The sequence below is a fragment of the Rousettus aegyptiacus genome, unplaced genomic scaffold (genome assembly GCF_014176215.1).
Source record: "Rousettus aegyptiacus isolate mRouAeg1 unplaced genomic scaffold, mRouAeg1.p scaffold_m13_p_13, whole genome shotgun sequence".
Taxonomy (NCBI): domain Eukaryota; kingdom Metazoa; phylum Chordata; class Mammalia; order Chiroptera; family Pteropodidae; genus Rousettus; species Rousettus aegyptiacus.
The window spans coordinates 1,420,287-1,492,375 of record NW_023416288.1 but is presented as its reverse complement, the minus strand read 5'-3'; the positions used below and the strand labels follow the sequence as shown (position 1 = coordinate 1,492,375).

General features: G+C 36.7%; 1 protein-coding gene and 1 pseudogene across 5 annotated transcripts; one reads left to right on the top strand and one right to left on the bottom strand.

The window, feature by feature from the left end:
* The first annotated feature begins 21,338 nt into the window (after positions 1-21,338).
* PIK3CG (phosphatidylinositol-4,5-bisphosphate 3-kinase catalytic subunit gamma) lies at positions 21,339-52,966 on the top strand. Of its 5 annotated transcripts, none has more exons than XM_016145868.2 (11): positions 21,339-21,440; positions 23,611-25,617; positions 28,561-28,626; positions 28,736-28,961; positions 29,996-30,099; positions 32,413-32,559; positions 34,282-34,372; positions 35,157-35,287; positions 36,155-36,266; positions 37,364-37,521; positions 49,169-49,876. In XM_016145868.2, exons 2-11 carry the CDS (start codon positions 23,623-23,625, stop codon positions 49,445-49,447), a joined length of 3,309 nt encoding a protein of 1,102 aa, XP_016001354.2. In that variant the 5' UTR covers positions 21,339-21,440; positions 23,611-23,622; the 3' UTR covers positions 49,448-49,876. The 5 variants fall into 5 exon arrangements, with proteins under 5 accessions (XP_016001354.2, XP_016001353.2, XP_016001355.2 ...); XM_016145867.2 differs by having other exon boundaries at positions 21,377-21,516; positions 49,169-52,965; XM_016145865.2 differs by lacking the exon at positions 21,339-21,440 and adding an exon at positions 21,524-21,713 and having other exon boundaries at positions 49,169-52,966.
* Positions 32,911-33,029, bottom strand: LOC118610902 (annotated as a pseudogene).
* Positions 52,967-72,089: the final 19,123 nt, after the last annotated feature.

Sequence of the window (72,089 nt, the reverse complement as noted above, 5' to 3'; positions counted from 1 at the left end):
GCACAATCAAAGCTACCGAGGCTCAAGGTTGTCCCTATCATCCAGCCACCTCTGGTGGCACACCCTGTTACTCACTCATGATATAGTCATAGGAACTTTTGTTAGAACTAGAATTTAAATAAAACAGATTAACAGTTTCATGGTACTTGGAACTCAACACCAAAGTGGTTTTATAAGGAAATGTTTCTAATAATACCTATTAAGTTTACAGTTTTGTCTACATACTTAGTTTTCTCAGTAAGGCAGAAGTTAAATATATCTAAAAATGATTGGTGAATATATTAATGTATGTTTATACGTATTGTATACATACAAATTATTAGTAAGCAAGAATCAGCTCATAATTAATATATTTCACACCTGTGGGCGATCATACCAAATTACTCTTAAGATTTTCACAATTTAGTAATATATAAACAAAATACACAGATTTAAGAGCTGGAGGAGGTCAGGAAATTGGCTTCTCAGTTCACAAATCAAAGATTTGTTTTTATTCACTATTCCCATGATTTGACACATACTAACAGAAAATATTTAGTTCATATCAAATTGATCTCAGCTCTATTAAAGGGTATAAAGAACCACATCTATTCTCAAATGGTAGGAAAAATATTAAGCCCTGTGCCAAATTGATCTCAGCTCTATTAAAGAGTATAAAGAACCACATCTATTCTCAAATGGTAGGAAAAATATTAAGCCCTGTGCCATTAAAATTTCTTTTTAAATCAGATTGTCCTCAATGCTTAAACTTAATAGGAATAGTCACTAACTTTTCTTCTAACATGTTGCAGAGAAAAGAAAAGACCCTGTGCTGTGGAACTGTACCAAAACTTACCTGTCCATGCTGACAACATAGACATTGAGATTATTAATTGTTGGGGTGGGCTTTGGAGACGCAGAAACACCTTTTTAGCCCCCTCTTGCCCTGCCTCACTTTCAGGCCTAAAATTTCAAGAGTAGGGGCTAATTTGCTTAACATTAAAATAAAAATCCCGCTGAATGAGATAAAACATTTGAGATCTTCTGTTATTTACTAACCAATGGAATTCAGTTTATTGGCCTCTTCCCAAAGATCACATGGGGCCCGGAAGTCTTCGAGAGGATGCTTTTGCACCCTCTGTCTGGATATATCCAGAGAAGTTTCATTCTGAGGTAATGTTGCTTCCCTGAGTACTTCCAGAAAGCTTGTCCAGGCCCTTGCAGTCTACTCACATGCCTCTTCTCTATTTCCACCAAACAATTAGGGTTAGAGAGGAATGGGAACTTGTATTTTTAGTCTCAGATAAAGTCTTTTCTGCTGTTATTTCTGATCTGGATAAGTCAGCTTTTCCATAATTCACTTCACAATTTATTGATAAAGGTATGGAACAAAATTGAAAAACTTTGTTCTTTATCTTCTATATCCTTTCCCTGAAGCAATGAGCACAAAACAAAAATTCATGATAACATGTACCCAAATGTCATCACACAGCCATAACATGACTACCATGAACTCCAGTTCTCCATCCAGCTCTGACGCTCAAACAAAGGTAAGTTAAAAATAACTTCCTGGGAGGAGCGAGGGAATGACATGGAATAACAAGATTGAATGGGAAGATGTTGGGCAAGCTCAAATCAGAGAGCAGGGAGGAAGGTAGATTTCTACTCACAAACCTGGAAATTTCTACAATCCCCATTATAATACTGGAAGTCCTATTCAGACACAGAACTCAAAATGGTCCTCATAGATAAATAAGCTGTAATGAAACACTACCATCAGGATGATCCAGGCATATGCACGGAATTCCTGTCCATTTAGCTATGCAGACTCACCCCAGGCATTTCACTACTCATGAAGTAACTCAACCTCACAGTTTTTTATTGAATATTTTAGATCCTACTCTTCATGTTCTTTATGGTAGACATTTACTATAGATATTACTTAAATGTTTTAATAAGGAAAAAGAAAATGGATAAATACAGGAATAAAATAAACATGTTTTTATCTCAACTAATATCCTACTGCAAGAGGATGTATGAGATCAGGTAGTATTAGGCAATCAGGCATGACATCATGGCACCCCAGACTGTGTTGTGGCTGTGGGGCAGAATGAAGTGGATATATTCTGAGCACTGCTTTTGAGTTAGAATCAACAAAGCCTGAGATCGGTTGGATGCAGCTTGTGAAAAAGGTCAAAGAGAACCCTGGGTTTCTGGCTTGTACATCTGGGAAGATAGTGGTATCATTTACTGAAATAGGGAGCACAGGAAGAAGAGGAGGTTTGAGAGGGGGAGTGATGTGTTCAGCTTTAAGCCACTGGTTTTTAGATGCCTGTGGGACATCTCAGCAGATTTGGAGGACACAGCTGCAAATCAAAAGAGAAAGCAGCCAGCTGTACAAAAGCGACAAACTGTGCAGCTCTTTATTCTCTGCAGCCAGATGAGCTGACTGATTGGTAATTAAGTACATCAGAGTGGAGCCATACTTCTCCTTTGGAGTGGCTGTAGGCCATTAACACACTCCACAACACTTTTTACTTATATTGCTCACAAATAGCGAATCTAGAAAGTTAAATGCCAATTCCACATCTATTAGCATCTGCAAATCAAAACTTGTCTTTCAGTAACATGTAGAGCAAAACAAAATGGCATTCACAGGTGTGTAAGTGATTATTCCATGGTAAGTGATGTTATTCATGAATCTTACAGAGTTTCTTCTTGTCATTGTTCATTAAACAACCTGCCTGCCTCAATCCATAATTCTAAACCCTGTGCTAGGCACTGCTTGCATCACTTTCCAGGAGAAATTGAAGAAACAATTAAGCATGATACTGATTAATAAACTCATCAATAGCAATTGTTCCCACTTGACGCATTGCCTGTCAAAAAGAAACTTCTTTTTTCCTGAAATTAAACCAAGTGTAAGGTGGAAAATATTTTCATTCACCTTTATAAGGCAGGAATATCAATGTTTCAGTCCTGCAAACCAACCTAAGCTAATCTGATAAATCAACAAATTGTCAGATGAAAAGTAAGAAAGGCTGTCACCTCCCCAAACTCACTACTAGGTGGATGTTACAATAGAAATCTCAGACCAAGTGTTGCCATGTACACAATTCAGCAGTAATCAGGAACAAAACCTGGTTACCCTAAGAGAAGTCCCTGCTCTCTGTCTAGACAATTTACTCCAGCAATCACCTTGCAAGAAGAATTACTCTGAGGCAGATGTAATCCTATTCTGAGAGCAGAATCAGCAAATCTAGTTTTATGAAGTGACCTGGTCCTTTGCTAAACAGGTCATGCAGAACCAAATGGCATTCTGGACCTTGTTCCCAACACCAAATGCGTGTTATTGTTGGACCTGTTGATTCTTATGGCTTATTTATTCAAGGGTGGTCATTCCCATCAAATCTTTCCAATTTATCACATATTTTAAAAACTATTAATTTCATAACATCCTTTATGCTAATTAACAAGCCCTATGGTGCAGACTTAGATGACTATACTCATAACACTGTTGCTCACCTCCTTAGCACTGCTTAGATTTCTAGTTAGAGAGCTTTAAGTGCTAATTCACTCATTCTGCCTAGAAGACATATTCTTGATTAAAGTGCCTTGAAACATTAGTTTAAGGCCCCTAGGACTTAAATTACTATTAAGTTATACCCATGTATATCACATACTGAAATATTTTACAGGAAGAGCCACACATAGACAATATGAAATTGAAATTCTTATTTTTGTTGTTGCTTTAATGTTAAAAATAAAACCAAAATCTCATAGCATGGGCTATGTTCTAATTATCTTTTACTATGTAACAAACCATCTCAAAACTTAATGGAATCATTAATTGACTATAGTTAATAATAATAATAATAATATATATATATATATATATATATATATATATATACTTGAAAGTTGTTAAGGGAGTAGACCTTAAATGCTTTCACTAAAAAAAAAGAAGTGATAATTATGTGATATAATAGATGTATTAGCTATTAGCTATGGTGGTAATCATTTTTATATATATTAGGGCAGTAGCAGATCACACTGCAGAAGAGCAGGGGAAATGGAAGATATCGTAGTGGCACTCCTTAAAAAAACAACCTGCCACACAAAAATGAATAATTAGTGGTCACTGGGTTCTTATTCTCAAAGAATTGATAATCTAGTTGTGGAAACAGAAAAATAGACTACTAATCACAACACAATACAAAACGACAATAGATCAGGCAAACTGTACCTCATCTCCTGTTTTTGTAAATAAACTTATCTTGGAACACAGCCATGCTTATTTGTTACATTTTATCTATGGCTGTTTTCATGCTACAATGACAGAGCTGAGTAGTTGAGACAGATACCATATGGCCCACAAAGCCTAAAATATATACTTTCTGGTTCATTAGATAAAAATTTTACTAACCCCTGCAATAGATTCTAGTAAAAAATAAATGTTCTGGCAGTATTGAGGAGGGGGAAATTAATTTTTTTGTGACCATTTCAAAGGAGATATCACCACACAAAAAAAGAAAACAAAACAAAACAAAACAAAAAAGAAAAAGAAAAATTTAGACTGAATTTTATTCCATGATTTATTCTTATTTGCCTTGTTGAGAAAAATATTAAGGCAGTTAACAAGGATATGGAAAGAATAACTAAGAATCACCCAGCAGTGCCTTTATGGAAGGGACAATCCAGGCTAAAGGAAAACCAAAGAAAACATGTGTAAAGAAATGAAAAGTGTGGTATGCTCACAGAACTCTAGAGTTCAGTGTACTGGACCATGCATGCAGTGGATGCTGCAGGGTGTGAAAGGAATGGGAGGTCAATGAGACTAAGAAATATGAAGTTTAAAGCATAGAGCCCAAAAACTCTTGGGACAGCAGTGATGAAGACTGGACCAAGGCAGGACGGATGAGAATGCAGAAGCAGGGTTATGTCTACACATTGAGGATCACTCCAGGATCTCTAGCTCCCTTGGCTAGGTAGACAGTGATACCATCAATGAAGGGAAGAAGAATAGGTTTGGTGGGAAATGAAGCATTGGGTGGAGAGACTGCATGTTTGGTTTTAGACAGATTGAGTTCGAGGTGCCTGTAAAATCTCCCAGGAGCTGTTCAGTTGGAAGCTGGGAATATGGATATAAAGTTTAGGAGAAAGGAAATGGGTACATAGATTTGAAATCACATGACTATAGGTGATAGGTGATACTATGGGAGGATATGAGATATTCCAAAAAAAGAAAAAAAAAGGTGTAAAGTAATGAGAGCTGGTGACTATCTGAGAAGAGAAAGCTGGCAGAGAAAAGAGACTCAAAGAGACTTAGAGGACAGCCAGAGAAGACAAGAACCAGAGAAGAGCTAGTGCTGGGTAAACCAAGAGAGTATAAAGCAGACTCCCTCATCCATGGAGGATATGTTCCAAGATTGCCAGTGGGTGCCTGAAAACATGGATAGTAACAAACCCTACATATGCTATGTTTTTTCCTACACATACATACCTATGATAAAGTTTAATTTATAAATTAGGAAGAGATTAACAACAGCAATAATAACAATTATGACAATATACTGCAAGAAAAGTTATCTGAATGTAGTCTCCCTCTCTTTCAAAATATATTATTTTACTGTACTCACCTTTTCACTTAAAGGAAGCATTTTACAACTCCTCCTTGGGATATTCGAATTGCCACCATCGTCACTGTTGTGCTTTGGGACCATTACTAAGTAAAATAAAGGTTACTTGAACATAAGCCCTGAAATACTATGACAGTCAATCTGACAACTACGATGGCAGCTACTATACGACTAACAGGCAGGGATCATCTACAGCACGGAAATGCTGGACAAAGGGATGATTCACATCTGGGGCTGGAAGAAGCAGGACAGTGCAAGATTTCATCACGTTGTTCAGCATGTTGCACAATTTAAAACTTATGAATTGTTTACTTCTGGAATTTTCCATGTAATATTTTCTGACCATGGTTGACCTCTAGTAACTAAAACAGAAAGCAAAACCGAGAATAAGGGGGAATTACTGCCTTTTCTAAAGAGAGAATGTCCAGCAAATTCAAATCCAGCAGAAGTCTTATAAAAAGACTACTAAGAAACCCCACTGAGTTTCTACAATGTTCCTATGGTGACTCTTACTATTTACCATTGTTTGTAATTTAGAAATTTGCTGTTAACTTCTATGACCCATTTCCTTTTTAATCTGTTTCTGCCAGCCTTAGAGAAATAAGATTCATGGATCTAAAGACCAAAATTCTATTTTTATAGTTGACAGCCTCCGTTGTCCCTATACCAGATAAATTTATGATAAAGGAAATTTTAATCCAAGTCATTTTTGTTTGTTTGTGTTCCCTCTCTGTTTTCTCCTTTCCCTCTCCCTTTCTAACTGGTTCTGTGTGTCTTTGCCTCAGAAGACTTGTAGCCAGACCTCCAGATTTAGTTCCAAATAAACTCATCGAGAATATGGTTTAAGGAAAGCTATGTTTCTCCAGGCTAAAAAAATCTATTCTCCCAGAAACAGCAAGGATGTTATCCTGCCTCTTGGCAGTACCCCAGCTATGTATGCCTCAAGAAGGCTGCATCTTTGCCAAAGAGTTTCTCTCTTCTAGAAAATAGTGGAGAGGTGAACCCAAAGGGGCCATGCCAGTTTGGACTTGCTCATGTAATCCAAGTCATTTTAATAACATAACTACAACTACGTGGGCTAATCATTAGGGTGTGCACTCACTGGCTAATGAACTCATGTCTTGGGTAATTAATGAAACCAATATAGAGTCATTGTTTTGAGTATGAATTACAGACACTAATAGATTTGCCTCAGTCATTAATTAAAGTAAATGAGGCATTTCAAGAGAGCCAGCAGTAAACTGTTGGCTAAAGGTGGTAAAATGTTCTCTGAATTTCAGCCTGTTTTATATCATCTCCTTTGTTCTTTCATACCCACTCTCATTACAATACGACATCTATCACCCTCTGAAACTGTTCTCTCCACATTAGGACCAAATACTTCCTGACCAAATTCAATGATCTGTCCAGCAGTTTCTTCTGCTGCTTCTTAGCTGGTTAGTCACCGTTTACCCTTTTACCTTTATCCTCTCTTGGAAAGCTCCTTTCCTTTGGTTTGTCTGATACCAGACTCTCCTGGGTCTTCTGTCTCTATATAATTCTTCTTTATTTCTTTGAACAGCTGGATTTTCCTTCTTCTTCTTCTGCCGATAACTCTTGTCTCCTAAAATTCAGTCTTCATTCTTCAGTCCCTTTGCTACAACCATCCTTATCGCCTCCACTTCTCTGGTCATCTACAGTTTTCTAAATGGTCTCATTACTAATATTTTCTTTGAATGTTATTAAGAACATTAATATATGTCATTATACACAAAATATTATACACAAAATATTGCTAAGGATACTGCTTGTTTAAGTCAGTGGTTAGTTTAGATAAATATTTTATACTGGAGTCAAAGATGATATTCTGACTTAGGATACATTATAAACAAAGCATTTTGAGAGAGAATATCTGAGAATTGTCTAAGGATGCTATTGGGTAGAGTTTAATTCAGATTGAGAATTCGACTAGTTCAATGAAGAAAACACTAACTCAGGAAATTAAACAGCAGAAAGTTAAAATTAAATTAATATTAAAATTAAACTTCAGGGCACTATGCTAGGTGCTAATTTACATATATTAAAAAGGCAGGCAAATTGAAGCTAATTAAAGCTATTTGTACAATAGAAGTCATCATGACATTAAAAGTTTATTATTTCACACATTTTCTTTACTAAGAATTTAATTTATTCAATATTACATATGTTTATTTTGCTACATGTTTAAAGTTTATCTTTTGTCTACAAGCTTTAAGACTCTTAAGTTTTAAAATAAATCCTTTATTATCTAAAGTATGAATATAATATACATTTATAATATTACCAAATGTTCAGTTATTCTTATCAAATACTAGGCTTATCCTGAAACCTGCTGTCAGCAAACTCTTGGCCCAAAGTAAAACATTTATTTGTTTAAAGGAATGGAGGAATGGATAAAGCCAGTCAGGTCCAGTTAAAAATAAAGTTGAGCCCTAAATACAATAAAAGATGGTAAAGATGTTGACCCTTTCAATGGACTCCTTTTCTAGCTTTCCCATTTCTGCCCAAAATGTTATTTTCCTTGTCTGCAGGCTTGACATCTTAGAGATTCCTTTCCCTCTGACCATTCCTTTCTTACCTACCTTCAACCTGTCTCTAATTATTACCCATTCTTCATCTTTATTTTCAAAGCCACTATCTGTTCTGAGCCATGGGTACTTCAACCTGGGGAGTGAAATGGCTTCTTCATAGTCCTGCTTCCAATCTCTCCCTGCTTCAGTCATTTCTCACCAGGTGAATCTTTCATATGATTCCATGACTGTCCAAATTTAAGGATGGTCAAAGGCTTTCTATCGCCTGTCATATGAAAACCATACTGAGAACCTGAGCTTTGGTTTCTTTGATTGTAAAATGGTTTTGCTGGTCTTGAGGAGTGGTTTTCAAATTTTTGAGCAGCCCAAAACATAAACCAGATTGAGACAGAGCCGCTCAGATGAACACAGACAAAAGAAGCAGATCCTACCACTCCCACCACTGCCCCTTCCCCTTACCCCCGCACCCTCACTCATCAGCCTCCACAGATAAATCACTGACGTGAAAGATCTCTAAGTTTCTTTCATGCAGCTGTAATGCTCTAGAATTCTCTCCTGAACTTAGATTTAAGGCCCTCCATCAAATGGTCTTGTCTTCCTTTGCCAAACTCACGTTTCTCTATTCCCTTTCAAGGTTCAGGACACAAGCCCAAATGCCCATGGACAAAGTGAGATTGAGACAATCCAGGAGTTAATCCCTCATATAAAGGGCTTATAGTTTCAGAGTTGCCAGATATTTCCACTTTTCAAAAGAAGCTAGAAATCTGGCTCTTTTTAAAAATCTAGAGATTTTTTTTTTAATATTGGTAGCTGTGATAGTTAATTTTTGTGTCAACATGGTTGGGTTATGGTTCTGTTATTCAATCAAACACTAATATAAGTGTTGCCCTGAAGGTACTTTGTAGATGTGGTTAATATCTACAATCAGTTCACTTTAAGCAAAGGCAATAACCCCTATAATATGAGAGAGTCTCATCCAATAATTTGAAGGCCTTCAGAAAAAAATCTGAGGTTTCTTGAAAAACGAAAAAGGAATTCCACCTCAAAAATGTAATATAGAAATCTTATCTGAATTTCCAGTCACCACTACAGCTTTTAGACTTGTCAGTCCCCACAATTATATGAGCTAATTCCTTAAAAATCAATCAGTCAATCAATCAATCAATCAATCTCTCTCTCTCTTTCACACACACATATAGATACATATACACACATACACAAACACACATGTATAGTCAACCCTCTGTATCCACAGATGTCACATCCACTTATTCAACCAACACCAGATCAAAAATATTTGAGAAGAAAAGTTACATTGTTGCTGACATGGACTATGTAGTTATGTCTCTGATGGTTGGATCTGTAGTGAACATATACAGACTTTTTTTCTTGTCATTATTTCCTAAACAATACAGTATAACAATTATTTATATAACATTTACATTGTATTAGGTATTATAAGTAATCTATACTATAATACTATAAAAATAATCTGAGAAATGATTTAAAGTATACAGGAGGATGTGCGCAGGTTATATGCAAATACTCTGTCATTTTATATAAGATACAAACATTCATGGATATTGGTATCCATGGGAGAAGGGGACCCTGGAATTAATCCCCTGTGAATACTGAAGGAAGACTATATATATTATATATGTAACACACACACACACACACACACACACACACACACACACACAAACACACACACACTTAGTTCTGTTTCTCTGAAGAACTCTGACAGGTTAAGTAGCCAACTCAAGTATTTGTGAATCTCTGAAGATCAAACCAAACACATGCCTGAACCCAGATTCTACCTGCAAGACAGTAGTTTATAACCTTGGTTCTCTACAATGCAGCTCCTTGGGAGCCACTATTTTGCACACACTTGGTCATTGTGCCCTTTTCCTCACCAGGAAAGTCTTTCCCATTTTATCTTTCCAGCCAAACTATGTTTCTTTTAGGCACTAAGGCTCTTCTCTTTCAGGAAGCTTCTATACTAATTTGATGCCATCATAATCACTATGCATGACTTATAATTCCTGCTACATTTAATGTTCATAGATAGTATGTTCTGTTATGCTTTATTTATGATTATTAAATTGCTCTCAAAATGTTATCTACCTTGTCTCTCAAATAATAATTAAGATTTCACCTTGAGAGATTGTCTGCCATCATTCTGCAACTTGTACTGAAAACAAACTGTTCTAGGAATTAGAAGACATGAGTTCTAGTCTCAAATCTGCCACGAGTTAATGGCATTACCTTTGGAAGGTCATTAGACATCTCAGGACTGGAGTTTCTTCATCTGTAAAACAGGATTGAGCTAGTTCATGGCTAAAATTTTCCTACTGCTTACCATAAACAAAGCACTGTTCTATGAGCTTTCTATATATTTATTCACTTAATATTTAAAATTTTATGAGAATAAACTAAGACACAGAAATATGAAAAAACTTGTTCAAGGCAATGAAACCAGGATTTAGAACCAAGCAGTTTGGTTCCTAAGTCCATGTTGCTAATCATTACACTAAACAAACTCATAATACATATTGCATAATTTCCAGAAGCTCTAAAATTCTATGATTATGCTTTTAAAATCACCTTTACTCAGTATGCTCTTTATTATAAGAAAAAATAAGGACTCATGAAATGTTTGTTAAAATGAATCAACTACTTTTCAATTAATTTCATTCTCACTGCCATTGGCTTGTCAGATTACATTGTATGGTGAACTAGATTTGAGTGAGGCCATTTTCACAGGTCACCAGCAATAGGTTCTAATCATAAGGACTGCATTGGCCATCAAATGCCCTGTCTATACTTCATCTTATACTTAGACTTTAAGTCACTTTGAGTTCAGGATTTATCAAACTCTGTTTGATAAACGGATTCCTCTAGAATTAGTTTCTAAGCAAGCCTTTAAAAATGCATCACATGCTACTACAGAACTCCTGCTGGTAGCACAACACCAAAACAAGAGGTAATTTTTTTGCCTATAGGAGCGGAAACAATGACTTTAAAAGATGAGAGTGAACCTGGATATAGCAGATACTGTCAGTAATCTGCTCATATCCCCTTGGCTCACCCAGAGATCTCCAGGAAACAGTTCCCACACATACCAACAGCTTCTAGCCTCAAGCACCTGTGTCTCTCTGCCCAAGGGCATGCTCAACTAAAAAAATTTAGGTGGCCAGGAGCAATCCTCAACCAATGAGGGATAGATAATCAATTTCCTCCCCCATTAGTAGGATGGTTCTGGGGCATGTTTCACATATTTTCTTGGAACCTCCCAGAGGGATTGAGCTTCTGTGCCCACAGTGATCATTAGTATAGCTTTTATTGACCTCACCTCTTCTCTATCTCCCCATCTCATTCTTTTGCCGTGCTTCCTTGGGTCATCTCCCAAATAAACTTCTTGTACCCAAATCCCTTTCTCAGTTTTGGAAGAACATAAACTGAGAAACTGAACCTTTCATTCCAAATTTTTCACTTTTACATTTCAGTTTATAAAGCTGCAATCTTTAAACCAACATGGCATCATACTCTTATAGCAGCCATCTAACAGTCAATGCTTGAGTCTGCCACTTGGGGAAACCACCAATTGTGCATGATAACACTCTAAGATTGCATAAATACACATGGGGGTGGGCAAGAGAGGGAAAGAAAAAAAAGAAGAGGAAGAGCACGAAGGAGAAGGAGGAGGAGAAAAAGCATTATAATCATCATCATCATCATCATCATCATCATCATCACCACCTGGAGCATCATGCCCCCAAATGTATTCTGGGGAATAGTAGTGTCCACAGAACTTTAATAAATTTTACTTGAAAAAACATTTTAATGTCAAATACATTTTGGAAATGCTGGGTTGCTTAAAGAGTAGACAGGTATACTGTACACATCATGGTTCTGTTGTACAAAGGAAAAAAAATACCTATTTTCTATAACTGGCTTATCTCTCTACTAACAAGGAAAAAATAACTTGCCAATTAAAAGTTCTTACATTTAATCAATTATAAAAAGTCTCCTTTGGGTAAATATTTATTTAACTCAAAGTTCAATATCCTTATCAGAGAGTTTCTCTCCTTTCAAAGGGTGTCTCATGTCCCGAAGTGGTCTATGGACATAGAGACAAGTGCACATATCCTCATGATCTAGGAAAGACAAGGAGGGCACATGGCCCCATGTGCTGTCCCTTCTGGGGGTCCTCTATGAGCTTTGCTAACATGGACCCAGCTGTCCACCAGAATCAACTAGAGAGACTATTAGAAATGCAGAGTCCCAGGTCCTTTTGATTCAGGGAGAACGAAGTGAAACTAGGAACCTATATTTTTAACAGTTCTCCCAGAGGAGTCTGATGTAGCCAGGCCAAAGTCTGGCATTTGGAAAACACCAGCATAGCCCATCCTTTTTCCTACTAAGTTTTGAACTTCCTGCCATACAGTAAAAGAGGAAAGGTTCATAATCTATTATCTCCCATTGAGGTGCAAGTACATAATTTAATGTTGTCTTCATCTTTATTCATTATGAGGTATTTTGGAGCAGAGGATGTAAGGTATCCACAGTGAATCCTGGCACTGGCAGCAATTTAAATATGGTAAGCACAAAATTTTTAAGGAAGAACTGGGGAGACAAATGGAGAAAAAGTTCATCTGGCATTAGTTCCAATTATTTCAATATCATTAAGAAAGAGGAGGTTCCAAGAAAAGCCACATGAAATCCCCAAGGAGAAAGAGGAACAATTTTTGTGAACAAAGACAGAAAGAATTATGCATAATTTATTTTTACTAAAATTTACAACTAAAACTCAGGAAATTATATCTCATTTAAAAAATGCTGGAAAAAAAATGTTATTTTTCTGTAATCGTGTGCCTTAAACATTAAAATATGTGCTGTTTTTCCAGTATTTTATACAATAAAGAAGCTTATAGCATCACTTTGAAGCATCTTTAAGTCGAACATTGTATTTAAATAAATAGGAGTGATTTATACCACTTAAACTTTATATCACCTAATTCTTCCACCCAAAGTAGCTTTCAAATCCTATAGAATGAAATTCAACTTTTAAAAATGAGATCCAAAATATTATATCAGCCTATTTTTTCAAGGACAGCCTTTACCTGATGTAGCAGTCAGAACATACTAGGTTGGAATGGACTGCAGTTAAAAACAACTCCAAACTTTAGCAGCTTGACCCATCAGAGGTGCATTTCCTGCCCATAGATATGTTTAACATGAGTGAACTGGAGCACTCTGCTGATTCCAGTTTTTTAGGGGCCAGGCTGATGAGGTTCCATCTCAACATGTGCTTCCAAGTTCTCCCCAGCAGAGGGAAGGAAACGGCAACTATGACACACTTTTGCTCACATTTCATTGGTCAAAACTAATCAATGATCACTCTTCACTTCAAAGGGGTTGGAGGATTGTCCTCTTACTACGGCCTTCTAGGAAGACAACTAGAGTATTTGTCACCAGCCCTATTTGCTTTTGTTTTGTATTTTCTTTGGATCTTAGCAGCATATAACGATCCACACTATCTCCCCATATTGCCAATCCAACAAACTTATATTATTAATCCAATAACAACAGACATTTTATTCTTTTAAAACCATTATATTAAACTGAGATCTTTTTTTTTTTTTTTCTCAAAACCAACATTCCTAGTACATCTCATTTTGGCAGAGCCAGGGCACTATATGTAAGTTTAAAGAAAAGTGAAGTTGGTAGCCTCACTGTCGCAGGAGTGACTAGCTCTTCACCAAAGACTGATGATCTTCCCCCCAAACCCTCACCCGCCACCACCATAGGTAGAGTTGTAGCTGAGTTGCAACAAAGGATATTTCTCAGACCCTTGTAGTAGTTGTGGTTATATAACTGAGTTTTGGCCAATATAATGTAGATAAAAATGCCATTTACCACTTTCAGGCCTAGTCCATAAAAATCTCCTGCCGCTTTCATCTTCTGGCTGGTTGTTAATGTCTCAGGCAACCTAGAAAGCCACATATTGAAGATGACAGAGCCTCTGTCAGACTGGTCTCCAATGACAAGCACAACAAATAGAATTCCCTAGCTATCTACTAATCTCTTTTCATTCTGTAATGTGTATTTCTCTACACTACTGCACTGCCTGATTCTAAGAAAATTTCTTGGCAAATGAAAGAAAAACTGCATCATTGTAGAGGAGTTTGGAAGAGACAACAAGGAGGACTGACCAGTTTCTGGTTTTGTAAAACCTTTTACTTATCACTAACCACTTAACACAGGCACAAAGTATAATCACAATGTCAATGACTGCCTAAGGCTGACAGGCCATGTTCTAAGTGTGTTACGATAGAAACACTCATAATGCATGCAATTAGATATATGATAGTACTTAGATTTTATCATGCTCATCAAAGCTTTATCCTCTATAATATGTTGTAGCAAACATAATGCTATGACTTTGCCAAACCTACCTATTTTTTTTCTCCCTGAGCACATAAATAGGCTGTATTTTCCAACCATCCTTGGCATTAGGAGGGCCGTGAGACAGAATTCTGGACAATGAAATGTGGTCACAAGAGATGTGAGCCATTCTTAGACTCAATCAAGAACTCAAGGTTCAAGTGGGGAGCAGAACTACTAGTTGGAAGGAGTTGGGTCCTGAATGAATGCTTAGAGGTGTGCTGCGCTACCCAACCAACTTGGGACTATAGTATGAGAAAGATATAAACCTCCAAGATTTTGTTATAGTGATTAACATAGTCAGCCTATCTTAATGAATACATTAGGACTGTCACATTTGCCTCGGAGAACTATGTAAAAGGTTAAAATTGAAGGGAATGATATGTAGAGTATACCTCAATAAAGTTTTTAATTTAAAAAAGGAAGTCCTGCCCTAAAGATATACTCTAACTCCACCCCTACTCCCACCCCAACCTGTTCAATCCACTCTTCCTAATTGTTTAAGAACTGCTACAGAATGCTTCTTGCCATGGCAAGGTGAAGGACACACTCCAGAGGAACTTGCCCTCACTGAGACAAACCCACCAAGGCTTTTCCCATAATGGCAGAAAATTCTCAGGGAAGAGGAATAAGAGATACGAACCTCTAGTTATTTAAAAAAAAAAAAAGTCACAGGGATGTAATGTACAATATAGGGAAAAGTCAATGTTATTGTAATAACTTTGTATGATGCCAGATCGTACCATTGGAATATAAACGTTGAATGACTATATTGTGTATTTGAAACTAATATCATATGTCAACTATAATTTTTAAAAAAGCAGACCCACAAAATGGATACTGCAGAAAATATAGACCCAGTTTTGCAGGAGAGGAAGTTGCCTCCTCTGTGCAGAGTGAGGAGGGCCCAGCAGCGCCGCCATACTGCTGGTCCCAGCCTCACGCAGCCCCCCACTCCCTTTCACTAGAGACCAGTGAGCTGAGCCTGTGGGAAGCAGACAAGGAGGCCTGGGCTCCTCCACCAGTGAGGTTCCCTCTGGCCACCTCAGAAGACCATGTAATACTGTGGCCTTGCTATTTCCCAAGCCAGGGAAGAGCTCGGCCAGCACTCCCACCCCTCTTTCTACCCCCAGCCGGTATTCCTGGGTTCTTTTTCTAAACTAAGAGAGGCAAGGCATCCTTTTGGCTTCCTTCCAGCGGGATGTGACTCTTGCCAGACTCTAAACTGATAATCCAGGACTTTGGGGGGAACAATATTCCATGTAAACCTAAGGGGCAGCTTCTATTATAATGTCACCCCAAGGCCTCAAGACCAGGGCTGTGAGAGCCAGCCCCATTCAAGTACTGTAAGGCTCCCTCTCTCCTAGGAGTTTCTGTTGTGCCCTTGAATGGGAAAAATCCCATGAAGGAAGGAACTATTTTTGATTTGTAAACTCCCTATTACAAACAGCTTTGTCTCTGTCAGAATCATGCTATGTGTGTAAGAGGTAGTGAGAGACAGGTAGGTGATTAGATAGGTGTGTAGGTAGATCAATAGATAAAAATACTTGACAGTCTGAAGATCGTTCTAAAGGCAGGGTCTCAAGGCTGGTCCCGAGTATCTATAACTCGGGAGGAGTTCTGGATCACAAAGATGTGGTATAGACAGCTTTTGGTCTTATATATTTAAGTCTATATTCATAAGAGAATAACAAAGAGAACTAATAAATTGGGTCAGGCAGAGGGACTGTAAAGGGGATATTTCTAAATCACTGTAGTTCCTTCTAATGTTAATCAAAGCGGGTCCCAGGTTCCGCACTCCACACACCATTTTTCCTTCCAAATTCCTTGTTCCAAGATTTCAGGAAGAGGCAGACTGCAGGGCTTTGTGTTAGGTGCTTAGATGGGAGGAAGGGGATGCCTGGGTTTGGGCCGATCTGGGTCTTTAGTATTACTCAATACTCCTTTTGCTTCTTGTAAGTGCTAGGGATAGGGAGTCAGCTAACTTTAAAAAAAAAAAAAAATCTATAGAAACTATTCACTCCACAAATATTTATTGAGGCCCTCACTTCACATGTGTCAAGCACTGTGATAGGCCTTGGGGAATTCAGTGACAAATAGACCAGTCACTGTCCCCAAGCACTCACAGTCCAGTGGAGAAGGCAGCTTAGTAAACAGCTATCTTTCCCTGGGAAAAGTGCTATGACAACTTCCACTTACCAGCTGTGGGACCTGGGGCAGGCCACACAACTTCTCTGTGCCTTACTTTCATAATTTTAAATGGGGCTAATAGTAGTGCCCTCTCCCTGAAACATTGTGAGGATTAAATGAATTAAAGTATTAAAATGCTTAGAACAATGTAAGACATGGCAAGTGCAACAGAAGAGTTTGTTCTTGGTGATGGTGCTGTCACTGTTATTGTGGTGGCGGTGACTAATGGAGGAAAGCTTCCCTATCCCTATGCATTCCCAAACCAGAAAGCCCTCCCAGAGCAGGTCACACAAACTGAGTAGAAGAGGAGTTGGTCAAATGGCTGAGGGAAGGAGGCACCAGGGGAGGGAGAGGAGAGAAAAGAATAAGGGGAGGGGATGGAGCAGAGGAAGCAGCGTGTGGTGAAAAAGAGGTGTGGAGAGCACAGCAAGTGTAGGAGCAGAAATCAGTTTGATTCAGATGTGGAGGTGATTTGGAAGATGAGGCAGACAGTTAAGGGCAGACTATAAGGGATAGATTGTAAAAGGTCTGTGGTATCATGCTAAGGAATTTGGACATTTAAAAATCAATTTATGAAAAAATTTTTCTAGAAATCTGTGAAGTACTTACAAAGCTGTATCAGCAAAGTTTAGCTGAAAAGGAAATTGAAAAAAGGATCCTCAATGGCCAATTGCTTATAAGAATGGAGAATGTGCGGAATGTCCCACAGGCACCTGAATCTAGCTATAGATCCCTGGGGTAGCGTTGACTGTGACTGATTTCCTACAGCTTCTTTAAACCTCAAGTGGCTCTTCTCTATCTACATGGCATGATAACGGCCTACCTTCCTAATGGCATTCAAGGCTGTGACAAACTCTTTTGCTGTCCTCCTGGTACCCTTTGTCTTTACTACCAGAGCCCTGACATTCTGTCCACTCTTGTCTGCCATCCAGGAACTCAGCGGATAATCCTGATTAGCTCAAATAACTCATATAATTCCATCTCCTTTCCCAGTGATTGGCTGAGAGATAGATGGGCACTTGCCACAATTCTAGCCAGAGACACGAGCGAACCCAGGAGACTTGTTCTCTGAACAAGAAACACACAGGCTGACACGCCTCTTCTTCCTCTGAATGTTTTGTTGGTATGTGACACCTGAAACTACAAGTCCTCGAGAGCATCCAGCACAACAACTTGCATAGCATAGTTAGATAAGTTTACATTCTACTGAAAAATGGAAGATTTTTGACAACTTCCTGAGAGATAAGTAAGGTGGTTATCCCTTTGGTAGATTAGAAAGCTGAGAAAAATGAATTAGCATATATAAGGCCTAGAGAATGAGCAGGAATAAAGCCAGGTCTCATGATTGCTAGTGCTTCTGCAATACCAGGGTACTTCTCTTTCATCATACCAGCTATAGACCAAAAATTTTATAAAGAATGGTATTCATGCCCAGACAATAAATCAAGGCATGAAGACCAAATAAATTATTAGTGTAAATTGAAATGCCTTTTTGCAGTTTTGTTCATATTACATAAGCTATATGAGTCTGAACTAAAAAAAAAAAAAAAAAAAAAACATGAAAAGATGGATTCTAGTGATTTTCAAACTGAACGATACATACTTGTCTGAGTCAGATAGCTACCCTGTGCAGGACAATAAACAATAACACAGTTTCCCAATCAGTGTGCCCCAAAGGCATTCAGGGCCTTTAGGGATGCAGACATGGCCTCATTTTGGGGGGAGAGACTCCTCACTTTTACCCCAGTGTCACAGTCAGTTTGGGCTTCTATAGAAAAGTACCACAGACAGAATAGCTTATACATAAAAGAAATTTATTTCTCACCATTCTGAAGACTGGGAGTCTGAGATCTGGGCACCAGCATGGTCAAGTTCTAGTGAGAGCCCTCTTCCAGGCTGGAGACCTCTATGTTTGAAACCCCACATGGCAGAAGGAGGGCAAGCAAGCTCTCTTGGCCCGCTTTTATAAAGGCACAAATTCTACTCATGAAGCCTCCACCCTCATGACCTAATTGTCTCCCAAAGATTCTACCTACTAATATCACTACATTGGGGTTTAGGATTTCAATATATGACTTTTGGGGGGACCCAAACAGTCCATTGCACCCAGTCCATTGTCACTATTTACATGTGCTGAGATATGAAATAAGTTGAGAAGCACACGTCTATCTTTCCATGTCTTTCCTACATCAGCTACTGCCGTCTTTCACAAATCCTTTATTTTAGATAACTAATCCATTCACTGTTTTTTGCACTGTTTCGTTTGTTAATATTTTGGCTTGAAAATCTTCCCTTAAATCCTGGGCTTCCCCCTGCATATCTGAAAATTTATTTTAATCCCACCCAAAGTGACCTCCTCCAGTAAACTGTTGTAATATATAATAATTGTTATATAGTTAAATCACTTGGCCTATACATACTATCATATTGCATATCTCATTTTTTCATCTCTGTGTTTTGTCTCTCTAACTAAACTACAAGTAATCTCTCTGAAGGCCATCACGAGAGCCTTTCTCATAGCAAATAATTCATTCTTAATCTGTTTATTAACCACTGACACATCTTACTGTGTTCTCATTTTTTAATCTGTTCTATCTTCTTGTTCCGGTGATGGTTGGATGTGATGTAGAAGGTCAGACTATTTGATTGTATTTTCTCCAACTAAAACATAGTGTGTGGCTACTATATAAAAAATGCATGGAGATTTACAGAAGATTTAAAAAAAAGAAACATATTGATAAAATGTCTGGTGACAACAGAGGCCTTAATTAATAAAGAATTCCTCCACATGGAGGAAGTATTCACACAGAGGAAGGCGACACTGGCCATTACTTCTCCCTTGGAACATTTACTACATATAGTCACATTTTAGCGGCTATATTAGGATTTGGGGAAGAAGAGGGTACTTGTATTCTCAAACCACCAATAAAACCTAAAGCATTTGCAAGTTTAATCATAGAACAGACAACCTTTGCATAATTCAACTTAGCTGAGTAGTTCCTGCAGAGGCAAGGAGACCCAAGAACCACAGTCTAATATTTCTGAAATAACGTGTGTGTGTGTGTGTGTGTGTGTGTGTGTGTGTGTGTGTTGTGTCGTGTCGAGTTGGAACTTGGACCCCTGGGTGTAATTTGGCCAGGGCAGAGAAAGACTCTGCTAAGGGAAAGAATCTTAAATGGTCTGGAGAACAGAGCTGGCCAAGCTCATTGTCCCTCTGTGGTCAGCCCTACCAACCACAGACTCCCACTCAGACCACCTACCCCTCTGAGCCTTCCCATAAACTCTTGGTGAAACATGCTTAGCAAGCTCCTTCGGTGTGAATCCTTGGTCTCACCCTCAGAACCAACCAAGAGGACTGGTTGTGAGGCTTCTAAAGCTGCCGGCCTCCTAAGGAAGTACTCCTAACTAGAGATATATTTTGGGTTGCTGATAAGCCCCCTAAATATTTGGGATGCAGCCTTTGAATTTAATGGTTTGACTGCTGATGTCAACTATTCTAGTACTATTTATAGAAAGCTAAGACCCAAGGGGCCTATATGAAAGCAGATACATCAGATCAAACAATTTTTATTGTGATGTCAGAGAAATTCAGAGAACTTTAAATTATATACTTCCAAGAAAACTGTGAGGCCATTACCATCCTACTTGTTGTCCTTGGGGCTCAGCTAGAGTCTATGAGAGCCCAGATTAGAAGATGAACTGTGGTATAGGTACGGGATAGATGAAAGGTGACACTGATTCAGGGTCTGAGTGTGCTCGTGGTTTCTAGAGGAATTGAGGTCACCTAGAAGACATAGAGCTGCTCTAAAAATGATTTAGATTGCTTTTCCATGGATTCTCTACTCTCATGACAATCAGGAGCCATCTCTCAGTGACTATCTATCTCCCATGAAACCAAGAACCTCCTGTTTTGTCTGTAATCATTGCCAACAGTAAGCCTTCACCTCACCACTCACACACACACACAAACACACACACATATACACTGTACTTTCAGTTTGAGCCAGTGATATTTTGGACCCTGAATGCTCTGAAAAATAGAGAACTATCTCACCAAGTTAAGGAAGTGAGCTCACAGATCTAGTCTTTGAAAATGTTCAGCTTAATAACTCAGTCCCCTAGATCACCAAGTTTCTCTTCCCCCGTCCTTCAGTTACAGCATATAAACAAGAGATGATTTGAATTTGCATGAGGGAAAATTAATTGAATGGGCTTTATAGGACTAATGGGTTTAGTTTGGCTCTTAAAAATCTTTCTACCAGGCTATTTCTCCAATATTGTGACTGTTAAGCCTTTTCTACTTAGAACTAACTAGAAGACATTTCATGTCTTTATGTCTCATGAATGTGTATTTTTTGTTCAGATCTATGTAATTTTAATTCATTTCAGTCTCTCATAATTATTAAAAATTAGTTTAAAGAGAGTATAAAATATATAGAAGGTAAACATTGCTCACTCTCATGCTTCGCTCTCAGTGCTATTAACAGGAAATGCATTTCTGACACTTTTAAAATGAGCAATCACATGTATAATCAGCTTGGTTGAAACTTCCTTCCTGGTAACTGCAACACTTCCTCTGCATCTGGATACGAAGGGAGACCCAGAAAAGCAGAATTGTTTAGAGGCACACTGGGTAGGTTTGAATTTGTTTTGTTTTAAAAAATTAAGCAAATGATCCTTCAGCATCATCACCTCCACTGCTTTATCAGGTATTTTCTGCCCTTTCTATTTTTTGCCCGTTGTTAGGTCTGACTCGGAATAGTGACACTTCCTTCTCAGCTAGAATATTTTAATCTGGAACTGTTGTCAGTTCTTGAGATGATGCTACCACCGAATGTCTCTGTTTCATTGTCTAGTTCAACCTACATGTGTGGATATTCACGAGGTTCCGGCAATAGTTTTGCAGGTGGAGCGATCTTTTTTTGCTTTTGTTTAAGAGAAAGAGGAAGGGCATGTTAGCCTGTGCCAGCCAGGCTTCACATTCTTACAAGTTCATGCTTAGCCATTATTGTTCTTAGCCATGTTTCTAATGTCTTCTCATAAAAGAAGAACACTTCATAACTTCAACCATGAAGGAAAGCAGTGAGTATTTAGTCTGCCTGTTTTCTTCTGCATCTTGTATCTTGTAAGATCGTTTGAGATCACTGAGGCAGAAGTCATTGCTGTGTATTTGTATGTTGCCTAATTTATTTTATTAGTGTCAATATTACTGCATCTTACAGTTCTCTTCCTTGTTGGTTATTCTATATGTAGCCACAGACCAAATAGTGAATGTTTTAAGCTACAGGAAACAGTTGTTTGGGACCGTTGGTTTCATGATTTTACTAAGTAGAATTTCATATTATATGAAAGGAAATATTGACTTAATAAGTAACTTTAAGCCAAGATTTGGACAGAAGTTTGGATCTAATGAAACTTGTCTTTCTTATCTTTTCATCAAACTCTTCTTTTTGGTATGTGTCAAATGCTCCATCATTTCTCAAGGGAATAAGTAGTTACAGGTCTCGCTAATATTAGTCATTAAAAAGAGTAAATTATATTTTCTGAAACATTTATTTTCATGTCAGTAGTTGATTCTTATTTACGATGTAGTGATACTAAATATTAAAATAAAATTATCCTATATTTCAATTTGAATATTTTTAGCATTTTGATCATTATTTCAAGTGTTTCTTACTGCACTATGCCACATTTATACTTAAATGCTTTGTGCAGAGTAGGTACTTTTTAAATATTTGTGGGAAGAGTGGATAAGTTGATGAGAAGAAACTTGTGAATTCTTATTATAGAGATGAAAATATTAAAGCAAAAAAGAAGTTAAATAATTGATTGGGGTCCAGGCAGCAAGTCACTGGAGCCTAGGAATCCTTCCTTCCATCCTGTGACTTCCCCACTGTTTAAAACAGAGGAAGATGAAATGAACTGGGGCGTTAAAATTACCTGAATGTTCCTATTAGGAGAGCACAGCCTTGGGTGACTTTCTTAAGACACTGACCTAATATAGAAATGACAGCCAGAATGTTTACACATTTCATGATTCAAAAACTTAAATATCTGCACATGTTTCTGATTACAACTTTATCAATTCTGATAGGAAATGACTACCTTTTTTAACTAGAAAGAAAAAAAAGAAAAGAAAAAAGAATGACAGGAAGTAGACTAGGGTATAGACACCTGAACCAGAAGTTTGAAAATAGAGAATATGAAGCAAGTCTGGTAAAGTGGCTGAGTCCCAAGGAGAAGTGTGAGACTGACAAAGAGAAAAAAGCCAAAGCCTGTTTTCAAAGTGGGGTGGCTAGCATCTCACAATGCACCTTGGAAACTAGGAGTTGATCCTTTAACTATATTATTTTACTCATCCCTTTCAGTATGCTTAAAAACAGTAATTACCACTTTGAGCCATTATATGTCAGACACCGTACTACATGAGTGTTTTACATATGTCTTTTTGTTTAATTAAATTTTCAAACAATGAATGTAGAAAGAATGATTTCTTAACCCCCATATACCCATTGCCCATACTGAACAAGTATATGTATTACCTTTTTTTAATTCCCACCTTCACTTTCTGAGGTATTACTCTGCTTGACAGATGGGAAATAGGCTCAGAGATTATACAACTAGCTCAAGTCACCAGATACTAAGTAGCAGGATCCGGATTCACAAGCCCAGATCCGGAAGCCCCTATTTCCTCCTACACATGTCATTGTCATTCTCCTACATCTTCTTCTGCCACCTCTCAGAAAAATGCAACTGGAATGTGCCTTCCCTGTGACAGAGCCCTCTGTTTTTTTCACTTCTAGGTCGCAGAGGGCATGGAGCTGGAGAACGATGAACAGCTGGTGGTTCTGAGAGAGGACAACTGCCGCAGACGCCGGAGGATGAAGCCGCGTGGCCCCGCTGCTAGCCTGTCCTCCATGGAGCTCGTCCCCATCGAGTTCGTGCTGCCCACCAGGCAGCGCACCAGCAAAACCCCGGAAATAGTGCTGCTGCACGTGGCGGGCCACGGCAATGTGGAGCAAATGAAGGCGCAGGTGTGGCTGCGTGCACTGGAGACCAGTGTGGTGGCTGACTTCTACCACCGGCTTGGCCCAGACAACTTCCTACTGCTCTACCAGAAGAAGGGACAGTGGTACGAGATCTACGACAAGTACCAAGTGGTGCAGACTCTGGACTGTCTATGCTACTGGAAGGTGCTGCACAGGAGCCCGGGCCAGATCCATGTTGTGCAGCGGCACTCGCCCTCTGAGGAGACGCTAGCTTTCCAGCGGCAGCTTACAGCCCTCATGGGCTATGATGTCACGGACGTCAGCAACGTGCACGATGATGAGCTCGAATTCACACGCCGCCGCCTGGTCACCCCGCGGATGGCTGAGGTGGCCGGCCGTGACCCTAAACTCTATGCCATGCACCCCTGGGTGACCTCCAAGCCCCTCCCGGAGTACCTGTCGAAGAAGATTACCAACAACTGCATCTTCATTGTCATTCACCGTAGCACCACCAGCCAGACCATCAAGGTCTCAGCTGACGACACCCCAGGCACTATCCTCCAGAGCTTCTTTACCAAGATGGCCAAAAAGAAGTCTCTGATGGATATCCCTGAAAGCCAAAATGAACAGGACTTTGTGCTGCGTGTCTGTGGCCGGGATGAGTACCTGGTGGGTGAAACACCCATCAAAAATTTTCAATGGGTGAGGCATTGCCTCAAGAATGGGGAAGAGATTCACCTGGTGCTTGACACTCCTCCGGACCCAGCCCAGGACGAGGTGAGAAAAGAAGAGTGGCCACTGGTGGATGACTGCACTGGAGTCACCGGTTACCATGAACAGCTGACTATCCACGGGAAGGACCATGAGAGTGTGTTCACCGTGTCTTTGTGGGACTGTGACCGGAAGTTCAGGGTCAAAATCAGAGGCATTGATATTCCTGTCCTGCCCCGGAATTCTGACCTCACTGTTTTTGTAGAGGCAAACATCCAGCATGGGCAGCAGGTCCTTTGCCAGAGGAGGACCAGCCCCAAACCCTTCACAGAGGAGGTGCTCTGGAATGTGTGGCTTGAGTTCAGTATCAAAATCAAAGATTTACCCAAAGGGGCGCTACTGAACCTCCAGATCTACTGTGGAAAAGCTCCAGTGTTGTCCAGCAAGGGCCCTGCTGAGATTCCAAGTTCTGAGTCCAAAAGCAAATCTCAGCTTCTCTATTATGTGAACCTGCTGCTGATAGACCACCGGTTCCTCTTGCGCCGTGGGGAATATGTGCTGCACATGTGGCAGATATCTGGGAAAGGAGAAGACCAAGGGAGCTTCAATGCTGACAAGCTAACGTCTGCAACCAACCCAGACAAGGAGAACTCAATGTCCATATCCATTCTTCTGGACAATTACTGTCATCCAATAGCCTTGCCTAAGCATAGGCCCACCCCTGACCCTGAGGGGGACCGGGTTCGAGCCGAAATGCCCAACCAGCTTCGGAAGCAACTGGAAGCAATCATAGCCACTGATCCACTTAACCCTCTCACAGCAGAAGACAAAGAATTACTCTGGCATTTTAGATACGAAAGCCTCAAGCATCCAAAAGCATATCCTAAGCTATTTAGCTCAGTGAAATGGGGAGAGCAAGAAATTGTGGCCAAAACATACCAACTGTTAGCCAAAAGGGAGGTCTGGGATCAAAGTGCTTTGGATGTCGGGCTAACAATGCAACTCCTGGACTGCAACTTTTCGGATGAAAATGTAAGAGCCATTGCAGTTCAGAAACTGGAGAGCTTGGAAGACGATGATGTTTTGCATTACCTGCTACAGCTGGTCCAGGTAGGGGATGCCTGTGCTATCAACAGAGCACTCTTCTCATGAATTTATTTGCATGTGCACAGGCACTCCCTTCAGTTGTCATCAAATGCCCTTTGTCCAGAGCATTATGATCAGTCAAAGCAGAGTTGATGAAGCCACCTCAAAAAGTAGTAAACTGTTCTATTTACTTTTTTATTGTCTTTGAGAGTTTGCTGGTAAGCATTTCGAAGATGTTAATATTTCCTCTTTTTTAGGAGAACTGGATCTGTGGGAATACTTTGTTCTCATTTACTCTATTAATGATATATTCAACTTATGAAATGATCTTTGTGCCAAAGCTCCCAGTGATTTACATGATTTTCATGTATTATCACATTTAATGCTTCCAATAACTATGATGGAGGTCAAATTAATATTTTCATTTTACATATAAGGAAACCAAGTCACACAAATGCTAAGTAATGTGCCTAAGGTCACATACTTCGAGAAACAGGAATTCAAACTCAAGAGGTCTGACTCTGGGCCTTATGCTTTTCACTGCCTCCCAATATCCTGCATCAATCCAGTGTCAGGGTTGTGTGTTTTAGAGAGAAAAGATCATATTCTGATAGTGTTCATCACAATTCATGAATGACATCTCATATCTGGATGGGATTTTGAAAGCCCCTGTCTTTAGATAGGTCCAGTATGTGTTTCTACTCCTGTTCTTATGCCTTTCCTTGGGTTCAAAAGAGGCTAAGTCATTTTCTTAAAGTTTGCTTAGGAAGCTAAAGAAAGGAGGAGCAGTTCTGCTCACTGTAACCAATCTCAAATTAGATCATGCTGCATGACAAAGAAGAGGAAATTAAGGAATTGGAATAGAAATGCTATTTTAGAGTGCAGCCATGTTCATTAATTCAACAACATGTGCTGAGTGTTTCCCCTTTTCTGGATGTTGAATATAAAGCAGTGATCAAAACAGGGCCTGTCTCTGCCCTCATATAGCTGGTGTGCATGGATACGACTATCATTAAATGATAGACACACAAGCAGATATTTAATAACAAACTGTGACGAATACTCTAGAGGAAAACTACAAAATATAATGAGAAAATAGAGGTCCTGGGGACACTTAATTTGGATTAAAGAAGCCAGTGATAGTTCTGAGTAGGTGGCGTTTGACCTGAAATCATTAAGACTAGTCAACCTCAGCGTTAGACACTAAACTGTCTAATCATTATCTGTATTGACAGGTAGGCTTTGGAGTTTTCTGATGAGTATTTTGGGTATTCTCAATTTTAACTTTGAACCTTCAGCTTCCCATTAGGCACATACTTGAAATATTATATTTAGCCTTTGCTTTCATCTATCAAATATAGCCAATATTCTCTCTGTCCATGAGTGCAGATACTGGCATAACACTAATGAAAATTTTAGAATAAAACAAGTGTCTTCAGCTTTCTAGCTCTCCATAACAAATAGAACATAAAAAAATTTGCACAAAATCTGTTCCAAGTCTCAAGGCCACCATGAATTATTTTACATAGTAATTTTCACAAGTAAACTTTAAAGAATTGGAAAATGGAAGTGCTTAAATGAAAGAAATCAATAAATAATATTAACATTGACTCTGTGGTCATAAATTTGAAGAAGAGTAGTCATTTGTGAAACTATTTTAGACATTTTCAGATATGGCCAAAATGACTCATTCCTGATTAAAATGGTCTCCTACTTGAGATCCACATTGTCTTTACAGAAGTGAAACATGAAAAGGTCAAAAAGACTCACATTCGGGTTAGAAAATTAAAACATTTCTGAAGTGGGTACTGGTGGTGAAATAACCACATTCTCAGAATTAAGATCTTATTTGACCACACCTATGGAAAGCATCTTTGAAAGTATGTGGATAATTGAAATATTATCGGGTCAGTATTGATCATTTGCAAACTGGAAATCATACCAAAAGCCCCCAGGCCCAAAAATGTAAAGTAGAATGGGAATTTCTCCTCTTCCCTCTTAGAAAATAATAGACCATGTCTATTTATAAAGAAAATACTCTGAGACATTTAATTTTAAGCCTCTCTTTATGCTTATATATGACATCTGCCCTATAACTTGATATTTGCATCTATAATAATCAAACAATATTTGTTAATCTGGCTGCTTTCAAAATTATGGACTATTGTAGACTTATAGAAAGGCTAAGAGAATAATATAACAAATATCTAGCACCCATCAGGATTTAATTATTTTTTACATTTTATTTGTTCTTTTCTTCGGTCATAGCGCTGGCATCTACATCAATATCTCTATATTAATGAAGTGATATGAAACCTACTAAACATTGAAAAACTTGAGGAAGCATATAAAATAAGGATTTTCAGACAAAAAGCTCTGTATACTCCACAGAATGGCAGAGAGCAGTGATTGCTCTGTATGGATTGATGTAAGCCAGTTGTTTACTTGCAGTAAGAACATGTGAGGCAGCCCAGTGACTTGCCCGCAAGATGCCAGAAAGACATTGTGAGCAGAAGAGAAGCGATAGGAATTTTAGGATCTTCACATCTAACAAATATTTTTCACTTTACATGTATTCTATGTCCACTACCTATTTTCTTTCCAACAACCTCTCTTACTTTTATAGACTTGTTATAAGCCATCTCCATCTCTCCCTTCTATCCTTCTAATAAATCAAGTATGCCCTTAATGAAAGCAAAAGTCCTCCCCTCTTTGCCTTGGAAGTCATCAAAAGTACATGACTGTGAGTCAAGACCTCTGGCTTCTACTTCAGTCCTTAAGTAAGTGGTTCACTCTGTCCCAAAATACCCTTGAAAAGAAAGGATTGAACTTAAGTGACTGGTAAGATTCTCATCACCTTAGCCATGAAAACCCACCAGGGCAGAGCACCAGTTTTTCTCCATTTCCCTTACCCTGATTAACCAATATAGAATGCAACCCTACAATGCCAATGTGTTCCTCCTCTAGGCTGTGAAATTTGAACCTTACCATGACAGTGCCCTTGCCAGATTTCTGCTGAAGCGTGGTTTAAGAGTAAGTATTTCCATTTTGATAATAGTTTGACATTTAAATCATTGAGAATTGGCTGGTGGATCTAGAGCCTTAGTCATAATAATTTCAACTTTCTTGTTCCCACTTTCAGAACAAAAGAATTGGTCACTTCTTGTTTTGGTTCTTGAGAAGTGAGATAGCCCAGTCCAGGCACTACCAGCAGAGGTTCGCTGTGATCCTAGAAGCCTACTTGAGGGGCTGTGGCACGGCCATGTTGCACGACTTTACTCAACAAGTCCAAGTAATCGAGATGTTACAAAGAGTCACCATTGATATTAAATCACTCTCTGCTGAAAAGTATGATGTCAGTTCCCAAGGTATCATAGCTATATTTTCTTTGTTCTCTTTTCAAATGACTTCTTCTCCAAATGCCATCATCCTTGTGATTCTTCTCTCTTCTGGAAGACAATTTGTACCTTCCAAAGGCAGCAAAGAACAAATTATTTAATCTTCTGTCTTCGTGGAGGAAATAAATTTAAAGTTCTCCCTTTATGAGTAATATGTTTTAAAACTATATATTTTTAATGATGAGTTCATGATAGATTGTAAACCCTTAAAATTTAAAAAGCATGCAGATGTAAGATGTATTTTTTAAAAATAATTGCACACACAGAAAAAGATTAGTCATTTTCAAATATTTACCTTTTACTTCCCATCTTTCAATATATGGAAATAATTTTCAAGTTTTCAGTCTTTTAAAGTAATGAATTACTGAGAGAAGTTATTTTAAAATTTTCATATATATATATACACACACACATACATATATATACACATATATAGTGTTTATGTGTGTGTGTGTGTGTGTGTGTGTGTACTGGTCTTCAGTCTATCTATTCTTCGGGGAGTAATTTTTAATTTATGTGTTTTGCCTTTGGAACTTTGAGGCTATCACATCCTCCCCACACAGCAAAACTTCTTCTTTTAAAAAGAATTTACAGATCCTTAACCAAAGTTCATTTAATATGGCCTTCAAATGTCTGTTCCCCAAATCAGATGGCAGTTTAAAGTTTCACATGTTGAAAAGAAAACTACGGTATCAGTTCCTTAACATTATTCTTAAAACATCCTTCTCTACTTGATTGTATTGGTATCTCATATTATTCCCCTACTTGTATCCCCTGTTATTGTATGTGTACATGGTTGTATTGCTCACAGTCAGCCTGACTTGTCTTGCCACCTCAATTAGTTAGCTCCTCAAATACAGAAGCATACCCCACTTTTCTCCTATTCCATACTAGACCAAATGTATATAGAATGTTGTGAATAGATGTGGCCTCAGGAAATGTTATAGATAATATTGGTAATTTCTTGAACTTATATAACTCTTGTGTGCTTTTGAAAATTACAGTTATTTCACAACTTAAACAAAAGCTTGAAAACCTACAGAATTCGAATCTCCCAAAGAGCTTTAGAGTTCCGTATGATCCTGGACTGAAAGCAGGAACACTGGTGGTAGGTATCATCTTGATATCTCCACGTGGTCTTTATGTCTTAAAAATGTCTGTCGAGCCTTCTCTAAACACTAGCTGCTAGAAGTCTTGACAACAGGCAATCACCCACCTATTTTTTTTTTTTAATCAGTTTTCATGAGGAATCATTTACATACAATAAAATTTTTCCTTTTTAAATGTACAGCTCAATGAGTTTTGACAAATTTGTATAACCACATAACCATCTCCGCAATCAAGATATAGAACATTTCCATAGAAATGTTATAGAAAAAGTTATTTTATGTTCCTTTGTAGTTAGTCCTTTCCTCTTCCCATGTCCTATCTTAGACAACAGATTTATTTTCTGTCATGTATTTTTGCCTTTTTAAGGATTTCATGAAGTAGAGTCAAAGAGTATGTAGTTTTTGTGTCTGGAGTCATTTTCTTAGCATAATGCTTTTAAGATCCACCCATGCTACTGTTTGTATCAGTTGTCTGTTTCTCATTAGGACTAAATAGTATTCCTTTTATGGCTAGGCCACAATTCATTTTCCATTCACCTTTTGAGATAGTCAGGTCAGATGATATGTATGTGTTTAATTTTATAAGAGATTTCCAAACTATTTTTCCACAGTGACTGTACCTTTTTACATTCCCATTAGCAATATATGGGAGCTCCAATTGTTTTATATCCTAGTCAGCACTTGTTATCATCAGACTCTTTTATGTTAGCCATTGAAATGAGTGTGAAGTAGTATCTCGTTGTTTTTATTTGCATTTCTCTAATGATGTTGAGCATCTTCTCATATGCCTATTTTCTATCTCCTCTTGAGAAGCTTCTATTCATATCTGTTGCTCATTTTAATGTAGGTTGCCTTCCTATTTTTATTTATGAGTTATTTGTATATTCTGGATATAAATCCTTTATCAAGTATACATTTTACAAGTATTTTCTCACAGTCCGTGGCTTGCCTTTTTACTTTCTTAGTCATGTATTTTATAGAGCAGAAGCTTTTAATTTTGATTAAGTCCAATTTATCGCTATTTTTTAATGGCTCATGAATTTTGTGTCCTAAGAAATATTTGCTTAATCCAGTAAATCTTTATTCCATTCTATTGATGTAGATATCTATTCTTACATCAAAGCACATGCTCTTGATTACATTCAAATAATAAATCACTTCATGTATGTATAAGAATCTTAAAACAGTATACTTCCATTAATTTTCCCTTATTGTTTATACTATTTTTATGCTTTTAATTTCTATATATATTATAAACCCAATGGGTTGTTATTATTTTTACTTTAAGCAGTTAAAATACATTTAAATGATTTAATGGATAAAACTTTTTTTAATATTAACCCACATATTTACCATTATTTGTGCTCTTCACTACATTGTATAGGTGCATGTTTCCATTTGGTACCATTTTCCTTCAGCTTTTACTATTTTAATAGTGCAGGTGTTATGGCAAGAAATTCTGTCATATTTTATTTGTCTGTAAAACTCTTTATTCCACCTCATTTTTTAAAGATATTTTCCCTAGATAAAGGGTAATTTTCTCCCTTCATGTTTAATATATCCAAAGCATATATTATTGACTGTCCTTATCCAGTTAGATAGGTAGAAATAATAATATATTAATACAGCTCCAAATTGTGTTTGCTTTTTAAAAAGACCATATTACATTTTTGATACATGGTGAATTCACTTTTGGCTAAAACTCCTAAGATTTTTTTACTTTGAAGTGAATGGCTGCTAAGCCACTTTTCTCACAAATTCTCTTGAGTTCAGTTAGATATATGAGGAGTGTTTTAGAGTGGGTAGGCACATGTGAGCACTAGATTTCTGTTTACTGCTGTTAAATTTCATCTCATTATATTTGGCCCATTATATCTGATTCTGCAATAATAGTTTTTAGACACTGTGGTAGCAATGGAATTCTGTTTTTCAAATTAAATCTTAAAAGGAGGCCAAATATACAACTTAACAGCAAACTTGTTGTTTTAAAGGTGACATGGGAGTACTAGAGTCCTGTGGGAATGGGGCGTGCAGAGAATGGGATCTGCCTCACCTCTTAAGCACCTTCACACACTCTTAGGGTTTCTTGGAACACACTTTGAGAACTGCTGGTTTAAGTGTTGTGAATTGTTCTCACCAGCATTTTGAGATTTGATGAAAACACTTTCTGTATTTTACCCAAATCACTGAAAATTATTTTCTAACTAGGATTTTGTCTTGCTTGTTTATAGTGATACTTTGCAAGAGGATGTATGTATCCATGCTGTATGTTCATTGTGTATAGAAAACATCTGACTATTTTCAACTTATAGGTTGAAAAATGTAAAGTAATGGCCTCCAAGAAGAAGCCCCTGTGGCTTGAATTTAAATGTGCTGACCCTACAGCTCTATCGAATGAAACAATTGGAATTATCTTTAAACACGGTGATGATCTACGCCAAGACATGCTTATATTACAGGTACGCTACTGTTAAGGAAAGTTTTCAGTTATCTGAAAAGAGTAATTCTATATTAACTCTAAAACGGGCCTTCTACTGACTCTATTGTCCTATCTTGATTGATAAACAATGATCAAAGATTTCATAACAGAGAGTTTTCATCGGGAGTATGTGACCAGGGACCATTAGATATGCACTCTAATGAGCATCACAGTTCTATTCGTTCCTGAGAAGGTACATATCCAACATTCCCAAATAACCAGATGTACTTCCCTCACCTAACCTCTTTTTTTTTTTTTTAATGCAAAGCAACCTTTGGTTGATTGCAAGGAACTTGTCAGCTTACAATCCTTTATTTATTTATTTAGTTTACTCTTACAGCACCCGGTCTTCCTAGGTGGTCTCCCATCCAAGTACTAATCAGGCCCGACCCTGCTTAGCTTCCGAGATCAGACAGGATCGGGCTTGTTCAGGGTAGCATGGCCATAGACCTAACCTCTCTTTCATGTACCCTGGTATGGTAACATAGAATATAGACACATTTACCCAATAGCATCCACTTCATTCATATTCATAGACATAGCCACACACCCATCGATGCTCTCCTTAAACACATCATCTTTGATACACACCCGCATATTCAAACTCAAGTGAAGGAGAAGGTGAATAGGCCATTGGAGAAATCATGTAGTTAAGTAGTAAAAGTAAATAGTTTACTAGAAGATGAATGGTTAAGGTATCAATGCTGATCAGTTTTATATTTTTATATTTTCTAACATTTCTCAATAAACTTGAGCTTCACAAATCCATAAAGTATTATTCTCCATATTCTAGTTGTTCAATATTGTAGAGGTAACAATCTCTAATATTAAATATGATTTTTTAAACTAGACAAACCATGTTGAGTTAAAAGTAGGCCATTTAAGAACTGGTCATGTTTTCAATTCCCTCTATGTTTCTATTTTTGCTTATTTCTAATACAGAAACACTAATATACTAGGCTCTCTTTTCAAGAATGGTATGTGTATTTTCCTGGTGTGTGTATTTTTTTTAAAAAAAGGAAAAACAAGTCATTCGAACCTTTTGAAAGTTTATTAAATTTATTAAATTTTCAGTAAATCTATAGAATCTTTTGAATTATTCAAAGATGGACACTCCAAAAACACAAAACATCACTCTTTCTTCTCATTATGTTTTGTTGTTAAGGCACTTTGCATGGCAGATAAGAGCAAGTTAGTTAAGCTCTCTAACCTTAGTCTCTTCACCCATAGAATGAGAATAATAATCATGTCCACACTATAGGGTTAACACAAAGGAACAACATAAAACAGCACTTAGGAAATGTTAACTATCATTATCATTGTTGCTGTTGTCTTGGTTGTAGCCCAAGAGTGCCTTACGCATAAAAATTTGTAGGGATGTTAGAGTGGACCTTTTTTTTTTATTGTGGTAAAATATACATAACTAGAGTGGAACATTTGAATAAATGAACCATGGCTAAAACTGTCTCAAAAGAAATCCATTTCTTTTGTTCCCCAAAGCATACTACATCTCAAGGAAAAAATGAACTAGCTCCCAAGGAAGGAAAACTTTAGAGTACCAGGTTGATAAATGAAAATATAGTTGTTACTTACGTATTTTATGTTTTCTTATATATTTTCTGTTACTAGATAAAATTATTTTTTTAGAGGAGTAGAAATATATACATTTACAATGGAAACATTTTTGTGTTTTGATGCCCAGATTCTACGAATCATGGAGTCCATTTGGGAGACTGAATCTTTGGATCTGTGCCTCCTGCCATATGGTTGCATTTCAACTGGTGACAAAATAGGTATGTGGTTACCTCAGAAGATGGATATGCCACTTATCTAGTTTTAAAAAATCATAATTCCTTCAGTGTAGTCATTTAATAACTAAAAAATTACAATCGTAATCCATTCGAAAGGGAAGAAAATATTCCAAGGCTGGTAAATGTGACTCTCTATTTATCGTGGATATATTGAAGATACATGAATGCATGATTCAAATCCTTGTGATTATACACGGAAATGATTTTAGCAAGAACTTGTTCCCTCCTCTTTACTTTCCCATCTCTAAACTTTAACTTATTTCATTATACATTGAACTTCTCCCTCACAAATAACATTTAAAAATAGAAAGATCTGTCACTTATTTTAATATCCCAGAATTCATACTACTGAAGATATTACATACTCTATTTTTGCATGCTGTTACAAACATTTAATATTTTAAAATCAATCAAAGGTATTTTTCAAGTTCCGATTTGAGAACCATATGAAGTCATTTACATTTGATCTTGTAATTTAAAAAAGGAAAAGAACAGATTTTCAAAAAAGGAAGGACATACTCAGCACATAAATGCTTTTACTTATTGGCTTTCAAAACTAACACTTTTCTCTTTTCATTCTGGGATATTGAAAGTATGTCCCACACAACTTCCATATCCCCCTCCTTTTGTTTCTTTTACTAAGAAAACCAAAGCAGTAACCTGGAAACTAGCACTCTGCCCTCCACTCAACAAAGACGTAGCCATTCCTCCTCTGGGTCAGGCACTAGGCCTCAGTCTACATCAAACTGTCTGCATCTTCCTGTAGGAATGATCGAGATTGTGAAAGATGCCACGACAATTGCCAAAATTCAGCAAAGCACAGTAGGCAACACAGGCGCATTTAAGGATGAGGTCCTGAATCACTGGCTTAAAGAAAAATGCCCTATTGAAGAAAAGGTGAGCTCCTGCTCTTGGTGAAGCCCCGTGAGATTGGGGATGTTAAGTGCCTTCCCTTGGTGACCTGGTATATCTGTGTAAAACAAAGGTGCTTAGTTCAGAACTCCATGAGAATTTGCTTCTCCTTTGATTATCAGGTATGCTTTGCATAAAATTCATTTCTGTGAAATAATTTGTTAGCACTTTTTATAATCATCTATTTTTGTTGTTTAGCCAAAAAAATTAGTTTCCTATGTGGGAAACACCACATATTCTATGTAATTTTTAATTTACTGCTGCACTCTAATCTAAATGATAAATTATAGATGCTGAAATTGTCAGTTTCACTGTTCCTCTGAAGTACATATGCTCAATCTTTCACAAGCTATGTGGTTAGGCTGTTTGGCTGTCATTCAAAGTTCTGCACAGGATTAGCACTTCTCATTTGCATGGTTAGCAGCCTTCTGCAGAGGAAATATAACTGGTAGCACTTACTAGTCTGTTATATATATGGATTTGTGATCCCATACATACTTTAAGAGATCACAAGCAAAACACATGTTCACCAATGATGGAGAAATTATCATGGGCTCTGTATAGTTATTGGCGAATGACACATGGAGAAGCGAACCCTTTAACTAAATTGCTACTACCTTTCGACTCTTGTTTTCTCCTTATGCTATTGTGATTCATTGAGTCTTCACCTAAAATTTAAGTAGAGGAATGAGAAAGCTGGCACTTAATAGATATTGCGTTAATGAAATCAGGCATAACTCACCTGTTCTCTAAAAGTGGTGCCCAGAATGTCCTTCTGGAAGTCATTTGTAATAGATTCATGCTGCTCCTTGTAGTTAGAATACAGCTAATATTCAGATGTATTTTAATTAGTTTCAGGCAGCAGTAGAGAGATTCGTTTACTCCTGTGCTGGCTACTGTGTGGCAACCTTTGTTCTTGGAATAGGTGACCGGCACAACGACAACATTATGATCACAGAGACTGGTGAGTTTATTTATTGTAGAGTAATTTTTTTGACTGTGGTAAAAGATAAATAACATAAAATTCACCATTTTAACCAGTTTAAAGTGTATAGTTTAAGTACATTCACATTGTTATGCAACCATCACCATCATTCATCTTCAGAACTTTTTCATGTTCCTCAACTGAAACTCTGTACCTATTGAACAGTAACTCCCCATTCTACCTCCCCCAGCACAGAGTAATTTTTAAATGGAGTTTAAGGTCAGAGCACATATCTTGAAGTCATTACTGTGTAGGGACACAGATACCGTGATCGCCCTAGATCACCCAGGAGTGAGTAATGGAAGAAGATGCAGGAAATGAGACTTAAGAAAGAAAAGTCAGAGAATAGCTGGAAAGCTAGGATACAATCATATCCTAGAAGCTGGTGAAAGTGTGCATGACCAACAGTGTCAGATGTTGTAGAGAAATAACAAAAATAACAATATTGGCTACCATGCCATAAAACTATTCTCTAAGGAATTTGGACCAACTTAAGAGTAGAGTCTGGAAAAAGTACCATATTGGGAAAAACAGCTTACTCTGTGAGAATCAAAAGAAATAATGCTTTTATGGACCATACATGTGATAAAGAGCTATATAAATGAGAAGGGATGATAATTGTGGTGGTGATGGTGACAGTGGCAAAAACTGATCTAAAAATATTCAAAATGATTTATTTCTATTGTGCTACTCAAATTAAAAAACGAATGTCCCTCCCCCAAGAAGAGTGAAACATCAGTCCATCTTGAGTTATACAAAGGGCAGCCAGAGTGTTTTGATTTATATTTCTAAGAATAATTCTGAGACGAGTATTTTTTTAATGGCATTTGGCTGTCATTTAAAGAACACCGGAAGGATATAAAAAAACACACTTAGTTCAAAGAGTACTTTGTGGCTACTACTACACACACCTGCTGAGACAAAAAATAACACAAGCTGATAAAACAATGTAAAAATAGCTCTCTCACCCAAGATAGCTCATTTTCAGGCAACTTAAAACATGTTTCAAGAAATAAACAGTGTTGTGACAAGCACCTATGCCAGTGTAATAATGTCAGACATTTTCTTCTTTTAAGGAAATCTATTTCATATAGACTTTGGGCACATTCTTGGCAATTACAAAAGTTTCCTGGGCATTAATAAAGAGAGAGTGCCATTTGTGCTAACCCCAGACTTCCTGTTTGTGATGGGAACTTCTGGAAAGAAGTCAAGCCTACACTTCCAGAAATTTCAGGTAATTGGCCTTTCTCTTGATCTCCTACTGTGAACACCAACCAGATGGTGCCTGCAGCTCACAGCTCTTCTCTCACTCCACTTTGAGGTTCTTCTCATGTCTGCTCACCCCCTTCTTGCATGATCACCCTCATCTTCTCCCCCTTGCCTCTATTCCTTCCCCAAGTGCAAAATGACACTTTTCAGTAATCCTCCCACCTAAAACCAAAGAGCAAGTAAACACATTCTTCAATCAGTGATACTGGCACATCTAGAACATCAGGATGACACTGGTGATGGAAAGGAGGCTTTAAGAAAGAGCACCCAGAAAGCCGATTTAGTCTTTGAATATTTATCTATCCAAGACATTGCCTAGAGGATCCAAATTACACATATATTTTTCAGTACTAAAATGATTGTGAACATCTCTTGAATTTTGCTACAGGCATGTATTTATCAAATTACTAACAGAGGAATTCTCTTTGTACCTCTGCGTGCTTGTCTCGTTTTTATAAAAATAGTCCCCTTTCTCATTTGAACTCTTGTCAGCTTGAGTACAGATTCTACAAAGAGCTCTGGCTTGTCCTGCTTATCCATGAACAAGCTCCTACATTGGTCTGCCCAGCTTCCTGGGACCATTCACATTCTACCTCTTTTTCATTCCTTCCTGGTCTACATCCTCTTTTGACTATCAAATATTTCAAATACCCAAGAGGTAAAATTTTCACACTTGCAAATTTAATAACCGTAAATGAATGTAACTCAGAGAAGTTATAATTACTACTGTAATATACCAATTTTATAGCCATACTAATACAAAACAGACTGGTAGAAGTAATGAGTGATCACTTTATATGTCCATTTGCCTTGGGTTCCCATTAAACAGCCCCTCCGTTAGTGCTTCTTAAATATGATTTGATTTGCAGTCATTTCAGGAACAAGTCTTATTCCCAAGTCTCTTCTTAAGTCCTATGTTGAGTCCCCATGTCCTAGGAGGGTGACATAGGCCTGAAGTTCAGTGGAACAAGAACTAGAATGTATTGTTTTGAAACCTGTCTCTTCTTGTTTGCTCTCCTGGCTGATTTTCGCTTTGGTAATGACAAGATTTACCCTCCCATAGTTTCAGGAGTGTTGTCAGAGAAACTGAGATTTCTGTGGCCCGATAGTCTTAGGATTTTTAGTGTGTGTTTTTCTGTGTAAATTCAACTAGGTTTCAGACTATTTCTAGGAATTTGACACATTTCAGTCCTGTTTTTCTTTAAAGTTAAAAATCACATGTTTTGACAACTTCCTAGAAGAGAAACACAAGCACCTGGAAGAATTTTATCATTTAAAAGGAGAAGACACTCAATTCTCCTCTCCTGGACATAGGATTTATCTGACTAGCTTTGAATAAACATAGCAGCAATAGTGCCATTTAAAGAATCAGACAGACACAAGGAATTTGACATCACTAACTATCTTTCCTTGTTTCTGTGTATATGTTCTCTTCCTTTTTGCTAATGATTTTCCCCAGAATGACTATCCTTTCATAAACCTCATTGTGCCCATGTTGCCTCCAAATCCCAAGATACTTTCTCTTTAGTCTTCTTTGTTTTTGTTTCAATTTTCAAAATATTCTTTAATGAAAAGATTTGGGTGTGGGGAGGCCAAGGAGAGGTTGCTTCTCTTCCAGGGAGTTTCCACTCACAGCAAGAAAGCTTTGCAGCGAGACTTTGCACAAGCCATCCCCTCAGTCTGGGAGCATTCCTCCCTCTTTTGTGACCAATACTTATTTCTTAAGCCATTAAAACCTCTCATTAAAGTGACATCTAGGCAGTGTACACCACTAAAAACACATGTTCATAAATTTTATTGTATCTATGTAAAGAGATTTACATTTTGGAGTATTGGCACTATGTAAAGAGATTTACATTTTGGAGTATTGGCATTCTATTTAAGTGCCTGTGAATATATGCACTTTGACCCTTAAACACAGATTCAGCATAGCATTGTGGTTCAAACGATGGGCTTTGGAGTAGGCAAACTTGAGTTTGAATCCTAGCCCTGCTACTTAATAACTGTGTATGTGATACAAATTATTAATCCTTTCAGAACCTCGGTTTCCTCATCTGAGGTAGGAATACTAAGACCCACCTCATGTGGTTTTGGGGGGGATTATTTAAATGAAAACTATAGAATACTTAGCCCAGTGCTTCAACCATAGCAGACACTCAAAGAAAGGTACTCTCCATTGTTGTATACATCACATCTGGTCTTCACACTTTGAAAACGTTTAAGTTGAGAAGCATTTTCTGAAATGACATCTCAGGCAGAACTGCAATGTATAAAACACAAAAAAGTGGTATTGATCTGGTTAAAGAGCAAGCGGGGGTCCAAGCTCTGCCTGCTCCTTTGTCTGCTCCTCCTCTCTGCACTTGTCTTCACCCTCCTCGCTCAAAACAAGAAAAACACCGAACACATATGCATATATGTGTACAGTTATACATATGTAGAATTTCTAAAGTTTCCAGTTTGACAAAGATGAGTAGCAAGTTTTTTCATGGTTTAACTCAGACCCCATAATAATTTTTTTTTTTACATACTACTAAGCCTTTCAGAAAATTTTTTGTTTCTTAATTTCATGTTCCCTTTTTGAGATGAAGTCCTTCAAGCTCAGGGAGCATATTTCTAAATTCTCTAAATAGCATCTCAGGATCTTATATAAGAAAGCTGCCACTTTTAAGTAAGCTGAGAAATGTATATATTTACATTTTGAATTAAAGGTGTTCTTATTTCCATTGCATCACTAATTTTGAACTGATATGGTTAATTAATGCATGCAGCACATTTGAATAACCTGTTAGAAAGAGTGGAAAAAAATTGACCTGCTTTTCGTTAAGGATGAGGTGAGCTTTCTCCACAAAGACTTAAAAAAAATATCCCTAGCAAGTGGCCAGAGAATGGAAGTCAGGGAACGGAAGTGTTCCTTTGTTTTACCTCTCTCTTATTTCCAAGGTAGCTAGTTTAGCCTAGGACCATATTTATAAATTATTTCTAGAATAGAGGAGAGTTCAGGAATGAACTAAAGTCAGACAAAAAGATACAAAACCAAGACCTATTGTTTGAACCCAGGAATGTCTGTTGGCCTTTGGAGCGGCACCTTATTTACATGCGAGATACTAAACAGATAGTTCGATGACAATAATTTTGATAAAGAAATTTTCCTGAGGAAAATCTCCCCCTTACTGAAGAGACGCAAAATGAAAACAATGTTTTTCCCACTGGTAATTTATTTTAGAACCACTTTGTTTTAAATTTCACAGAATAGTTATAGAACACGTATTACATACAAATACATTCATATCATTGGCGAATAAAACTTGTTTTCTCATTCTTTTTATATAAGAATGTGAGTTTTTTACTAATTTTTAAATTATGAAATGTTTCTTTAAAAATAAAAAAGCCAAAATAATGTTTAAACTCTCAGGAGGGTTAAAAAAAAAAAAAAAGCACCATTATCCTACCTTCAAAAAATAACTGTCAACATTCTAGTGTTTTTCTTTCATTCTATTAAGTATTTGGTCTTTTAAAAGGTTCTAAATTAATCAGAACTTGGTTAAAAACTAAACTTAAGAAATAGATACAATATTACTCTCTTACTTTAAACGTTCAGTGGCTTCTCATCTCACTTGGAATAAACTCTAGATATCTAATCTTACCCTACAGGGCTCTGTGCCACGGAGGCCCTGTCTTCCTCCAGCCTTACCGCATGGCATGCCCCTTATGTTCTCTCACTCAGGTGACGGTGGCCTTCCTTCCCACTTCCCCCATTCCAGCTGTTCCACCACTCAGGTCTTCTCCCTGGAACACCATTCACCACCCTTTAGATCCCAGCTTAAATGTCATTCCTCAGAACAGTCTTCTAAATTAAGTCCCTTGCATTATTCTTTGCCACAGTCCCCCGCATGTTGCCTTCACAGCAGCTATCACTTGTACTAGTCTACTGTTTGTCCCTCCCTTCCCAGGGTAAACTCTGCAACGGGGCCACATCTGACCTGAATCCCTCACATAGGGCCTGAGACATAGTAAGCACTCTGTAGGTAATTGTGAAGTGAAGGAGTGAATGGTGGAGGGGCAATTCCTGCATCTATACAAGGTGGATGAGACTAGATGTCTTAGGTTTCTTCCTTCCCCATAATACATTGCAGTCCATTAGTTTATAAAGTAGTAACTCAGGCACAGATTGACAAAATACCATCACAAGGACGTCAATAAGCCTTCAAGATGCAGGTTAAATATACGTACATCAGAAAAGGAAGTAATGCTAATTATGAAATCTAATATTTTATTAAATAATATAAATATGTGTCACATGGTACATATTCACACTTTTGTGAAGCTTTTCTTACTGGCATACACATTACATATTTTTTTTCCAGTCAGGGCAATAGTTCATGCCAAGAGAATAGGACACATGATGTAGACCTATAGGATAGTTTTCAAGAAGCATGAATAATTCGGCCTTATATAAACAAGCATTTTGAAGATGTACTTTGCACGGAGTAGACACTAAGCAAGTCTGTTTCAGATAAGGCTGAAGAAGTCAAGGGAGCCAAAGAGTATCTTCACACGCACCTCTATGCAAAACAGGCAGTTCGATGACTATACCGAAAAGGCATTTGCCCCTAGATGTCACTCTTAAGAAGCGTTTATAGGAGAGAAGCCTGAGACTCATTCATTGTGTATGCTAGGTTAATTTAATCTAGGATGCCAGTTTTATCAGGCCCTGTTGGGTTTCCACTCCTAGCAGTGTTGTCCCCATCCAAGGCTCAGGTCCTTAAGGGCTAAGTTCAATTTCATTTTGCCAGGCAGATGCAGAGAGGGGAAGGAACATCCGGGCAGAAAAATAACATGAGCAAGGGCATGAAATTAGTATTTAGTACCAGTACTCAAGGACAAAAGTAGAGTTGTCGGTATGGGTGGAGCATAGATATACATGGGAGTGTGTCATGAAATTTGAGGCAAGAAAGAAAATGTGGATTCAATTTGAAGCATAGGCTGGATTAGCCAGGTAGAGAAAAAGCAAAGAAGTCATTTGGAACTCAATCAATTAATCACGAATTCCTGTTATAACAGCCTACTACAGGTCAACAGGGAGATAGCGAATTTATGTCAAATTGCCCATAACATACTGAGTTGATAAAGAAATTGCTCTCAAGATTTACATACTGGCCCACTAATGAAGTCAAGTTTAGCCATCTCCTTCCAGGACTGAGACTCAGCATTTCACTCTGTCTGTGCTACCCACCGGAAGGTGTGCTCAGAGAAGGGGTCAACATCAGCTGTTTATAAGAGTTCAAATATGTTAGTGCGACATCTTCCGCAGATTCAGACTTGCCTAGGGTTGTACAATTGTTAGGACTTGGATAAGCTTGCCAAATTTTATCACTTCTCTGGAAAATATAAGGATATAGAACTCAAAGATGGCCTTGGATTGGATTTATATGTTAATCCACTAGCCTGCAGTGTCACTCAGTGCCTAAGATATTAGGCCCCTGTTACTTTTAAACATTTATTGAGAATAACCTTCCAACTGGCATCATTCTCTCAATGTTTAGTTTATTTTAGAGAATTGTTTTGTTTACCATAAGAATATTGTCAAGGACGGTATTCATCATGTTACAAAGTGTACTCATATAAAGATACTCTTGCAAAATTTCTATCAGTCCTCGGTCTCTAGAAAAGCTGTGTTTCTTCTGAATAGCTTTTTTTTTTTTTTTTTTTAATATTCTGAACATTGGATGAAGTAATGCATTCGATTTTCCTTTTGGCTACAGATTTGAAGAGTGCTTATTGCAAGTTTATAGGGTTTTTTTGATATATAGGATTAGTCTCTTTCCCAAACTTATAGCGGGTTGTTTCCTTTTTCTACTCACTTCTAACTAATGTTATTTTGACTTTTATGTATCCAAATAATCCACCCTCAATTCTTTTTGGAACAAGTCTAGAAGACAAATAAATACACACACATATTTCAATCTTTGAAATATTATTTTTCTCCATTCTCTCCTTCCTCTTTAAGACAGAGGCAACACAACTATTTAGGAAAAGTGGGTGAGAACATTTCATTAATGAAAATTTGGGAGTTTTTCTTCTCTGTCTTTTCTCAGCTCTAGATTCTTTTCTGGGAATTTCTGTTTTATGATCCTGAGATTACTTCTTAATTTTTGTGCATTACATACAGTAATATTTCACTTCTACTTTGTTTCTAGATGAGAATACAGGAGTTTAGTTTGAAGAAAAAGTAGATTTATTCTACATAACCTTGGACAGTCTAAAGCAGCCACAGCTCATTGGTGGTTAAGAAATTAGTAGATTGTGCATAGAGGGTAGTTTCTTTTCACTTTAGTGAACTGATAAATTGGGCTAGTTAATAAAGTCAATGTTTTGAACATGAAATGGTAATGAATTCCCTCATTCTCAAGAATTATGGGAGTGCAGCTTTGTAAAAGCAATTGGTTCCCTGGGTATTAGATGCTATAATTAAGGCATTTGAATCAACTATGAAATTAAGAGCAGATATACTAGGGAGGCTCAATTTATTTATTAGTTACTAAAGATAGTGTTCTAGCTAATGATATTAACAATACCAATGTTCCCCACATTCACACCAAGTACATTAAACCAAGCCCCTGAAGTCAGATTCTTCCATTACCCCTTCTTCTCTACTCTGTAACAGAAAGCCTTCAACGGGCAGTTGAGAAGAACAGAATGAGGATGTTGAAGTCAGTGTTGGGAAGCCCTGTCAGAAGGGAAAATTCTGTTGCTACAGCCAGTAACATCTGTGTTCTGTGTTTTCCCCTGAGCCCTGCAAGCCACATCCTCACAGTCCCTCAAACCACAGGCTCTGGGCTGAGGCACCATACTCAGGCTACTATCACAGATCCTATGGCTGAGTATAAATGGCAGAAAGGAAACCTCTGAGGCTTGAGTGGGAGGAGCCAAGTACTCACTGTGCCCGTCATAAAAAGAGAACCACCTGTAGATGCAGCCAGCGTGCTGTGCACTCCCAACGACCTATGTGCCTCCGTGGGCCAATGTGAAGACAACCCTCCCCCTTGACACTGGTTGGAGGGAGGCTTATCTCCCACCCCAGCCCATCTTGCCACTTAGGTCTTTACTGTCAGAGGAGACATTTTGGACAGGTGGCCTCAATGGGAGGGTGACCTCAAAGTTGAGAAACATGTGTTCAATAATGAAACTTCTCACGCTATTAATAATAACAGGCAAACACTTACATAGCACTTAAAGCTCACCGCAACCGAGAAAACTGAGGTCCAGAGAAGTTAAGTAACTTCTCAGATGACAAATAGTTTTTCAGTAATAAAGCCAAGCTTTGAATCCAGGCAGTGAAGTGTGACTCTATGCTTTTAACCACTGCTCCATACTACCTGTAAGCAAAAGATAATGAAATCTGCACCAAGTCTCTAAGTCTGCATAGCCAGTCAGAATTTAGACATTGTGTCTGACCAATATGGAGCATGCCATTAAATTTGGAGATGAAATTTCTTTCTCATAGAAGTGACCTTGTATATGAAAATCAGAACTAATCGAATAAATTCGATCCAGCAGAAATTCCTTATATAGGTGAGATGATCTTCAAGAGAAACAGGACAGTTCCTTTCCTTTAATGTCTCTCTATGAACTACAGTAATTGGTGGCTGAATCACTGTGTTGCCACTTAAGAAATACTTACTGATAACCTATGTCATAACAACTTGGCTCCAAATTGATTTTCCTCCTCAAAAATTTTCTATTAAAGAGTTAGACTACACAGTGGGCTCAGAAAGTAGGGGAGTTGCCTGGAGCCTCAGTGTACAGAATGATAGAACATAATTAAAAATTAGAATGTAATCTAATTTTAAAGCCTTTGTGAAAATTGTGCAAGTTGGAAAATTAATGAGACTGTTGCCTGGGTTGAAGTCTGCCCTTAGCCTGTGTAATTAGCAAGAAATAAGGGAGACCTTGATGGGTCCTATGAATGAGAAAAAAAGAAATTATTTCTGAACATAAGTGGAATCATTAAGAATGCAAGAGCACTAATGCACTGAGGCCACTTCCAGGGGACAAGTGATGTCTGGGCTGCAGCAGGAACAGCTCACACAGTCTTCTGGGTCTGTGGAGTCTCCTATGGAGTTTCCCATGGGGTTGATCAACCCTCCAGGTAGAGAAGGAAGAGGACTACATTTATTAAACCTTTGCTATGTGCCATCTTCTATATCAGGCAATATATATATATATATAATCTCACTTTTAAAATGCCAGAATAATCCATGGGTCTTTGTCCTTGGGCCATGCATACACAGTCTAGCCTTGACATACAGAATGACATAGGCAGGACCATCATTATCATTGTAGTTACTCTGCCACATGCAAATGACACAGAAGAGAATCTAGAAGCAAAAAGAAAAATCACTATTAACATTTTTGCCTATAAACTTATATTCTTTTTCTATCTAAATATGTTTTGTTCACTTACCAAAATGGAATTATACTATGTGTTGTTTCATACTGAAGAGGAATTTTCACTCAAAAGGCTAATCTTATAATCAGCTCTTTGTTCTACTTCTGTAGATATGCTTGTCTCATAGACCGTGGGACAGGGTGACCTCAAGATTAACTAGAAACTTATCTCCCTTCTGCTTGTTCTGTCTAAACAACAAACGTAACTGCCTGTAACCCATAGCAACTCCCTCTCTTTGTAACCTTCTAAGGACAAATTAACCAATCGGCCCATGCCACCTAAGCCCTATAAAAGCAAAGTTGCCCCTGAGCTTGGGGCCAGATCTTCAGAGCATTAGCTCCTCTGGGATGACCAGCATATAAAACCTGAATTCTCCAATTCTCTGAGTGCTGCTTGGTTTCTTGCCAGTCTGATTTTTGCAACATTTCTGCAACAATTCCTGCTTTTTAACTCAAATACCTTTACATGCTTACTAAATATTTTTCTACAATATCATTTTTAGTAGTTACAGAGCATGAAACTTTAGGTACCTTTATAAATCCTTTTTATTAATCCCAGTTGTAGGATATTTAGATTGCTTTCAAGTTTCCACAATTTTAAACAGTGTTCTAATTAGCATTTTTGTAGATAAATCACTGTAAAATTACCCAATGTTTTTAAAGGTAAACTCTAGCTTTTCTGGGCAAAGGGATATAGACATTTTTAAAGTCAAGTTTATTCACATATAGCAGAAATGGGCCTTTTTAGGTATACAGGTCTTTCAATTTTGACAAATGCATCAGTCATGTAACCACCACCACAATTAAGTTATATAACACTTATAAGTATTTTAAAGCTTTTGATGCAAGTTATCAAATTATTTGCTAGTAAAATTATACCTATTCCTATCTGCCATCAGTCTATGAAAAGCGAATATTGAATATTATCTTTAAAAACTTTTTCTAAAAAGCCTTTTTTGGTAGATGAATGTTTCCCTCTCATTTTAAGATACATTTTTTTCTTTATTATAAGGTTGCATTTGTTTTCATATGTTTATCTGTTTTTATCTTTTATAGTATGAATTCTCATTTATATCCTTAGCCTATATTTTTAGCCAACTATTTTTCTCTTTCTTATTGATTTGTAGGAACTATTTGGGGGCTGGGATGAAGCAGTGATCTGTTGTTGCAAATATGTTTCATCTTTTCATTTGCCTCTTTTAATATTTTTATGGGGTTTTTTTCCTCAAAAGTTTGAGGTTTCCATAATCTCCATTTTTTTTCCTCATGGATTCCACTTTAGAAGTCATCTTCATAAGGTCTTTTCCCATTTCATGATTAAATGTTTTCCTTTTTTACATTTAAATCTTTAATTCTTCTAAAATTTATTCTGGTATATCACATGGGGTAAACCTTGTTTTTTCCCCAAATGATGAGCCAGTTGTACCAGCCTCATTTATCAAATAATAAATCTTTCCCCACTAATTTGAAAAGTCATTTTATTATATCTTTTATTTAATGTGTGCTTAGATATGTCTCTGAACTTTCCATTCTGCTCCATAAAATATATTATCTTTTTTTGGAAAAGAATAGGTACTGTTCTACACAGTTTAAAATATTACACTTTTACAATATGTTTAAATATCTGGTACAGCAAGCACTGTTTTTTGTTACTGTTACAAAATGTTCTCTCAGGCCCTAATTATTCCAGATGAAATTAAAACCATATCTGAGTTTAAATGTTCAAAGAGAACTTTTATTGAAAGTTTATTGTATTTATAGATTAATCTGGGAGGAATTTACATCATTATAATAAGCAGTCATCACTGTGGAACATTGCTATTGGCTCTACATGTTCAAGTTTTCTTTTATGTGCCACAGTAAATTTTTATAGTTTTTAAGTATAGGTTCTTCATGTTTTATGTATGTATTTATCCCAGAAATCATGGTGTTTTTGTTACCGTTATTAACAGCATCTGTCTTTTCATTATACTTTCTAACTGGTGGCTCCCATTTATAGCATCTTATTTATTAATTTTACAAAAAGCTAGTTTAATAAAAACTAGTTACAATGGTATTTTAATTTTTTTCCCCTTTAGTGTTCTAAGAAGACAAGTCATTTGTAAATGCTACAATTTACCTTCGCTTTTCTGGCTTTATACTTCATTTCTTTTTCTTGTACTCCTTCAGAATGATTGTAACTAGTAATTTCAGATAATTCTTCACTTCATTACATTTTAGTTACAAATTAAGTTATATGTTACTTTTATTAAAATCAAAAGTGAATTTTAATACAGTAATTTGCAATTTTGGAAAAAATACTATTTGGCTGTGGTGTGTTACTATTTTAACATTTTACTCAGTATTTTATTTTGAAACATTTATATCCATAATTATTAACCTCAGAGTTCTTTGTCATGCTATCTTTGCCAACTTATGGTATTAAGGTCGGGTTATTCTCATGGTATAAAATTGGGAATCTTACATCTTATTCTATGCTTTAGAACAACTTAAATGGCATAAGCACGCCTGTTGCTAAATAAGTGGATTTAACTACCCGTATCATCTGCTCCAATTTGGAGAAGGTACCAGCCATAGCATTTTTTTAAAGCCCTCTCTTTTACTCAGTATTCAGAATTTAGATTTAAATTCCAAAGTTCATTTGACAATTTTGAGAGTTAGACAATGAAAAGCTAATTCATCTGTTTTCTTAGAATAGGACAAATTGTAAAATAAAGATGAACACTAAATCTCAAATACCATTTTCCTATCATTTCTTTGGATTCTATTAGCTCTTGAAAAAAAATATTTATAAGTACATGAAGTTTATTGATTCCAGTATGGTGTTCAAAAACAGACTCATTCCTCTTCAGAGACTACAGAAAATTCTACCCTCAATTTCCTTGAAGTAAAAAGGTAGAGTAAGAAATAAGACGAAACTTAACTGTATCAATTAGTTTTCCTTGAGCACATCTTGGATATATACAGCTACACTAAAGTGCTTAAGAGATTACAAAAACAGTTTCTGTTCTCATCTAGCTTTTTATCTGAGTCAGGGGACCTACTTTGTTTGTGACGGTTTCTTCTTAAAGACAAAGTTAATGTCATGTAAATTCCAATACATCCCAGTCATCTCCAGCCTTCTGAGTTACTGTAATAGTAACAGCATTTTCCTCTTTATCCAGGACATCTGTGCTAAGGCTTATCTAGCCCTTCGTCATCATACAAACCTACTGATCATCCTGTTCTCCATGATGCTGATGACGGGAATGCCACAGTTAACAAGCAAAGAAGACATTGAATATATTAGGGATGCCCTAACAGTGGGGAAAAACGAGGACGATGCTAAAAAGTATTTTCTTGATCAGATTGAAGTTTGCAGAGACAAGGGATGGACTGTGCAATTTAATTGGTTCCTACATCTTGTCCTTGGCATCAAACAAGGAGAGAAACATTCAGCCTAATACTTTAGGCTAGAATTAAAGACTAGTTAGTGTTCCAAAACTTTAAATGAGCATGTCAATCATTGACTTTCCATTTCAAATGTAATAGGACCTTATAAAACCTGGCACTTCAGAAATATAGTTCTTTTTCCTAGATGAACTCTTTACTAGAGAAAAATATCGGCATGTCTGATTGATTAATTCAGTTGTGGGCCTATTTGAGGGTGTTTTTTTTTTTTTTCATTTGTCTCAGTGATTTTGGAAAATATTCTAAGTTTATACAGATAAATCACTTTCTCATTGTACCTGACATTTTGGCTATCTTATTGAGTCCCTCTGGAAATTCTTTAAAATAATTGGTGACATCTATATTTATCTGGATTTACTCTCAATTTTGGTTATCCTTGTGTTCATCAAGCTCTTTACAGAAAAAAGATGTAATTATTGTAACCTTTGTCTCATTCCTTAAACGATATTTCCAAACATCCCTTCGGTGTCTGCAGATGTTAGTGATGTGCTGAAAGCAAGGAAAGAAAGTTAGTCTTTCCAGTGTCTTTTGCAATTAGGTTCTTTTACAGTGTACAACTGAGACACAAAATGGAAAAATCTGAATCTTTGTACCCTATCTCTTCTCTGTTGGTCTGGTTCCAAGATTAAGAATAGAAAAAATAGAGATGAGACCATTTATCTTCACTCTGATCACATAGTGAATTGTCAAATACAACTATTATAGCTTTCTTCGGCACAGAAATAAGGTAATAAAGGGGACTCTTTTTTTTTTTTTTTTTTTTTGCCTTTATATTTTCCTCTCTTCTTTTTTCTTCTTCCTCCCTTCTTCCTCAGTTGCCATCCTCCTACAACTCTTTATCCAGAGTTGTGAAATCTTTAAGAACTCCTTTACCCTAGATTCAAAAATTAATTGAAAAAGAGTTTTCCCTTTAGGGTTACTAGAATTGTAGGCACTTGTTTGTAAAGGAGGAGATTTATTGTTTTTTGTTTTTTTGTTTTAAGTATATTATTAAAGGAGCCATTCCAGAAATTATGGATTTGTTTCCAAATGTGTTAATTTTAAATTTTAGTATGAGCATTGTTTTCTTTCTGTTTTCATGGAAGAAGATATTTGATATCTAAAAAGTACTCCAGGTTAGGAAGAACACTACTTGCCCTTCTCATCTTTCAGTTTATAGGACTTTTAAAACTTTGACACATTCTTCAGATTTCCTAAGAATAATTGAAACATATTTTTTTAAATTTATTTTCATCACTTAACTATTTTGCTATTTATTGGAAGTATTGTTTAACCTTCATGAAAGATTGTTAAATTATTTATAAAAAATTTTTCAAATTACCTGTAGTTAATACTTTACATGGGATTAACACTGTTCACAGTGTCAATGTTTAAGTATATCAGATATAAATATATATTAAATTTTAAATGTCTAAATAGATATCTGTTTGACTTTAATGTAGCCTAAACCTTTTTTTGTGTGTGTATGCAAAAGCCCAGTGGTTCTTAACCCTGACTGCAAATGAGAATCACCAGGGACACTTTTAAAAACACCTTTCCTGAGTACCAACTTCAGGTTATAACTTAGTTTGGGATGAGGCTCAGACATCAGTGTTTTTTTTTAAGTAATCTGGATGATTCTGATATACAGAATCAAAAGCCCTACGTGGTCTTTAAGGGTGTGAGGTAGCACTGTTTCCTTGCCCACTAAGCCTTTCCCCCAGCTCATAAGGTATCTAGAAAGAACTCCTCTTCCTTGACAAATCATCTTTTAAATTCACATTCTATCCCCCTATAAGAGGACCATGCTCTGTAATGAAATGTTTGTTCTTCTGTGGTAATGGAACATAGACATTTTATGGTATTTTTAGACCAACTATATCCTATTGTTCTTTTGAAAAACAGCAGAAGGAATGATGCTTTCCAATTCAGAAAAGGGTGTTTTCATTATTCGTATAAAGACTAGCCAAGCTCAAACCTTGCATAGATTCCACTTTTTATTTGAATTGCTAAAATAATTATATTAATTATAGAAGAATGTATTTATATTTAGTTTATTGTTATGCATGCATACAAATTTGTCCTTCAAATGAGTAAGTTCTTTCATTATGCTGATTAACATATGTGTGTATATATCACATATATACATGTTTGTATATTTATATACATATATTACTTTATTTGGTAATATACATACATATGTATATATGTATATCATGTTGGGCTTGATTTATCTATATTCCAATGAAGTTATAATTTTAACTCTGTAGACTTGCAGACAAACAAAAATCACCTTTGTGTGCTTCCTTCCTTCATTGTTCCCAGAGAATAACATGACCCGCATCTTCTATATCTTTGAAAATGTTCTAGAACTAGAGTCACTCGCTATTGAGAGACAATGTTAAGAAACTACTCACAAGTCTGTCTTCTATGCCAAATGGAAACAGAGATCACAAGTCAGATGATTCAGTTCAAAGCAGCTCTTATGTGTATCTAGAACTAGCTACATAATTTTCAGAGCCCAGTACAAAATGAAAATGCCAGGACTATTATTCAAAAATTATTAAGAAATTCAACATGGCAATAGGAGAATGTTAAATCAAGCACAAGGGCCTTCTGAGCATGTGTTACTGCACAGGTCACAAGCCCATGAAGCTAGCTCTGAAAGTATCTGAATAATGGCTTTGGTGCTCAGTTTTACATTTAGACAATGTCCGTATCAGTGCAGATAAAGTACCCAGATCAAAATGTTGCTACAAATTACCTAATTTTTGTGGCTGTGTATAGGTCCTAAAGTAGTGGCCCATTGCTTTTGGATGGGAACTATAGCCAGTAAAAGTGAAGCAAGGCAGATATTTTAAACCTTGTACCATATGACTGCATTTGACTGGCTTTGGTGATACTTTGGTGAAAGTAAAGGAAAGTGGAGTTGTTAGAGAAAAAATATATCAAGTCTTAGAGAAGGCACTTGAATTTTAAAAATTAACGTTATTAAATACATCATTTACAGGAGAGGAATTTTTCTTTTTGGAAAAAAAGATTAGATATAGGAATTATGCAGCATAATTTGGAGGCTGTTAGTCCTATGTGATTGGAAATTGATTATTTTTTGAAATAAGTCCAAAAAAAATAATTAAGGAAGTTTCTGGAGAAAATTCTGGCCTTTATTTGGTAAGCTAGGTTCTATTTGCAATGATTATGAAATAAATTATCAATTATATTTTACAATATGAAGAAAAAATAAAATAAGTTTGGATTTTAAAAGGTTCTGCTCTCTTGTTTTCTATTTAATGCAACCTATTAATTCTGATGAATAATTTTAGTACCAGTTCAGGGGGATATCTGTGTATTCTCAGAATCATTTTCAGGGTAGATGCTGAGGAATCTAAAGAACACACCTTGACTAAAAGCACCCATTCAGAGAGCTGAGACATTCCCTCTTGCATTTGTATTTCCCACTTGCATTTGTATATCAATTACAAATTGTTAAATGTAAATTTAAATAAAGAAAGAATCTGATATCTTGTGTTATCTCGTATATATCTTTTAATAACAAAGTCCAGATACACACAAAACTCAAATTCTTTCTTGTAAGAAATCTTTATTGAGAGCCCACTATCTACCAAGCACTAGGCTAAATGCTGGAGATAGAACAAGACTGACCCAGTCCCAGTCGTGAGAGAGTATAATTAGCTGGTGATAGCAGACATTTCATAATGGAAGGTGTTGTGTATTGAATTATGTCCCCCCAAAAGATACGTTGAATTCCTAACCCATGGTATCTGTGAATGTAATCTTATTTGAAAATGGATTCTACAGATATACAGACATACCTCATTTTATTGCACTTCAAGAGGTTGCATTTTTACAAATTGAAGATAATACCCTCCACTTTATTGAGATACTCATTTTATAGCAGAGGTCTGAAAATGAACCCACAATATCTCTGTGGTATACTTGTAATCAAATTAAGATGAAGTCATGATGGTGAGCCCTAATCCAGTATGACTGGTATACTTAACAGAAGATGAGGGAGAAAGCCATGTGATGGAGGCAGAGACACAATACTGTGTTTACAAGCCAAGGAACACCTGGGACTACCAGAAGCCAAAACAGGAAAGGAAGGACTCTCCCCTAAAAGCTTCCAAAGGAACATAGTCCTGCCAACATCTTGATTTCAGACTTCTAACCTCCAGAATGGTGAGAGAATAAATTTCCCTTGCTTTAGGCTACCTGGTTTGTGATACTTTGTTACAACATCCCTAGAAAACTAATACAGTATTAATAACCAAAAGTTTTGTGGGGTTTTGCTGGGGGCTGGGGGCTGGGTGGGGGTCATAGAGTTTATGTAAGTTAACCTATTTGATATTTTCTGCTTTCAAAAATGACAAAGTGCTAATATTTTTAATCTATAAAAAATTCTAATAAATCAACAAGAAAAGGAAAAATATCTCAACAGAAATTATTGATGTCCCACAAAAAAATACATATGGCCAATAAGCATATGACAGCAGACCCCAAATCTCTATTGAGTAAACAAATGCAAATTAAATAACAAATTCTTCTCACCAACAGATTAGCAAATATTGATAATGTTCAGAGTTAGTGATAATTTGAGAGAAAGAACATTCTATCAAACTGTTGAAACCAAAGCAAATTGGTAAATTTATGCATGGCATTTTGTCAAATTTTATCGAAATGAAGAAGTTATCTGTTCTCTGACCTGGCAAGTCCACATCCAAGAATTTATCTTTCAGAGATTATTAAGCAAGTGTCCAAAGACTTATAGACAAAAATAGTTACCAACATTCTTTGTGATAACCAAAACTTTGGAACAGCCTAAAAAGTCCCCTAACATGGGACTGGTTAATTAAATCACATTCATACAATGGACTGCAGTGAACCCTTGAAAAGATAAGGTTGATCAGAATGTATTGACAATCACATGTGACCTACTGAAAACCAAAACAAGGTTATTACAGAACAGTATTGTTATAGTCATTCTCAAGTTAAATTTTAGTTTATTCCCAGACAAGAAAAAGCTAAAGGAGTTCACCAACACCAAACTAGTATTACAAGAAATGTTAAAAGCACTTCTTTAAAAAGGAGGTAAAAAAACCCATAAATATGAATAATAAAATGGCAATAACTACATACCTATCAATAATCACTTTAAATGTAAATAGATTAAGTGCTCTAATCAAAAGACATAGGGTAGCTGAGTGGATAAAGAAACAAGACCCATGTATAAGCTGTCTATAAGAGACCCGCTTCAGATTGAAAGATACACACAGACTGAAAGTAAAGGGATGGAAAAAGATATTTCATGCAAACAGTAAAGAAAAAAAACCTGAGGTAGCAATATTTATATAGACAGAGTAGAGTTTAAAACAAAAGCTATAATAAAAGACAAAAAAAAGATATTTTATAATGAAAAAGGGATCAATCTAATAAGAGGATATAACTCCCACAAACATTTATGTACCCAATAGAGGTGCACCTAAATATATAAAGTAAATACGGATGGAAATAAAGAGAGAGATAGACAGTAATACAGTCATAGCAAGGGGCTTTAACACTCCACTGACATCAATGGATAGATCTTTCAGAGAGAAAATCAACAAGAAAACAGCAACCTTAAATGACACATTAAGCCAGATGGGTTTAATTGATATTTTACAGCATTCTACCCCAAAGCAGCAGAATATACATTCTTTTTAAGTGTACATGGAACATTTTCCAGGACAGACCACATGTTAGGCCACAAATCTCAATAAATTTAAGAAAACTGAAATCATGTCAATCATCTTCTCTAACCACAATAGTATGAAACTAGAAATCAATTACAAGAAACAAAAACAAAAAACATACAAACCCATGGAGGCTAAATAATGAATGAGTTAACAATGAGATCAAGGAAGAAATCAAAAGATACCTTGAGGGAAATGAAAATGACAATACAACAACCCAAAATATATGGGATGCAGCAAAAGCTGTCTTAAAGGGGAAATTCATAACAATGCATACTTACCTCAAGAAACAAACAAACAAATCTCAAATAAATAATCTAACCTTACACTTAAAGAAGCTAGAAAAAGAACAACAAAACCCAAAGTGAGTAGAAGGAAGGAAATAATAATGATCAGAGGAGAAATAAGCAAAATAGAGTCTAAAAAACACTACAAAAAATCAATGAAACTGAATGATCAATGAAACCAAAAGCTTTGAAAAGATAAACAAAATTGATAAAAATTTAACCAGACTCATCAAGAAAAAAAGAGGAACCAAATAAATAAAAACAGAAATGAAAGAGGAGAAGTGCCAAGACACCAGAGAAGTACAAAAGATAATAAGAAAATATTATGAAAACTTACATGCCAACAAATTGGACAATCTGGAAAAATGGATAAATTCCTATAAATATATGATCTTCCAAGATTGAATCAAAAAGGAATAGAAAATCTGAGCAGATCGATTTCTACTAATAAAATCAAATCAGTAATCAAAAAACTACCAAAAAACAAAATTCTAGACCAGATGGCTTCACAGGTGACTTTTACCAAACATTTGAAGAAGAATAAACACCTATTCTTCTCAAACTTATTCAAAAAATTCAAGAGGAGGGAAAGCTCCCAAGCTAATTTTATGAAACCATCATTGCCCTAATTCCAAAACCAGGCAAACACATTACAAAAAAGAAAGAAAGAAAATTACAAGGTGATATCCCTCATGAACATAGATACAAAAATCCTCAACAAAATATTACCAAACCAAATTCAGCAATATATTAAAAAGATCATATACAGGATCAAGTGAGATTTATTCCTGGGATGTGAGTTTGGTTCAAATCCACAAATCAGTTAAGGTGCACAACATAAACAAAATGAAGATAAAAATCACATAATCTTATAAAAAGATGCAGAAAGCATTTAAAAATAATTCAGCATTTATTTATGATAAAAACTCAGCAAAGTGGGAATAAAGGGAACGTATTTAAACATAATAAAGGCCAAATATGACAAATCCACAGCTAATATCATACTCAACTAGAAAAACCTAAAACCATTTTCCTTAAGATCAGAAACAAGGTGTGGAGAAATATGACAGAGTAGGAGATATCCCCAGGTCTCTCCCCTTACAACAACAATAATCTGAACATCTAAAATTCAACAAAAAACACCCAAACTGCACACCAGCACATCTGAGTGTGGGATCTGAGCATAAGAGCTACCACAGGTCAGAGCCCAGGGTATCGGACAGTGGACTGGGAGAAATAAAAAAGCTGCCTCTTGCAATCTTCAGAGTTCCATGTAGGAGGAGGAGGAGGGAAAAAGGTGTTCCGAGTTCCCTGAACGGCCCTGCCTGGGAGAGTTGTGAGTTCCATGCAGCCAGTGGCAGGGCCCAGTCATCAAGGCAGAAAGCAGAGAAGTGGATGGCAGAGGAACAACAGTTAATTTTTACTAGCTGGTTGCACAACCAAGGCTGAGCTATAGCGCCCAACTACCAACCCAGAGGGCCGCTCTCCTCATATCCTCTGAGATCAATCACAGCAGAGCTCCAGGGGAATTTGAGCAAACGCTACCGAGACTGTCGCTGACATTGACAGAGACTTAAACTGAGGGTAGCAAGCACGATTACATATCTACAAGAAAAATTTTAAAGGTATTTAAGCTTTATATAAAGCAGGGATCCAAATGGCTTAGACGCCACCTACTGGAAACCAAAAGAAAAGCTTGTTCTTTGCAACAGGCTGAAGAGACCTTTATACAATAAATCCTCTTTCTGGAAAAACGGTATAATACACTTCCATTAGTGCCCAGGTGGAGAAATAGTCCATTAAACACATGAACAACCAAGATGACAAGCCATCTCAGAAAGAAAAAGGAAAATCTCCAGAAAATAAGCTTACAGACATAGAAATATGCAATTTAAATGACAGAGAATTCTAGATGGTACTTCTGAAAAAACTTAGTGAGTTCCAAAACAAATCATATCAACAATTTCAGGAACTGAAAAAACACCTATATGAGCAGAGCAAGGAGATTGAAACTCTCAAAAAAAAAAAACTTCTAGAAATAAAAAAAAACACTGCAAAGTTCGAAAATGAAATAGCAAGTTTGGGAAATAGAGTCAACCAAATGGAGGGAAAGCATCAGTGATATTGAAGACAGAAATCTAGAAATAAATCAGAAGAAAGAAGAGAGAAACCGAAGAAAGAAAAATAATGAGAGAAATTCAAGAACTAGCTGATACTATCAGGAGAGGAAACATACAAATAATGGGTATTATCAAAGGTGAGGAAAATGAGCAGGGACTAGAAAGCATTTTCAGACAAATAGCTGATGAGAATTTCCCAAATCTAAGGAATGAGCTGGAGCTTGGAATTAAAGAAGTCAACAGAACGCCCAATTATCTCAACCTAAAAGGCCTTCATCAAAACACATTGTATTAAACTTATCAAAAATCAATGACGAAGATAGAGTTCTCAGAGCAGCCAGGGACAAGAAAATGGTAACTTATAAAGGAAAACTCATTAGACTATCCTCAGACTTCTCAGTGCAAACCTTACAAACCAGAAAGGAATGGAATCAAATATTTAAACTATTAAGTGAAAGGAACTGTCAGCTTAGAATAATGTACCCAGCTAAGCTCTCCTGCAGATATAAAGGAGAAATTAAGACTTTCTCAGACATACAAAAATTGAGGGAATTCTCCACTATGAGTCCTGTACTACAGAAAATACTGAAAGGGGTCAGCTCACCTAAAGAAGAATCAATAGAGACAAAACAAAACAAAACAAAACAAAACAAAACAAAACAAACAAACAAAAAAAAAACAACAAAAAACGTAATTAGGAGTAAAGTGACTATATCAGGCAAATAGAAGCAAAAGAGTGCAACCCTTACCAAGAATAGGGCATTATAATCTTAAATAATAAGAAAGGAGTTGCTATAGCAAGATAGTAATGAACATTCAGTATACATAAGGACAAGTTGAGATAACAATGACTAAAAAGGGGAGGATTCAAAGATCCAGATTCACAAAGGGGGATGGAGATAATGCATACACAGAAGAAAATAGACAACTGTGGAGATTATATATATATACACATACATATATATATATGTATATATATAATCTTTTACATATTTGTAATGGTAACCACACACCAAAGATTCAGAGCTGAAGTATACAACGTAAAACAAGAAGAACCAGAGGCAAAACCCACAAAAGCCAACTAAAATAATCAAAACAGAAAGACAAGGATGAGAAAGCAATGGAAACATTGAGCTACCAGAAAGCAAAGATAAAACGGCTATAAGAAGACCTCATATTTCAATATAATCACCCTAAACGTAAATGGACTGAACTCACCAATAAAAAGGCACAGAGTTGCAGAATGGATCAAAAAGCAAACCTAACCATATGCTGCCACCAGGAGACACATCTCAGCTCCAAAGACAAATATAGACTAAAAATGAAAGGGTGGAAAATGATACTTCAAGCAAATGGCATTCAGAGAAAAGCAGTAGTAGCGATACTAATATCAGATGAAATAGACTTGAAAATAAAAGGTAAAGAAAGATACTGAGGGACACTTCATAATGATAAAGGGAATCATGTACTAAGAAGACATAACACTTATTAATATCTATGCTCCCGATCAAGGAGACCCAAAATATGTAAAGCAATTACCAATAGAACTAAAGGGAGAAACAGACCATAACACTATTGTAGTAGGGGACCTAAATACCTCACTGTCGGAGATGGATAGATCATCTAAACAGAAAGTCAATAAGGAAATAACATCCTTAAATGACATAATTGACATATACAGAGCCTTCCATCCCAAAACAGCTGCTTGTACATTCTTCTCTAGTGCACATGGAGCATTCTCAAGAATTGACCACGTACAGAGATAGCCTCAACAAATATAAGAGGACTGAAATCATACTAACCATATTCTCTGATCATAATACTTTGAAACTAGAGATCAACTGTAAAAAGAAAGTGGGAAGAACCACAAATACAGGGAGATTAAACAACATACTATTGAAGAAGAACTGTGTCAGAGAAGAAATAAAAAGAGAGATCAAGAGATACATAGAGATGAATGATAATGATAGTACAACATATCAAAACTTTTGGGACATGGCAAAAGCTGTCATAAGAGGAAAGTGCATATCATTACAGACTTATCTCCAAACACAAGAATGATCCAAATAAACAACCTAACTCTTCATCTTAAAAAACAAACAAACAAACAAAAAACCTAGAAAAGGAAGAACAGATGAAGCTTAAAATCAGCAGAAAGAAAGAAATCATCAAATTAATCAAATAATCAAAATTAGAGCAGAAATAAACAAAATCAAAAACAAACAAAAAAAATTGAAAAATAAAACCTACATAGATCTGGTTCTTTGAAAAGGTTAATAAAATTGACAAACTCATGGCTAGACTTATTAAAGGAAAAAAGAGAAAGAACACAAATAAACAAAATCAGGGATGAAATAGGGGAAATTATGACTGACATCACAGAAATACAAAGGATCATACAAGAATACTATGAAAAAGTATATAATACCATATTTAATAACATAGAGGAAATTGACCAGTACTTAGAAAAATACGATCTTCCTAGACTGAATCAAGAAGACCTGGAAAATCTAAATAGACCGATTAGCAGCACGGAAATTGAAGCAATCATCAAAAACCTACCAAAAAAATAAAAGTCCAGGACTAGATGGCTTTACTAGTGAATTCTATCAAACATTCAAAGAAGATTTAATACCTATGCTCCTCAAACTCTTCCAAAAAATCAAAAAGGAGCCAATACTTACCAACACATTTGATGAAGCCAATATTACTGTGATACCAAAACCTGGTAAAGATACCACACACACACATACAAAAACTACAGACCAATATTTCTCATGAACACAAATGCAAAAATCCTAAATAAGATACTAGTGAACCAAATACAGAAACATGTTAAAAAGATTATACACTACTATCAAGTGGGCTTCCTCCCAGCGGCATAGGGATGGTTCAACATATGCAAATCGATTAATGTGATATACCACATAAACAAATTAAAAAATAAGAATCATATGATCATATCAATAGATGCAGAAAAAGCCTTCGATAAGATACAGTATCTATTTATGATCAAAAACACTTCATAAAATTGGTAGAGAAGAAAACTACCTTAACATAATAATGACCAAATATTACAAACCCTAAGCCAATATTATACTTAATGCTGAAAAACTAAAAACCTTTTCTCTAAGATCAGGAACAAGACAAGGCTGTCCACTATCACCGCTCTTATTCAATATAACATTGGAGGTCATAGCGAGTGCAATCAGACAAGAAAAAGACATAAAAGGCGTCCAAATAGGAAACGAAGAAGTCAAACTGTTACTATTTGTGGCTGACATGATTCTCTATATAGAAAACCCTAAAAACTCCACAAGAACACTACTAGAAATAGTAAGCATATACAGTAAAGTCTCTGGATACAAAATCAATGTTCAAAAATTCATTGCATTCCTATACTCTAATAATGAAGTGTCAGAAAAAGAAGTGGAAAAAAATTCCTTTTGCAATTGCAACAAAAAGAATAAAATACCTAAGAATAAATTTAATGAAACATGTGAAGGAACTATATAATGAAAACTACAAGACCCTATTAAAAGAAATCGAAGAAGATACAAAGAAATGGATTGGAAGAATCAATATAGTTAAAATAACCATATTACCTAAAACATTATACAGATTTAATGCAATCCCTATCAAAATCTCATTAGCATTTTTTTAAAAAATAGAACAAAAAAATCATCAGATTCATATGGAAGCACAAAAGACACTGAATTGCCAAAACCATCCTGAGAAAAAAGAACGAGGCTGGAGGCATCACTCTCCCCAATTTCAAATTATACTACAAAGTGACAGTAATCAAAACACCATGGTATTGGCAACAAAACAGACACATGGACCAGTGGAACAGAGTCAAGAGTCCAGAAGTAAACCCATATTTATATGGGCAAATAATTTTCAACAAAAAAGCCAAAAACGTACAGCGGAGAAAGGAAAGTCTTTCTTTTGGTGCTGGAAAAATTGGAAAGCCACCTGCATAAGAATGAAACTAGACTGTTGTCTATCACCACACACCAAAATAAACTCAAAATGGATTAAGGACCCGAATATAAGACCTGAAACAATAAAATGCATAGAAGAAAACATAGGAATGAAACTCAAGGGCCTTGGACCTAAACGAGGATTTTATGAATTTAACCTCAAAAGCAAGGGAAGTAAAAGTTAAAATAAATGAATGGGACTACATTAAACTAAAAAGCTTCCGCTCAGCAAAAGAAATCATCAACAAGGTAAAGAGACAGCCACCCGAATGGGAAAATATATCTGTAAGCAATGCCTCTGTTAAGGCCTAATATCCAAAATATTCAAAGAACTCATACACTCAATAGCAACAACAACAACAAAAATGATTCAATCAAAAAAAAAAAATGGGCAGAGGACCTAAACAGACACTTCTCCTTAGAGGACATACAAATGGCCAACAAATATATGAAAAGATGCTCAATATCGCTAGCTATTAGGGAAATGCAAATAAAAACCATAATGAGATACCATCTCATACCTGTTAGAATAGCTATAATCAACAGAACAAGTAATAACAAATGTTGGAGAGGATGTGGAGAAAAAGGAACCGTCATACACTGCTGGTGAAACTGTAAATTGGTACAGTCACTATGGAAAACAGTATGGAGTTTCCTCAAATAACTAACAATTGATCTACCATATGATCCAGCAATCCCTCTACTGAGTATTTACCCAAAAGGCTTGAAAACCCATATACAAAAAGATATTTGCACACCGATATTTATAGCAGCATTATTCACAGTGGCCAGGACATGGAAGCAACAAAATTGTCCTAGATAGATGACTGGTTAAAGAAGTTGTGGTACATATATACAATGAAACATTACTCAGCCATAAGAAGAGATGAAATACTACCATTTGTAACAACATGGATGGACCTTGAGATAATCATGCTAAGAAAAATAAACCAGACAGAAAAAGTTGAAAATCACAATATCACTTATATGTGGGATATAAACCTAAGAGCAGAACAAACAGAGATTCATGGACATGGACTATAGACTAGTGGTTACCAGAGGGTAGTGGGTTGGGGAGATGGGAGGATATAGACAAGGTAAAGGGGGTCATATATAGGAGGGTAGGGGGAGGGTGAAGTGGGTAAAGGAGATCAAATATATGGTAGCTGAAGGAAACTGGACTTTGGGTGGTAAACACACAATAAAATATAAAGATGTCAAATTATAATGTACCCTTGAAAATTATATAATTGTATTAACCAGTGTTACCCCAATAAACTTAATTTAAAAAGAAAAAGATCATAAACAAGACAAGGATGTCCACTTTCACTACTTTTATTCAATGTAATATTGGAAATCCTAGCCACAGCAATCAGACAAGAAAAAGAAATAAAATGCATTCAATTGAAAAAGAAGAAGTATAACTGCCACTATTTTCAGATGCATGATACTATATATAGAGAATCCTAAAGATTCCACCAGAAAACTATGAGAACTGATAAATGAATTCAGTAAAGTAGCAAGATACAAAATTAATATTTGGAAATCAGTTGCATTTTTACACATCAATAATGAACTATCAGAAAGAGAAATTAAGAAAATGATCTCTTTTACAATTACATCAAGTAAAAATAAAATACCTATGAATACATTTAACCAAGAAGGTAAAAGACTTGTACTCGTAAAATTATAAGACATTGAAGAAAGAAATCAAAGAAGATTCAAATAAATATAAGCATATACTGTGCTCATGGATAGGGAGAATTAGCATCATTAAAATGTCCATAATACCCATACCCAAAGCAATCTATAGATTCAGTGCAATCCTTATCAAAATACCAATGAGATTTTTCACAGAACTAGAACAAATAATTCAAAAATTTATATGGAATTGTAAAAGACCCCACAGCAATCTTGAGAAAGAACAAAGTTGAAAGTTTCATACTACCTGATATCAAACTATATTGCAAGGCCATAATAATCAAAACAGCATTGTCCTGGCATAAAAACAGAGACATAGATCAATGGAACAGAACAGGGAGCCCAGAAATAAACTCATGCCTATATGGTCAATTAATCTATGACAAAGAAGGCAAGAATATACAATGGAGTAAAGAGAGTCTATTCAATAAATGGTGTCATTAAAACTGGGTGGATACATGCAAAAAAATGAAATTAGACCACATTCTTATACCATACACAAGGATAAATTCAAAATGGATTGAAGAGTTAAATGTAAGTCCTGAAACTGTAAAACTCCCAGAAGAAAACAAACAGTAAAATCTCTGACATTGCTCTTTGTAATATCTTTTCTGATCTATTTCCCTGGGCAAGGGAAACAAGAAAAAAATAAACAAATAGGACCACAGCAAAGGAAACCAACAAAAGACAAGACAACCTACTGAATGAGAGAAGATATTCGTCAATGATACATCTGAAAAGACATTAATATCCTAAATTTATAAAGAACTTGTACAACTCACCACCAACACACACACACACACACACACACACACACACACACACACACAAAATCCCATTAAGAAATGGGCAAAAGACTTGAATAGGCATTTCTTCAAAGAGGACATTTCAATGGCCAATGAACATACAAAAAGATGCTCAGCATCACTAATCAACAGAGAATGCAAATTAAAACCACAACAAGATGTCACTTCACACCTGTCAGAATAGCCATTATCAACAAATCAAAAAACAAGTTTTGGCAAGGATGTGGAGAAAAGGGAACTGTTGGTGAGACCACAAATTATTGCAGCCAGAATGAAAAACAGTTGGGAGGTTCCTCAAAAAATTAAAAATAGAACTACCTTATGATGCAGCAATCCTACTTATGAGTATTTATTCGAAGAAAACCAAAACACTAATTCAAAAAGATATATGCATCCCTATGTTCACTGCAGCATTATTTACAATAGCCAAGATATGAAAGCAATTTAAGTGCCCGCCAATAGCAGACTGAATAAAGAAGTTGTGGTGCATATACATAATTTTGATGGTTACCTGATGTGAATAGACAGCATCCCAGAAGGCCCTCCTTCTGCAAAGGCTTTGTCATCTTAGGGGGTAGATCAGGCCAGCCTTAGAGGTGAGTTTGGGGGCTGGGTGAAAAAGGTGAAGGGATTAAGAAGTACAAATTGGTAGCTAAAAATAGTCATTGGGATGTAAAGTACAGCATAGGGCATATAGTCAATAATATTGTAATAACTATGTACAATACCAGGTGACTACTAGATTAATTGGGGTGATCACTTCATAAATTATATAAATGTCTAACCACTATGCTGTACACCTGTAATTAATATTTAAAAAATTAAACGTCAGCTGTAATTAAAATTTTTTAAAAGAAATTTTTAATTAATTAATTAATTATTTTAATAGTAATTTTTTTGCCTTGCATTTATTTTTTCTCTTGGGTTTTGGGAAGCTTAACTCTCTGTTATTTGAATTTATTAACAAAGAAAAAATAAATTTTTATTTTGGGAAATAAAGGCAGTGTGCATGATAACTATCCTTTAGCTTCCACCAAGCCTCATTAAAAGCTCAGAAAATTTTGTATCTCAAACAAAAAATAACCATTGAAGTCAATAATTATCAAGCACTGGCATCAAAGCTGTTGAAACTTTTAGGCATAAAAATGGCTATGTCAAAGCTTCCTACTTTTGCTGATTCTACCTGATTGTGATCTGTTATAATCTAAGGCTGGCCTGATCTACCCCCTAAGATGACAAAGCCTTTGCAGAAGGAGGGCCTTCTGGGATGCTGTCTATTCACATCAGTGAATGATGCCTTGCCTGGCCCAGTTCTCAGCTCTACAAATCATACATCCCATACAGCCCATGTGGCCATGCTGAGCAATCTAGCTCACAGTTAAGAACCCCGCTTGGAGATACAAACTGCCTCATTTTCACTTCTAATGAATGTCAGGTTTTTTTCTAAGCATTCACTCATTAGTGCAGATTAAATTTCACTGCTTGCTGCTTTGATAAGAATTTTTCCTTCTGAGAGCTACTGGGCTCTGAGCCTAGATTCATAATGCACTTGTCGATCTGACTTGGTGGAATTAATGGGGACGGGGACATACCAAGGAACCTAGAATCCATTTGCAGCACCTCAGCAGCACTTTTCTGATCTCACAGAATAGATACAGCCATCTGAGAAGTTTTATACTCAAGAGAATAAAACTCAGAATTCATTTAATTATAATTCATAGTTAAAATAGGACCCTAGTGTCTACAGAGATGCACTTAGCAGTTTACCCACCATTTTCAGCCATGAGAAAGGTTTGTGGCTGAACAGCACCTACAGTCACCAGGTGTGTCAAGTGGCCAGAGCCATACTGGACCCTAGCACCTCCCACATTGCGCCATTCCTTTGCCTCATCACCAAGCACCTGTGCTGCAAAGTAACTGACCCTGTGACTACTGAGGGTTTCCACTGGGGAAATTCCCTGGCTACAAACCATTGCCAAATCCTTGACCTCTTTTGGGCTCTGCTCTCTCCAACTCATAGTTCTGGAAACCAGAAAAGACAATTCCTCCTTTTGAAAGCAACTCCTTACTTAGGCAATAATTGCTCACAGTGGAAAAAGTCATTTTGCAGGCTTTTAGTGGGCAGATGAGTCCTTTAATTTACTGAGGTTTAAAGGAGTGAGACTTGAGAGGTCATTGTGGAAATGCAGAGTAAGCTTGTATAGCTATTGATGCGGTACAGACTGGAAGGCAGAAACAAGAGAATAATCTTATTTTAGAGTCTGAGCCAGATGTTACAGGTGAGGCAGTAAAAGGGAGTAGTTAAATGGCTTTGGCATTAGATTATCCCAAATTCAAGTACTGTCGCTTGAAAAACTTCAAGTTTCAATTCTCTTCTCTGTAAACTGAGAAGACAGTGGTACCTCATTTGCTGAATTTGGGTGCAGATTAAATGAAATAATGTAAGCGAAGCCTTAAGTAAACTGTCTTGCCTGGAGTTATTGCTCAATAAATAAAAACTACCATTTCTGTGTTTCTTTTCAAGGAAGCCTGAAGAATCTCATGAAACCAAAAAAGTTTAATAGCATCATGCTTCGAGTATGACTTTCAGGAATACTTTAAATCAGTGATCCCCAACCTTTTTGGCACCAGGGACCAGGGCTTCTATGAGAATCTAATGCCTGATGATCTGAAATGGAGCTGACGTGGTGATGCTAGCTCTGGGGAATGGATACAAATACAGATGAAGCTTCTCTCTCTCACCCGGCACTCACCTCCTGTGGTATAGCCCCAATTCTAACAGGCCACAGACTGGTACTGGTCCATGGCTCAGGGGACCACCACTTTAAATGATAGAAATCCTAACAACTTTAAAGGTATGCTGCCTTCCAGATACTAAGAAAATCTTTAAAATAACATCCTTCTCTGATGGGTTATTCTAATCAATGCAAATTAGTCCCTCGATGTTGGGCTTCAGGCAAGTTAGAGGAACCAGAATCAGTTGACAAGGCTACCAACTCCTATGTACTTTTTCTAATCAGCTTTAATAATGATTAATTTACATTACATAAAATTCACCATTTTAAATGCACAATATGATGAGTTTTGACAAATGTATACACCTATCTATCTACTACCATGGTCAAGATATAAAACAGTTCCATCGCTTGAAAAGCTCTCTCATGCCTCTTTGTAGTTAATTCCCTCCCACCTCTCCACTGAAATACTTCCTGTCACTCTAGTTTTAACTTTCTGGTATTTCATATAAATAAAATCAAACAATATGTGGTCTTGTGCTTGGCTTCTTTCGAATAGCATAATGCTTTTGAGATTCATCTATGTTGCCCAAATAAGATATAATTCAGGAAGGCTCACTTTATGGACAGATTTGCAGCAATTCAGTCTATAACCAAATGCCAACTTTCATTTTTAATGGTCTGCTGTCTACGACAATCCATGCCAATGTTTCCCACTCTATCTTAGATTATTGAGAGAGGTGCATTATTGTTCTTACTTTATTGCTCTTTACACGAGATTGGAGGCAATAAGAAGCCTCCATTTTAGAGGCTTCATTTCCTCTGGTTTTAAATAGTACAGGGCTAGAATGTAACATTCTCCACAACCAGAAGGCCAAAGAACTAGCAGCACCTGCAGAAAGAAGAGCACAGGAACACTTAAAGTTAGTGGAGAACCTTAGAAAGAGAGCTTCTGGGGCAGCATTTCTCAGACTATCACACAAACACAAATCATCAGGGATGCAGATTCTTATTCCATAGTCTGGAATAGGACCTGAGATTCTTCATTTCCAATAAGGCCCGAGGTTAAGTCGAAGCTGCTGGTCCCTAGACCACACTGCATAGCAAGTTTCTATAGACTATGGATAAGTAAAGTTACACCAACAAAAAGGCTGAAAATATATACCAATCTGTGCTTGAGAAATACTACTTGAAGACATGAATTTTCATCACTACTCACACACACACACACACACACACACACACACACGCATGAACAACATCTCTGTTTTTTCAAATAGCATCTCAATTTTCTCTAAAATGTAGTCTAAAAATTCCAATCTGTAAAATAGGAATTATACTATTTATCTCTGTTGTATGTAGACACCCAATGATCTTTGATTCCTGCTACAATTCCTTCACTTTGAGTATGAACTGGACCTAGGAACTTGCTTCTAACGGATAAAATTTGGCAAGGGTGATGTTACATCACTTATATTATTAGGTTATAAAAGCCTGTCACTTACTAGCATTCTCTAGCTCTCTCTTTCTTACCTCTCAGCTTTGATCAAGCCTCCTGCCATGTTGTGAGCTACTCTATGGAGACACCTATGGGGCAAGGAACCCAAGGAAGTCTCTGGTCAACAGCACATAGGAACCGAATTCTGCCAGCAAACATGTAAGTGAATTGGGAATACATCTCTTTCCAAGTTGAGCCTTGGAAAGTCTCAGGGGACCCAGGTAAGCCATGCCCAGATTCCTGATCCATGTTCACTATGAGATAATAAATGTTATGGGTTTAGACCACAAAGTTTTGGAGTAATTTGTTGTGTGGCATTAGATAGCTAATACACTTCAGAGTTTTTTTTTTTTTTTTTTTTTTAAGATTAAAAAAGACGAAGTAATTAATATATGTAAAAGAACTTAGCATTGTGCCTGGCACAGAGTAATTGTTTATTAGTGTTAGTTGAATCAAAAAACAGCAAAGTCACAAAATATCACCAGGATTTGTAAACAGCAGATGCAGCCACTAACCAGAGAATAACCCATGTGTACAAAGTCTGGTCATTCAGCCTCATCAGAGAAATTCAAACTAAAAAGTTTGACATGTATTTATAAATACAAAGATATAACTAATGCCCATATGTGTTTATATACATATGTAGACAGTTTCACTTTTACATGTAAGCTTGTTTTTTCATGCATCTTATTGCTGTGCCCAAGTACCCCAGCAGGCACTTAGGTGGTGGGGACGATGACAAGAAGAGAAGGGATCTCCTACTGAACTATGTTTCATAAAGTGGCTAGCTCACTTTTTCTTCTCATTTTTTCCCTCTTACCTTCAAGTTTATTCAAAGATACAAGTTCAAAAGCAATCATCAAATCAAATGGAAACTATAAGAAGCATTTAAGGGAAGCCAGTCCCAGACCCAGAACTGCCACTCTCTGAACAGCTATCACAGCCCTTCGCTGAAACTGATAGCAAAAACTGGTTCAGTACCACCAAAACCTATATGAAAAATCATTGTAAAAAGTGTGGAAGCATTTCAAAGTGAGACCAAGTCCACTCTATTCAACAGAACTTTATTCAGTGTCTGCAGTGTGTGTGACCCTCAGCCCTGCTTGGTGAGCTGGGGAACGAAAATAAGCACCATCTAGTGGAGGGAATGAGCACATTCACACTTGACTATAGAAAATCATGATGGAGCATATCTACTGACACCTGCTCTGTTGTAGGCTTGGGAGCGGGGAAAGGGATATAAAGATGACCTCTCGACTAGACAGGCAAGACAGGTTTCAAAGTGCTATAATAGAGGTGTAAAAAAAAAGAGTCAAGAAAATGTGAAGGTGACAAGAGTTTATTCTAAGAGACCAGGAAAGACTTCTTAATGAAGGTAATATGTGGATGTGGTATTGAGGAATAGAGTCTCAATGTGTGAATAAGAGCATTCCAGATGGAGTGAGGGTAGGCATGGCATAGACAAAGGCAATAAGGTATAAAAATGCAAGGTGAGGCAAAATATACCAAGTAGAGTGCCACAATAGTAGTGTCAGCTATATGGCAAAAGAGAGAAAGCAAAGGCTAAAATGGGTGAGATCATAAAAGGTCTTGAAGCTGAGCAGAGAAGGTTGGATTTATTCTGCATGGATCTGTATGAGCATACAAACATCCTAAAACATCCCTCTTCTTCCACTAGCTTCCCTCCTCCACATATTTCCTACTCACTTCCCCACAATTACTGCCCGTAACTCTAACCCAAACCCCTTTGTCTTCTCATTTCTTCAAAAATGTATCATCTCTTTGTCTAAAACTTCTGTACTGGTCACTGCTTTGGATCTTCATTCTCTTGTGAAGGTCCTCATGTGCATGTAAAAATTTAATAAAACTTGTATGCTTTTCTCCTGTTAATCTGTCCTATATCAATTTAATTCCTAGGCCCAGCCAGAGATTTTAAGAGGGAAGAGAAAAAAATTTTCCTCCCTTAAACAAAAATCTAAAACCTCCTTTCATTAAGAAAGTGCTAGAGGCAGAATGGGGTTGGAGAAACAACACTATTATGGAGGTGGGAGCCCTGGCTCCACCCCAAAGCAAACCTGGCAGCTGCCTGGCTTCATGATTATTATCTGGACAAAGAGAAGTAGAAACTGGACTTTGCATAAGATTTCTTTCATATCTACCATTCTATATAATTCTGAACCCAGAAGTCCCCAAACATAGGAGTCTCCTTCCTAGGAAAAATTATGAATCTCCTCTGGTCAGTCTGCTCAGTGTTGCTTCTGTAAAAAACCTCACTAACAATCCCACCAGAACCCAGCACATGATTATGGAGCAGCTTTTCTATGTGGATGACCCAACCAACATTCTCTGCAAAGATCATGGCTACAGTCATAAACTGACTACTCAAATGGCCAGTCAGGAGGTCAACATTCTTGTGGTACCACGAGAAGGACATCTACCACAGCACCTGAGCAGGTCAGAAATGACAAGACCAACAACCTCCAGAACCAGACTATTTGGAAAGAAACATGGTAAAAGCTGATTCTAGCAAAACTAGTTGTTTTATAAGGGGCCTTTCAGCTGGAAGAAACAGAAAACCACTCTAACTTAAGAACATAGTGGGATTTGTTTTAAGGATATAATCTATCTCATAAAATCTTAGATCAAGAACTGCAGCGAAGCCTCCCAAATGAGGAACAAGGAACTAAAAAGACATCAAAAGCCCTTCCAATCTCTCTCTCTTCTCCCTTACCTTTCGCTTAAACCTCTCACTTCCCAACTTTTCTCCTGTTAGTGGAGCAGGAACTAAGCAGGGCTGACTCTCAGCTATCCTTTGGGATGACATAGCATTAGGTTTCTTGGGTCTGCCAAAATAGAAATATAAAGAAAACTCCATAAAATTTTCCAGACAGATTTTATTAAGCTTATGCTCCAGCACAGCCGTGACAGCACGGAGAAAATGAAAAGGAAGATCCTCCAAACTAACCGGGCTGGCTTTGCTTGGCTGCTTTTATCAGCTGGGGAACAAGTGGATTTGCACCAAAAAGCTGGCTTTTTGAAAATATGCAGGCTCTCCGTAAAGCTTCCTTACCTGATGACTATGTTAGGGCCTGTGCTGTGAGGACAAGATAGCAGATGGCTCATTATCACCATCCCAGGAAGGTTGTATAGCAGCCAAACCTTGATGGATTGCACAAGCAAATAGTGGTTTCAACATCTGTATAGAAGTAAGTGGTTAAGAGGAAGATAATAATCAGCTACTTCGGCATTTTTGTGTAGGAAGTGATGAGGTGGTGGTCAACCTATCCTGGCTGCCTTCTGGCCATCCGACATTCCTTTAGCCCTGAGTTCAAGTCCCTATGCTGTCTCAATAGTCTAGTTTAAACCTCCAGCATCTTTACTGCACTGAAGGTTACGATTGGCTCTGCTCTGATCAGGTGTCCTCCTCAAAGCCAGTTAGTTATGATCAGGGAAGCAGGGTCACATGGTGAAGACATCACTGCCAGAATTTACCCCCACTACACTGGAAATATGGGCAGGGTAAGAGGTCAAGTTTCTGAAGGTCTTTGGCTATGAATGGAGATATGTAGGTATAAGAAGACTTTGGCCAAGTTTTCTTGATTTTCTTGATCTAATATTTCTCTATATATTAAAAAAAATATATAAGTATATATATATACAAAATATAAAGGTATACATATGATATTTACATTTTCTACATGGTCTAATGTATACAGTATATATGTGGTAAGTCACAACTACTCAATCTGAACAACATTATCATCCATTAGTAACCA

Excerpts from the sequence above, each read along its gene's own strand:
- PIK3CG (XM_016145865.2), top strand. The coding sequence starts at position 21,642 with ATGTCTCTGTTTCATTGTCTAGTTCAACCTACATGTGTGGATATTCAC. Across the intron at positions 21,714-23,610 it reads TTCCGGCAATAGTTTTGCAG|GTCGCAGAGGGCATGGAGCT; the intron begins GTGGAGCGATCT and ends TTTCACTTCTAG. Across the intron at positions 36,267-37,363 it reads CATTATGATCACAGAGACTG|GAAATCTATTTCATATAGAC; the intron begins GTGAGTTTATTT and ends TCTTCTTTTAAG.